Source organism: Solanum lycopersicum, chromosome 12, assembly GCF_036512215.1.
Source record: "Solanum lycopersicum chromosome 12, SLM_r2.1".
Taxonomy (NCBI): Eukaryota; Viridiplantae; Streptophyta; class Magnoliopsida; order Solanales; family Solanaceae; genus Solanum; species Solanum lycopersicum.
In genome coordinates, this window is record NC_090811.1 from 44702368 (window position 1) to 44774456 (window position 72089).

At 33.6% G+C, this 72089-nt stretch overlaps 1 protein-coding gene across 1 annotated transcript; it reads right to left on the reverse strand.

The window, feature by feature from the left end:
* Positions 1 to 29633: 29633 nt before the first annotated feature.
* On the reverse strand, positions 29634 to 43712 carry LOC101253565 (nuclear pore complex protein NUP54). The gene is made up of 9 exons (XM_004252173.4): positions 43030 to 43712; positions 42170 to 42223; positions 41825 to 41884; positions 41606 to 41716; positions 34000 to 34065; positions 33804 to 33890; positions 33450 to 33551; positions 33229 to 33372; positions 29634 to 29851 (listed from the first exon to the last, which is right to left on the reverse strand). The coding sequence occupies exons 1-9, from the start codon at positions 43459 to 43461 to the stop codon at positions 29741 to 29743; spliced, it is 1167 nt and encodes a 388-aa protein (XP_004252221.1). The 5' UTR covers positions 43462 to 43712; the 3' UTR covers positions 29634 to 29740.
* Between the last annotated feature and the right edge of the window lie 28377 nt (positions 43713 to 72089).

Below are 72089 nucleotides of genomic sequence, written 5' to 3' on the forward strand. Positions count from 1 at the left end.
CTACAAGAATTGATATACCCAAGGATCAACAATCAAAGGTCTAATTATTAAGATTATAACAAACCCAATAACCCTAGACCAAACCCAACATCTTAATACCCAAATTAGGATTTTTTTTTCCACCATAATTCTTAGATCAAAACCCTTCCTTATTGAAAATAACCTATGGATATAGGTTCTACGGATCGAAAACGAATTTGGGGAGTTAAAACCTCACCTTTCGCCTAAAAAATGGTGGATAACTATTAAGAAATCATCCGGGGTCGCCTACTAAGTCTTAAAAGTCTAAAATTACCAAATAGGGTTGTGTTAGGGCTTAAAAGAGACATTAAAATGTGTCAGGCCCGCTCATGCGGACCCATATCGTTGTAGCAACCAAAATCCAACTCTAGCGGCCCCGATGGAGAGGCAGAATGTACCCCTTCATGAAAATAACATTTTTGGGAGTTTTACAAGTCCAAATTTGATTCCTTATAGTGGTACGGGTTCATTATCATATTATCTATCCACTCGTGTAATAAAATTCATAATTATATCTCTTATTCGTTAGTAGATTTTACCTATACCTTAATTAATTCGATTTCTTTCAAATATGGACTAGCTTGGGTAATTCCAAGTTACTGCAAAAGAGTTTTTCGGCACCAATTTTATCTTCATTGATGTTTCCATAATGACGGAATCAGGTCGTAATTCAATAGATATCAATTTACCCATTACTCATCCTCGAGTGATCAACTAGGAAAGACTTGGGTGAAATAAAGGTAGAGTTGTATCTGGAACATCGAATTACTAGGGGTACTTGACTGGCATGCCCTTTTTCTAGAATCTCATTACCTCCTAATAGTTTCACATCTCCAGCCTCAAACCAACCAACAACACTATCAAATGATAGATTTAGTAATTATAGGTTACCTCTTAAGAAGAATAGAATTGGATTCAATGATCCCCATATTCAACCACACATAATCGATACATGACCTCAGGATAAGATGAAAATCAAGATTTCTGGACAACCATAAATTTGCAGTGTAAATCTTCTATAAATTTTCATAATCAAGGTGGTACATGTACAACCTCTTAAATAATTTAACAACACCACCTAAGTCATCTGAATAACCAATTAGCCCATCATTCAAGATAACATCGCAATATCAGTAAACTTAATCCATCATTAGAGAATCCACCCACAAAATAAAACACGTGTGACCATATCTAGTTCATAACTCTTCCCATCATGTACAAAACGAAATACATGTTCACATAAGAATTAATCGAATAACACAAAATGTTTTTCTTTGAAAAGTTGGCAACAGTCATTCCTATTTACTTGACTCTACATACTCTTCACACCCTTCGATTGAACCTAATACTCTTCATACTTACAATCATGATAAACATTCCAAAAATTGAACTTATTTTAAACCAACACCTTCAGAATGAAAGCCTTCATCAAATACTTAAACAATCAAAAGTGATAAACTTTACAAAATCAAATCAAATATAAGTCTTTTCAAATGCTCAATACTTGATACAAGTGACCTTTCCACACCTTGCAAATTCATACCTTAGAAAAACATATCACCATAAATGTAGATGTACAACGAAAACCTGAATTGTAAGTTCAATCATTTAACACAAACCCCTTATATATCAAAATTAGCTTATATGTTTATTTAACATCCTTCTGTCCTATCTCGATGTAGCAACGTCATTGTAGCGGTTGCGCTATAGCGACACTAATCCCACTGCAGCAGAACTTTTTGAACTAGAAATCTCTCCTCTGAAAAGTCCCAAGAATCTTATAATTTCAATCCTTGCCTTGTTCGCTACAGCGGCACCCATCTCGGTGTAGCGGCGTCGCTTTATCGGTAAAAATCCCGTGCAGCGGCATGAATCAAGATAGTGGGCTTTTTTGAGAATTTCAATTCTCTGCTTTTTACAACACACTTTTAACCCACTATGCTCAGAAACTACACTTAATGCTAGAATTGATTAATGGAGATCTATTTATCCAACAAAACAAAACAAGGCACTTCTCATCACTCTCGAGCCAATGTTTGTACACTACTTTCTCGAAGCATTTTTTAATAGTTTTTACCAATCTGATTGACTTGTGACACTATTACCATGGTCACAACAACATAAATTAAATTATGCATCTTTCCACCTAATTAACTACACCTCTAAAGATAACTCTTTAGTCATTCCAATCAATACAATATTTTTGCCCACCTCTCTTTAAAGGTTGTACTACATCCCACTATACTTTGTTCCTTAAAACTCTACATGAATGTTGTCCCACCAACTCTTAAAACTTCATATACAACCACGTTAATCACCAAATATTAGAAATATACGACCTTAAATTTGACAGGTCATAATTTTTACACCAAATTAGCTTAGCCACAATCGTATTATATAGTTGCATCCCATCACAATCTACAACGAACTCTAATTACCATTATGCTCAGTCGGCCCTCACTATCTCTACAAGTCAAAATTTACGAAAAACATAACACCTCAAACTCATGTATACTCATCAAATTTAGAAAAACTAACTCAATATTGGTTAGCACTTTCTAACTAAAATCATCAATTTCCTTCATCCAAGTATACTCAATGGAAATTTCTATATCTATAAGCTTGTCATTCCGATATTAATCCACTCTCTTATGGATTATGATAAAATCACTAGTCTAATACTACCATCCTTCTTTTTAACACAAGATAGGAGCACCCCATGAGGAAACACTAGGACAGATGAAACCTTTATCAAGAAGCCATTGGATTTAAGCTTTAATCTCTCTCAATTTTATCACAACATGAATAGACTCAATAAAGGGGGATTGGACTACAAAATCCCTAGTATGAGCCAATTGCGCCAAATAATCTTGCCCTACCAATTTCCTATCCTGAATGAAGGATATCATCTTAGCTAGATTAGACATGTACACCCTATTCCTTGTGATCTTTCCCTAACATGGATTTCTAGAGTTACTGTCTTGGCACCACAATTAAGCCCGGTAAAATGGGGAAACAGCCAAGTCGTGCCTAATATTATATCAAGTCAGTCATATCCAACATAATCAAATCAACTCAAATCTGAGAATCCACCACACAACATGAAAACATGATACATATGGGTGACCATGACTCCTCAACTAGGGTAGAAACATGGATGAGGGCATCAAGTATATCACAAACCATATAATATCCAAGGCAATTGAACTGTCACTTACGAATAAGTAGAATGAGGTTCAACAACACATTAGTCAACCAGTCACAACAATTTTAACACTTGTGATCGCTACATATAACCCTCATATGCCCAAGTTTTCCACAATTTAAACACGCCTTATAATTTATATTCAATAGTGAACACTGAGGTACAATTCAGGATCCATAAATATGACTAGGAAAATAGGGTATACAGGGTTCAGATTTTGTCTCGCCTTGTCCCACTCTCGTGGGAGAAATCCTGCTCCAGCAGCCTCACTCTAGCGGAAAGAATCCCGCCCAATGACCATAACAAAAATAGAACCCAAGCCAATTAATTTTCTGGGCTTTTCTCTTTTCTAATTTCATCCACCTTTGGAATAATCCCATAGCTAGGACAATCATTAGCTACCTCGAGTCAATATTAACGACACATGTTCCACCATTTCCCTTACGTTACATTTAACACTACAACTCACTCGTTCCCAGGAAACACCCAGACATTCATATGATTATCAGTTGGTCGCAACACTCACCAATATTTCTTTCTTACAAACCACATCATATGTAGCCCCTTGCGCCTAATCTCATTATGATTTTCCTTTTACAACCAGTGTCACGACACTGAAACAGTTACAACTGACGCACTTTCAACATTTAGACCAACACATTTCACATACCACATTCAGTCAAGCAATACTGGGCACCTTATCATATCAAAGCATTCAAGTAATACACTATTTACATTCATAGTTAATTTGAGAAAACTAGAAGCACACATTCATCGTTCCAAGATACAATTCGAAGATAAGTCCAAATCTTTAAATAGTTATTTCTTTCCATAGATGATTGTTAGTGATGATCCATGCCTTATATGATCCCTAAGTCCACATACCAATTGGAACTTTCTCAGTTTCAATTATCTTGCTTGTGTTCCTCCTAGTTAACTACATTGAGATACAAATTAGAAGTGGGAGATACCAATTGGACTCAACTAATACCATACGCAACAATAATAGCCAGCGAGCCCATAAAACTGTTAATTTCAATCGCAGAACTTTTCCAAACCCAATTATTAACTGAGTCAATCTTTAACTGATGGTAACAAGACCTTAAATCAATCTTACAAAAAGTTGATGCCCCTTGCAATTGGTCAAAAATGTCATCTATCTGAGGCAATGGCTATTTGTTTCAAATGTTAACCCTATTAACCTATCGGTAGTCTATACACCTCCTCTCATGCTAGTGACGGTGTTACCACTTTTGTTGCTATAGTTGAACCATAGAGTGAAGGAGTAAAGATACCAATTTGTATCACCCAGATACCAGTTGGACTGAAGTCATAACAAGAAGGAGTAGAAAAAAGTGAAATTTTGCTGAAGTCATGTAGCCTATTGAAGAAAAGTACAAACGTCAATATACCATTATGAAAGACTTTAATATACTTGTTTTTGTACAAATGAGATCAACAAATCTAGGCTCTCATAAAAACTTTGTCACGTACCCAAACCATCGTGACTGACACCCACACTAACACTCCGGTAGGAGAACCACTACTACCATCAAAATAAAGCAAATAATCTAAAACTAAGGTATTTAAGTTACGAAATCAAGTTAAATAAACTATAACAATGAAAAAATACGCCTAGAACCTGAAAATCAATGTACCAAAACTCTAACAACGACAAGTCTAAGAACAATGGGTACAACCCCAAAACTAAACAAGACCTTAAATATTAGTTTGAGTATAAAGAGAGTAGACTTAACCAAGGAGAACTCAAGGAATCCCTGAAGAACTATCTCACCCTTGAATTCAAGACGGTCACTGATCTTCTAAATAAGGTCTGTCAATAGCCGCTTGAAGATGCCTTGTACTCAACAAAAATAAGAGCAAGTGCAAAATCAATACACAACCATCACGCGGCTATCCCATTAGTGTAACATAAACAAGCGATTACGACATAATAACACATGCATCAATATCAGCATATTCAATTTTATCATAAGAATCAGCATCATAATTCACATGCTTCATCACATAGTTGGTCCTCTCATGGAACCCGATTTCAAACTGTTAGTAGGAAGGAATGTGGCAATTCTATCCAATATTTATGCCGAAATGAGGCAACCGATCCCAGTTAGTATACCAAAATGTGGCAAACCGATCCAAGTTAGTGTGTTGGAACGTGGCAGCCGATCCCAACCACACATTACAATAACACATCAAGATCACTTATTCAGGTCACAGTTTCATGGTATTGATATTCATATATCTCATTCAACATCTCTGATCAGTATTACAACATGCATACATGTACAAGTGCCACAACGAAGCAAAGCAAGTGTATATCATACAATCATAGAATCACAACCATTACCTACCTCTAATCCAAGGTTGAATCCCCTAAAGCACTTGAATCTTTCCTTTCTATGTTCTTTCTACTTGTTCAAGGTCTACAAGAATTTATATATGCAAGGATCAACAATCAAAGGTCTAATTATTCGGATTATAATGAACCCAATAACCCTAGGCCAAACCCAAGATCATGATACCCAAATCAGGGATTTTTCCACCATAATTTTTAGATAAAAACACTTTCCCATTGATAATAACCCAAAAAAATAGGTTCTACGGATCAACAAAATGTATTTTGGGTAGCCTCAAATATGGTGAAAACGGTTAAGAACTCATCTAGGGTCACCTCCGTAGTCCAAAAAGTCAAAAAATACAAAATAGGGTAGTCTTAGGGCTTACAAGAGACATTAAAACGTGTATGTCCCGCTCCAGCAGACCCATCCTGCTGCAACGGCGCTGCTCTAGCGGCCAAAATCCCGCTCTAGTAGCCTTGACAGAAATATCATTTCCAGGAGTTCTACTCGTCCAAATTTGATTCCGTAAAGTGCTACAGGTTTTTTATTGTCATATCTATCCACTCATGTAATAAAATTCAAAATTAAATGTCTTATTCATTACTAGATTTTTCATACACCTTAGTGAATCCGATCTTTTCCAAATCTAGACTAAGTTGTGTAATTCCAAGTTATTACGCAAGAGTTTTCTGGTCCTAATTCTTTCTTCATTGACTAATGCATAACGAAGGAATCAAGTCATTATACCGTAATCATTACAGAGGTCCTTATATATTTTATTCAGAAAAAAATTGGACTCCCCAAAGGCGCCAGATTCATAAGCTAATACACACAAATAACGGTGAAATTTGGGTATTTCGTAAGAGTTGGCTTGTAAATTTCAAAATATGCATGAAAAAATAGTGGGATTGTATGTAATACTTACCCAACTCATGAGGGAAGTCTTCATATAGATATTTCAGAAAAATATTCAAGTGCCCCAAGTATGCCATATTCAATTGATTCTCATAAAAACAGTGAAATTCAAGTAATTTGTAAAAATTGACTTATAAATGCGAAAATATGTATGAAAAAATGATGGGACTATACGTAGTGCTTCCCAAACTCATTATGAGGATCCCCATATAGTTTTTTCCAAAATTAATTCTAGGTGCCTAAGGCGCCGGATCCTTGGGCTAATACTCACAAGAAAATTGAGGGATTGTATGTAATGCTTCTCCAACTTAATACAGAGGTCTTCATACAATTTTTCAAAAAAAATAATTTTAGTGCCCCAAAGGTGTCTTATCCCTGAGCGACTACACACAAAAAAGAAAAATATTGGTACTTCAAAAAAAATTGAGGAAACAATATGTACATTCCCATCGTTTTTTTAACGCATATTATCACATTTCATATTCAACTTCTATAAATCACACCAGTTTTATTGTTTTTCGTGAATACTAGCCCATTGATTATTTTTTTGTTTATATTAGCCTATTGATTAAAAAAAGTTGAGGTCCTCGTATAGTTTTCTCAAAAAATGTTAGGGTGACCAGGGAGCGATTTCCATGGGCTAAATATACACAAATAATGTGTAATTTAGGTAATTCATAAAAGTTGACTAGTAAATGTGATAATGCGCATGAAAATACGGTGGGAGTGTACATAATCCTCAACACATAATGAAGGTCCTCATATGGTAGTTTAGAAAAAATATTTAGGTGACCAAGGCGCCAGACCCATGGGCTAATACGCACGAAAAAACTTGAAATTTAGGTAATTAGTTAAAGTTGGCTTGTAAATGTGAATATACATGTGAAAATAATGGCGAAATTGTACGTAATGCTTCCCCAACTCCTATGGAGGTCCTCGTATAGTTTCTTCAGAAAAATAACTTAGGTTCCCTAAAGTCTACAAAAACATCTAGTTATACACATGAAAAATGGTGAAAATGGGTAATTTGTAAAAAAAAATAAAGACTCTTAAATGTGTAAATATGCGTGAAAACACGATAGGACTATATTGTAATTCATCCCCAACTCATTAAGGAGGTTCTTATATTGTTTTTTCATAACAAATCATACAGGTGATCTAAAGGCAACATATCCAATGGCTAATATGCAGGGAAAACAACGAAATTTGAGTAATTCATAAAAGTTAGCTCGCAAATGTGACTCTGTGTTAAAAAATAGTAAGACTGTTTGTAATGATTCTTTAATTCATTACGGAGATCCTCATATAGTTTTTTCAGAAAAATATTTCGGGTTCCCTCAAGGCACCATATCCAGGAGCTAATACAAATGAAAAACAACAAAATTTAAGTACGCAAAAGTTAGTTTGTAAGTGCAAAAATATAAGTGAAATTGGTGGGCCAATACGTAAAGCTTCCCCGAATCATTAAGGAGGTCCTGATATAGTTTTTTTTCAGAAAAACATTTTGGGTATCCTCGAGGCACCATATCCATGGGATAATACCATTGAAAAATGGGAAAATTTAGGTAATTCTTAAAAGTGGACATAAATGCAAAAATATGCATGGAAAAATGGTGGGACAGTACGTAATGCTTTCCTAACTCATTACAAAGATCCTCAAATAGTTTTTTGAGAAAGAAATTGGGTGGACAATAGGCGCCAAATCTATGGGCTAATACACGGGAAAAACGAGAAATTCAAGTAACTCGTTATGCAAAAATATGAGTGGAAAACGATGGGAATGTACGCTATGCTTTTCCAACTCATTATAGATGTCCTTATATATACTTTTTTTAAAAAAAATTTGCCCCAATGGCCCAAAATACATGGGCTATTACATGCGAAAAATTGTGAAATTTGGGTAATTTATAAAAACTTGACTCGTAAATGCAAAATATGAGTGAAAAATGTATGTTCTGTTTTCCAAGAAAAAATGCTCAAATTCAGGTAATTTGAAAAGTTTTCTTGTAAATGTAAAAGTATGTGTGAAAAAATTGGAAAAATTGTATAAAATTCTTTCCAAACTCATTATGGATTTCTTCATATAGTTTTTTAAGAAAAGCTTTTTGGTGCCCGAAAGGTGTTAGATCCATCGGTTATAACACACAAAAATGGTAAAATTCTCGATATTCAAAAAATTTTGTTCATAGATACAAAAATATGCGTGAACAAATGGTGGTATTGTACGTAATTCTTTCCCAACTCATTACAAAGTTCCTCATATAGTTTTCTCAGAATAAAAATTATTCACCCTAATGGTGTCATATCCATGGGCTAATAAACAATAAAAATGTCAAACCTAAAGTAATTTGTAAATGTTGGCTCGTAAATGTAACAATGTACGTGAATAATAGAGAGATTGTATGTAATGATTCCCCAGCTCAATACATAGGTCCTCCTAATGTTTTTTACAAATTGGGTGCCCCGTCTATTAGCCCATGGATGTACAACGTTTACAAATTACCCAAATTCATAAATATTGGCTCGTAAATACGAAAATATGCATGTAAAAAATAGCAGGATTGTACATAATTCTTCCCCAACTTATTACTGAGTTCCTCATTTAGTTTTTTTCAGAAAAAAAAGAGTGCCCTTAGGACGCTAGATTCATGGTATAATAAACACAATAATCGATTAGTTTGTAAAAGTTTGTGTATAAATGCAAAAATATGTGCGACAAAATGATGGGGTTGTTTGTAATGCTTTCTCAACTCATTCCGGAGGTCCTCAAATAGGTTATTCAGGGGAAAAATGGGTGCCCCAAAGGTGCCATATCCATGGATAATACTAACGAAAAATGGCAAAATTCTTGTAATTTGTAAAAATATTTGCTTGTAAATGCAAAAATATGCATAAAATTGTGGGAATATACGAAATGCTTCCCCAAATCATTACAAAGGGACTCATATAGTTTTTCAATAAAAAAATTGTTCCCCTGATGGCGTCAGATCCATGGGCTAATATACATAATAAATGACAAATTTTGGGTAATTTGTAAGTTGGCTCGTAAATACGAAAGTCTGCGTGAAAAAAATTGTGGCATTTTACGTAATGCTTCCCAAACTCATTATAGAGGTCCACATATAATTTTTATAATAGAAAAATTGGGTGCAAAAAAGGGTTCAAATCCATGAGCTACACATGGAAAACGACAAAATTTGGGTAATTCGTAGAATTTGCTAGTAAATGTAAAATTAGGCATGAAAAAAATGGCAGAAGTGTATGCAATGCTTCCCCAACTCATTACGGATGTCTCAAGATAGTTTTTTTTTAAAAAAAATGGATTCCCCAATGGCGCTAGATCCATAGGCTAATACACATGAAAATAGTGAAATTCAAGTAACTCGTAAAAGTTGGCTCGTAAATGTAAAAATATGTGTGATGAAAAAATAGAGAGGTACACAATGCTTTTACAACTCACTATGGAGTTCTTTATATAGTTTTTGATTAAAAAAATTGCCCTAAAGTCATTGGCGCATAGATGTGTAAATATGTATGAAACAAAAGGGGGACTATACGTAATTCTTCTCCAACGTAGGTCCTCATATAGTTTTTTAGAAAAAATTTTGTTCTCTAAAGGCAGACAATTCATGGGCTAATACACACAGAAAATGGCAAAATTTGAGGAACTGGTAAAATTTGACTCGTAAATACAAAAATATTTGTGAATAAAATGAAGAGAATGTAATTAATTCTTTACCTACTCATTACGGAGGTCCTTATATAGTTTTCTTAGAAAAATAATTTGGTTCCCTAAGGAGCCTGAACCATGGATCAAGCGCCTTTAGGGCACTGCGTGAAAAATGACGGAATTGTAAGTAATGTTATCTCAACTTACTATGCAGGTCCTCGTATATTTTTTTTCAGAAAAAAAATCAGTGCCCTAAAGGCGTTTGATCCATGGGCTAGTACATACGTGAAGAAGGCGAAATTCTTGTAATTAGTTAAAATTTTCTCGTAAATACAAAATATGGCGTGAAAGAAAATGGGGAGACTCTACATAATGCTTTCACAACTAACTACATAGGTACTTATATAGTTTCTTGAAAAAAAATTGGTTCCCCAAAGGCGTCAATAAATGGGCAAATATAAACGAACAATGGTGAAATTCAAGTAATTTGTATGAGTTGGCTCGTAAATGCAAAAATATGCGTGAAATAAATGGCAGAACTGTGTGGAATGCTTCTTCAACTCATTACAAAGGTCTTCCTATATTTATTTTAGAAAAAAATAGTTTTCCATGAAGAAGGCAAATCCATGGGCTAATACATATGATAAACGGTATAATTTAGGTCATTCATTTAATTAGGCTCGTAAATACGAATATATAAGTGAAAAAAAGGGTGGGTTGTAAGTAATGCTTCCCCAACTCATAATATAGGTCCTCATATAAATTTTTTATAAAAAAAAATTGAGTGCCCTAAAGGCACCAGATCAATAGGCTAATATACAAGAAAAACGACAAAATTAGGGTAATTCATAAAAATTGGCTCGTAAAGGCAATATTCCTAAAAAATGTTAGGACGGTATGTAATTCTTCCCCTACTCATTACGGAGTTCCCATATTATTTTTTTAGAAAAAAAAAACTAGTGCCCCAAAAGTGCTAATCCATGGAATAAAAACATGAAAAGCGGTGAAATTCGGGTAATTCGTAAAAGTTGGCTCATAGATGTGATAATATGCATGAAAATAATAGTAGATTATACGTAATGTTTCCCCAAATCATTACGAATCTTCTTATATAGTTTTCTCAAAAAAAATGGTACACCAAAAGTGCCAGATGGCACAAAGAAGGTTGTGATATACCTGAAGGCTCCATAGAAGGAGTGGACTCGACCTCAAGAGCGGTAGGATCAACTATGGGCGTGGTTTCTGGTGGTGGAGGCTTCTTCCTAGCTACATCATCCCGTAAATAGTCATCCTCAATCCTCCAATTATCGTGGGAGGAGGCATGGGTGATCTGCAATAATCGCTGCCAATTTATCTTTCCCCAGTCAATTATCGTACCTACCAAAACTACTTTTGTATGGTAGAGAATTTATTCATTTCTTAACAGCATGATGTTCCTACTTATAAAGTCAAACCAATATCGAACCCCAACATTGAAATCTTTCTTCTCTATCTTTGCCCAATCAGCCAGCCACGAAGGAGAGTTATTCGACTTATGATTTTCTCAAGCCCAGCACCTAAATTTCAACCCACCTATTACAAAACTAAGTCAAGTCCATCAAAATTCATTACTTTAATTATTACCTACCTTACCTTGCATATATATAATCGCACTTCTCTTAATTGTCAAGACATAAAATCATCAGTGAAGTTTTCCTGAATTTTCATAAAGACACCTTAACTTTACAATTGTCCTATTATACCACTAAACAATTTTGAACAAATATTATTATATCATTTTTTGATCAGCCCCAAATTTTAAGAAGAAAGTGTGTTCATAGACCAATCATTACATGACACGTGTTAATTCAATTAAAATATAATTTTTTTTCATTTTAAGGTTTTTCCTTTATCTTTTTCTTTCTTTATTTCTCTCTCTCTCTCTTACTTTTTGAAAATTTTATTTTGATATGTCTTAAATTTCATTCCATCTTCCACCTTGCACTTTCAAGTGATTCATCACTCCATTTTCTTCTTTTTTCTTCTCACCTCCCATGTCAAATTGAACCCCACTTCCATTTTTTTTCTTTTCATTTTCTTCTTCTTTTGCGATCAAATTCTTTATAGAATTCATACTATTATTTAGAATTTATTGAATTAGTGATAAAAAATAATTAATTTTTTTAAGAAAATTTAAAATTTTAAAGGTATCATCACGTACTCATTTTCATATGTAATAAAAATTAGAGATGATAATTTTAAAAAAAATCAATTAATTTGCCGAAAATTGAAAGAACTTAATTGAAATTGGTTAAAAAAACTTTATGATACTTCTGAATCATCTTGAAATCTATTGAGTTTATCAAATTGTTCGAAATGTAAGAAAATATTTAGATAATGTTTTAAAATAAAAGAGAGTAAACCAATAGTAATAAAAAAAGTTGAAATTGTGGTAAACATGGGGACGTTGAAAGTAAGAAGCTTCCATGGATGGAGATGACAATGAATTTTTTAAAAGAAAAAAGAAAGAAAGAAAAAAAAAGGAAAAAAATTAAAATAATAAGAAACACTTTATTTTATAATAAAGTACTTGTAAAATAAAATTTTATTAGTTATTTTAGGTTGTTCACCCTCTGTGAGAGAGTGCAATCCACTCTTTATGTCAGGTGGACGAAAATGATGTATTAATATCTATTCAAAAAAAATTTAGTGGGGTAATAGGATGGTTGCAAAGTTAAGGTGTCTTTTTAAAAATTCAAGACAACTTCAGTGGTGACTTTATATTTTTTCTCCGTATAACAACTCTGTTATTGCTTAATTAGTTGGTTGAATTTACATATATTTCCTGTGGATTATTCATATATTAGGTGTGTCTTTTGAAGAAATATGTCCTCAAAAAAATTATTACTTTCAAGCACAAAAAAATAGAAAACAAATCAAACCAAACCAACTATAACCAAACCAACGGTTATTTTATTTTATTTCAGAAATTTAAAACCGACTAGATTGATTTGGTTTTGATTTTAATAAATAACTTATTCAAACTGAACCATGAACACAACGTATTACTCAAGCTTAAATTGTAGCCACATCACATAAGTTTGGCAAATGGTCAAAAAGACATTTAAAATAGTTTAAAGTATATGCGGCAAGAATGTCAAACATGCTTCTATTTTTTTGGTTAAGAAGATAACGAGTACGAACTAAAAAAAAGTTATTCCCTTTGCCTTAATTTATATGACACCTTTTGAGCGGAAAAGATTTTTTAAAAAGAAGGAAAAACTATATTATTTTATCAAATTGGTTTTGTTAAAGAGTCATTTTATGCTTACTTTTAGTTGATTTTTGTTCATGATACCCAGAAAGGTAAAATGGCAATAATATATATATATATATATATATATATATATATATATATATATATATATATATATATATATATATATATATATATATATATATATATATATTACCTGAAAAGCATGAACTCCTAATTTGAATGTTAAAGGGAAAATACCAAAGTACCCCTTTAACCTATGCCCGAAATCCCACAGACACACTTATACTATACTAAGGTCCTATTACCCCCCTGAACTTATTTTATATGTAATTTTCTACCCCTTTTTAGCCTACGTGGCACTAGTTCGAAAAAAAAAAGTCAACCATCGTTGGCCCCACAAGATAGTGCCACGTAAGCTAAAAAGGGGTAAAAAATTATTAATAAAATAAGTTCGGGGGGTAATAGGACCTTAGTATAGTATAAGTGTGTCTCTGAGATTTCAGGCATAGGTTGAGGGGGTACTTGGGCATTATCCCAATGTTAAATTATTATAGTTTCCCTAACTGAGGCTGTGACTTTTTTGATATGTTGTGACTTTTTTCAGAGGGTTGTGATTTTTAGACGAGTTATGACTTTTCCAAAAAGTTGTGACTTTTTAATAAATTGTGATTTTTCAAAGAGAAGACTTTTTCAATAAGTTGTGACTTTTTCAAAGAGTTGTGAGTTTTTCAATAAGTTACAACATTCCTAAAGTGTTGTGACTTCTCGAAAAGGTCATGATTTTTTTGATAAGACACAAAAAATATTTGTTCATACTACCTTCGTTGACTATAATTAGAGAGACTTCCTCTCATTTTCCAACCACAATTTTTTCTAATCTTCTACTCTTTCTCTTGCATATTTAATTTTTTTTTATAATTTATTGTCGTTGAGTGATTAGTAGTAAATATGAGGTACCACTATTCTGATTAAGTACGTCATTCTATCCTAAGAGGGCATATTTCATAACCTCGAGTACTTGAGGAAAATAATATAATTTTGATGATATAATAATTATTTTTTTGTTTAATATATACATTAGTATGTAATGTTCTAATATATGAAGTTAACATGGGTGTAGTCTGGATTTATTTATTTTTGTTAACAATTTCTATTGTGATGTAGATGTATGATTTTGAATATTTTTTCCTAAATTTAGAGAATTGTCACAATTTTTTTTGATGCTCAAGACAAAAGAATGATTTTACTTATAAATGCTACTTATGTGATTTAGACGTTCACGAAGTTTGCTTCAAAATAGTTATTATTATACAAACATTGCCCTTTTGTTTTATTATATTTACTATTTCTTAATATTTCACCATTGTAGACAAAGAAATGTTCATATGAATTGTAATGGCGCAAGTTGAAGTTTGTATTAGTATAATTATTATTATTTATTCAATAGCTAATTTTATGAGATAAATATTTTCATTAGGTATTTGTATTTAAATTAAAGTATTATATATGTCATAAATGTATTATCAAGTTAAGAGATATTCTAACTTTAAAATATAATATTTAAAATATTTCGAGTTCTTATCTTTAAAGGAAAAAATTTTACAACAAATATGAAAATATTTGACATATAAAATATAGTTGTTCTCTTCACATGTTCATATAACATCTAAACAATTTAACGTAGAATACACATGCAAAGCCCATCTGGTTAGATGACAAAAAAAATACAAAATAAATATTTCTTTTAAGGTAATATTAGTGAGATAATACTTATTACATGATTGAACCTCTTCAAATTAAATTAAATATATAGATACTTACATTTAACTAATAAAAATTCTCATTGACCATCTTCATAGGTATGCGTGAATAAGAGATATATATGACGATCCACATTTAACATTCACAAAAGAATCTGCACTATTAGTTTTTTGCTAAGTTTATTGATGTATTTTTAAAATTGGTAATCACGTGCGACGTAGTGTTAGAAAACTAATCGTCAAATACATTGAATTCTTTTTTAACGGAGTAAAAAAATATCATATAAATTGAAATAGATAGTATTTAGTCATGTATAGTTTTAACTTAAACGGAAATTTCAAGAATGGCCCACCTTTATGATATTGCACAATAAGAGTTTGTTCACACTACCCTTTGTTGTCTACAAATAAAGAAATTTCCTCTTATTTTAAAACAAAGAAAATTTTGAATTTCTTCTTCTTCTGCACAATCAAATATTCATATACTTTGTTCCTATTGAGTGGCTCACTGACACCATTGTTACTGTATAAATACACTGGTGATAGAATCCTTCTCTCCTAAGAGGATCTATTCCTTCAAACCTCGAGTACTAGAGGGAAATAGTTTCCTTAAGGGGAAATTGTGCATTCAGTGCACTCAATTTATCCTTTCTATTTCATTTTATTGTTAGAGATCACTGTATGTTTTGTTAAAGTCATTAACTTATGTTTCTGATATTAATTGTTGGTTTTGAGTACATGTTTTAACTTTGTTGTTTATGTTTCTCTAAAGTTATTATTATAAGTATTTGTTATCATAAATTAAATAACATGTTAATTGAGTATTCACGCAAGTTTTCTCTACTAAACTTATTGAAGGTACAACAAAAATGGATTACTAAAGATCAATATTATCATCTCTTGAAGACAAAATTCAAATTTGATATGTCATTGTAAGGACATAAAGACCTTAAAACCTTAATCACACCTTGATGTTCAAAGTGAACCAAGAAAAGAAGACAAGAATTAATAAATTTTTGACAAGGGTTTAAGGATGTGTCAGGTAACCTATAGAGGAATATGACTAGTCTGGAGTCACTTTAAATCCCAAAGACATACATAACTACACAATAAATTTATTGTTCATATTCATTATAAAGAATGGACAGATCTCAAGCTTACTAAAAGTTTTATTTTCTTTTCGTGAAGCAATAAATGTGTTTCTTGATACTGTGATTGGAATAAAAGTGTAGTTTCAAATTGAAATTCATCACTCTGGTACGTTGATTTTTAAAAAAAAAACACCCAAAAAACTAAATAGTTTTGTGTGATATTTTCCCTATCAATTATATATAGTGAGTGGAATTGTTGTCAAATATAACATATTCTCCCTTTAATTTTCAGTTTTAATATTTTTTTTATGATACATCTAAATGGAGAGCGTTAGAATGATATATGTAAAGCAAAAGGTAAGGTTGAAATTTATACACATTAGAATTAGAATATTTTTTCACTTCTTCAGCCTTTCAAAATTTATTTATCATTTAACCAATAATTATTTATTTATTAGAAACTTAAATATCTCGGGTTGATGTTCATTTGATTCCCCAAAAATATCAAATAGTAACACTTCTTGGAAGCAAAAAGGTAAACTATAAAATCAAATTAAAGATGCATGATTGACGGATAATGGTAAGATATTATAATTTTTATTTTCCTTTACATTATCAATGTCTGTTACTTCATAATCTTGGATGTACAATAATATAGTGTTTTATTGTTATGACACATAAGTTGTGTGTGTATGTATATGTGTGTGTGCGCTCGGGCGTGTATGAAAGGGTTTTAAATATATATATATATATATATATATATATATATATATATATAATCCTATTCATTTCTATCAATTCTTAAGATGAATGGGGTTTATTATCACATTCAAAATGTGAAAGGGTATTGTTCTAAACCTAAAATGTTAAGGGAATGAATTGTGTTTTTAATAATAATTTAGTTGAGTAATTTTATAAGAAAAAAATCCTTTTAAGGTGTTTTATTGATATAAATTGTAACATCCCGCTATTTGAAAAAACTAAAATTAAAAATAAATAATTAAATTTGGAAATTTTTGCAAGTTATTCTAAATATGGGTTTTGGGTCAACTTCAAATGACCATATCTCTTAGCACAGAATGAGTTGGATGAGCCATAAATTTTCAAATGAAAAATCTTTGAATTATCTTTCCATCGCCACCAATTTTGCTAATTTTCTAGTTTGTATGAGAGAGATATAACCGCTTGAAGTGGGGATGTCAAGATAAGGAAAGTCAACTGGATTTTATAGGGGTATTTTGGTCTTATGGTTACCCAATTAAGTATTTAATTTTTTGTAATTTATTTGGGGTCAAAATTGATTTGGTTCAGTTTATGCATTCCAAATAAACGATAGAGCTTTGAGAGAAGAGAGAAGAAGAGAAAGGAGGAGAAAAGAGGAGGAAAGATCAAAAATTCTTCAAGTTCATAAGATTTTGTTGCGTATTTCTCCAAGGGTTAATCCTAAAGAGGTATGTGAGACTTTTATTACGTTGGGCATGTTCACCCATGAGCAAATCATGCTTCTTTAAGCAAAAGTTCTAGAAAGTTGAAAGTTGATGACCTTAATATTTGGTTCTTGAGTTAGGGTGTGTCTATCACTTACTCTGACTTAATTACTTTAGTGTTGAAACACCACCTATTCAATCAGTTTCAGTTCTTAGTGAGTTTCCAGTAGTCTTTCCAGACGATCTTCCTAGAGTCCCTCCTGAGAGAGAAAAAGACTTTGGTATAAATATTCTTCCCGATACTCGTCCTATCTCTATTCCGGCATATAGAATGGCTCCAATAGATTTGAAATAGCTAAAGAGTAGTTCAAATATCTCCTTGAAAAAGGCTTTATTCGACCAACTCTTCGGTTCGGTTTTAAAAAAAAGTGAGCACCAAATACCAAACCATCATATTTCGATTAGTTTTTTTTAACTTCGGTTCGGTATAATTTGATATTTTTAATATGGATTTTCAGTGTAAATAAAAATTAAAATGAGAATAATCAATTATGCAACATTGCAGCATGGCAATGTATTGCTGCTGGCAGCATTGCAGCTGTGCGCAGCATTGCAAAGCATGGTTTCTGGCTGCTGCTGCTTGCTGGTGGCTGCTAGAAGCTCTTTAGCATTACAAACTTGAAATACAGTCTGGCTTGGCCCAACAATCAAATACAATGCCACAACCAAATTATCCTAGCACTAAGTATGGTTGCTTCTAGCCTGCTAGCTTGGCCCAACACTTACAACAAGAATTCAACACTTGAAACATCCAAGTTAAAACAACACAAAGTCATAAATGTATTAATATTCAACTTCAAATTAAAAATAATAGCAATCACAATTCCAAACACAAGCCACCAAATTCAAATTACAAATTTAAATAATAGTTATTCTCTCTTGGTCGACACAATTCTCATGACATTTGTCAAAAATTATTGTTCGTGCTAAAGGAACTAAGGAAGCAAAAACTGATGGAACTATTTCAATAAATAGAGAAGAGAGACAGAGAGAGTGAGAAAAGTCAGATGAGAGTGAGACTTACAACTTACCTACCTTTACGACTGAGAGATACATGCACCATCGACGTCAGCGACCACGAACTACGGAGAAGATGGACTATGGAGAATGGAGCTGGATGTGGTTGGCCTGTTGCTGTAGTTGTAACTTGTATGCTCAAAACTTTAAGGCTCCAAAGTCCAAAGAGGGTTTAAAACATTAAAATTTTAAAGTTTAAATTTTAAAATAGATATTTAATAAATTTTAAATTTAATTATTAAAAAATTTGACTTTTTGGTTCACCGAATTTTTTTGACCTTGCACCGAAAACCAGAAATTCCAAAAAAAGCACCGAAATCAAACCCCAAAACTGAAAAAATGAATTAATTTGGTTTGGTTCCGTTTTTTGGTTTTTCGGTATTTATGCCCACCCCTATGACCAAGTGTCTCACCTTGGAGCGCTTCGGTCTTACTTGTGAGGAAGAAAGATGGTTCTCTTAGAATGTGCATAGATTGCCATCAGTTGAACAAGGTTACAATCAAGAATAAGTATCATCTTCCGAGAATGGATTATCTCTTCCATCAACTTCAAGGCGCTAATTTTTTTCTAAAATACACCTCAGATCTAACTATAACCAGTTGAGAATAAGAGAAGGTGATATTCCTAAGACAACTTTTAGGACCCGCTATGGTCATTATGAGTTTCTAGTTATGTCCTTTGGTTTGACCAATAATCCTACAACATTCATGGACCTTATGAAGAGAGTATTCAAGCTTTATTTAGATATGTTTGTGATCGTATTCATTGATGACATCCTAATCTATTCAAGGAATGAGGAAGATTATGTTATTCATCTCAGAGAAGTTCTTCACGCTCTCAAGCATAGAGAGTTATATACTAAGTTTTCTAAGTGTACATTGTGGCTTGAGTCTATGTCATTCTTAGGCCATATTGTTTTCGATGATGGAATTGGAGTTGACACTCAAATGATAGAGAAAGCACAGAACTAGCCTAGACCCACGTCTCCAACTGATATTAGGAGTTTCTTGGGATTTGTTGTACATTATAGAAGTTTCGTCGAGAGGTTTTCATCTATTTCATCTTCTTTGACTAAGTTGACTGAGAATATAGTTAACATTCAATGGTTTGAAGCTCGTGAAAAATGCTTTTGAGAATTGAAAAAGTGTTTAATTACTGGCCCGGTATTGTCATGTCCCGAGCATACACCCTGGGTGTGGCCGGCACTCAATGACCATTGTTGGCCTCGAGCGGACCCTTGGACTGGCTTACTTAACTCAGCGGAAGACATAAACATAAGAAATATATCTCAAAGATATATGTATAAGTACTTAACCCAAATGACAACTCAAGTCTTTAAACAATGTTTGAAATAATAGTGTAAAGACAATTGAACTACTAACTATCTATGAAGCCTCTAAGATGATTGAGATGGATGTTGGGACGAATACCACAACATCCTAATGAACTAACTAGAAAGCAATAAAAATGTCCTCCGGAAAGCAAGGAGGCTCACCAACGGACTTTGGATTGGTCAACTGGATCAACGGTGCGCTGGATGTAGATCCTCGTTACTTGCGTCGGCATCATGATACAATGGAAGTCAACTGGCATCAGTAAATTGAATGTATGAGTATGCGAGTTGGAATTCTAAAACAACTTAAGCTTGAAAAGAGTAAAAAGGAACACTCAGCTTGGCTTTGCTCAACTCATGAATAATATAACTGATACATTTCAATATACAGCAATTTAAAATCAAGTCTAATATAAAGAAAGGTTGTTTGAAAAGATGTTGTAAACTCTGAATGTATACTACGATACAATTAATTGTGAGATGCATGTAAAAATACAAATAAACTGAGGTACATATATAAATACATTAAACTTTTGTGGGAGTTTCTCTAACCGAAAATCATCACTTAAGAGCTAGAGTGATGATACAAAGTTTTGCCTCACGCTACCAGGGCCCTCCTACACCTTGTCATCAATATAGGACTTGAACTGCCTAATGGATCCACTAGTTTATGCTAAAGCAGTAAAGGAATCATCTAAAAAGTATGACCCTTTCCTACCCATGGTGGTTATATGGTTTATGGGGGCTTGGAGTTATCTAAACTCTCCCCCATATCGGTGCTCAATACTACTCCCAAAAATATAATTATATTAGCTCTTATATTTTTTTAAGAAAACATACTTACTTTTGTGATTTGAGATTAGTGCTCAAAACTTAGCTCAAAGGCTACTTTGGAAAGTCTATTTCCCCTGCTTGCTTCATTTAGAAATCTATTACTCTTTTCTGAAAATTATCCTGAAGGATCTTTGGAAAACTTAGTTTCCGTTCTTATTTAAATGTGAAAAAATTTTATACTCCTTTGGGAATACGTAGTCCCCATATACTTCCTTGAAGAAAAAACTTCACTTAACTCTAAACTTAACTCAAACTTTAGCCTTAGAAACTAAGTTAAAATGTTTGTAAAAGACTTATGAATCTTGGAATGAACTTTTTCTCCTTATCTTTACTCTTCTCTCAATTTAATCTTTAAATCTTAAAATAAAGTTAAAATCATTTTCAAAATACTTCTTAAAAAAACTCTAAGAACTTTCTAGACTTGGCACTTAACTTTCCTTGAATTCGAAGGTATTGATGCAAGATTGTAATTTTCATGTTTCTGGATGATTCTATATGTTTAAAAGTCATTTAGAGTATTTAGAATTATTAGGAAGTGTTAAAACACTCTAGAGAGGCCTAAACAGATTAAATTATGAAAAGTTGGTGAAGAATGTCGATTCAGGCACATCCAGGGCGTGCCGCGCTAGCCTCATTTGATTGAGGATCCTTTTTGGCGCATTGTTGGCGTGCCGTCCCATCCTGTCTGGTGCAATTGGGGGGCAGCCTTTCCCCAAATTAATTTTTTTTTTTGACAAATTTTTTCTCTCATTTTCTGACCTTAAATCGTTCTAATTCAGTTCCTCTTCTTAAATTCACTCTAGATTTATGTACCCACATCATTTATATATATATATATATATATATATATATATATATATATATGAGGATGTAACACAATGAATTCAAGAACAACACTTAGATCATCAAAGAACTCCTAAATCTGAACTCATGTTCAATAAAAAAGCAATTTGAGAAACCACATTCAAGAAAATTCAAAATACAATTCTTTTACAATGAAATCACGGTGAATTAGACATGTTTGGCACGTGGGTGAATGAACCCAACGTTGAGATAGACCCACATACCTTTTTAGGGATTACCCCCGATGAAATCCACAAGTTACATTGATGATCTTGGGGAATCTTGAACGCTCTTATCCTTTCTCCTCTTCTCTCAAAGCCCTAACTCTTTTGGTAAAAGTAAAAACTTATCTAGTTCAACTTATACCCCTAACTTAATCACCAAAAATGAAATAAATTAATAGGGCAAGGAAAAGAACTTGGATACACAAGGTCTTGTCGTGTATTGTGATGTGTCCAGAGTCGGTTTGGATTGTGTGTTGATGCAGAATGGCAAGGTTATAGCCTACGCCTCTAGACAACTTACGATTCACGAGAAGAATTACCCAACCAATGAACTAGAGTTCATTGTCATAGTAGTTGATTTGAACATATGGCATCATTATTTGTATGGTGTTCACATATATGTGTTCGTCGATCATAAGTGCCTTCAGTATGTGTTTTGTCAGAAAGAGCGTAATATCAAACATGGAGGTGGTTAGAAATAATCAAGGATTACGACATGAGTATTCTCTATCACCCAGGTAAGGATATTGTTATTGCTGATGCTTTGAGAAGATCATATATGGGTAGAGCTACCCATTTTGAGAAAGACAAGAACGAGATTGAGTTAAATATATGCACAGACTTGCGTGATTAGGAGTTCGTTTAATGGATTCCAATGAAGGAGAAGTAGTGGTGATGAATGGGGATGAATCATCATTAGTGTCTGAAGTTAAAGAAAAGTAAGACCAAGATCCTATTTTTCTTGAATTAAAGGCAAATGTTCATAAACAAAAAGTAATAGCTTTTGAACAAGGGGTAGATGGTGAATTGAGTTATCAAGGTAGATTGTATGTGTCAAGGGCTGATGAAAACTAAGATAGGATCATGGAGGAAGCTCATAACTTCAGATATCTATCAATCCGGGTTCCACAAAGATGTATCGTGATTTGAGAGAGGTTTATTGATCGAATCGTAGAAAGAAAGGCAATGTAGAGTTTGTAGTTAAGAGTCTGAATTGCCAACAAGTTAAAGTAAAGCACCAAAGGCGCGGTGATATGGCTCAGAATATAGAGAATATGGAATGGAAGTGGGAGATGATCAATATGGATTTTATTATAGGTTTGTCAGGATCTTAAAGGCAACATGACTCCATTTGGGTGATTGTAGATTGAATGACTAAATCATCCTACTTTTTGCTAGTAAAGACTACCCATTTAGTAGAAGATTATGCTAAGTTTTATATTCATGAGTTATTCATACTTCATGGAGTTCCAGTGTGGATAATTTCAAATAGACGTACATAATTTACTGTACAATTTTAGAAGTCATTCTAGAAAGGGTTGGATTCGAAGGTGAACTTGAGTACTACTTTTCATCCTCATATTGATGATCAAGAAGAGCACACCATTCAAACTTTAGAAGACATGTTGAGGGATTGTGCGATTGATTTTAAAGGTAATTGGGATGATCAACTACCTCTCATAGAGTTCATTTATAACAATAGTTATCACTCTAACATCCAAATGGATCTGTATGCGGCACTTTATGGGAGAAGATGAAAATATCCTATTGGATGTTTGAGGTTGGTGAAGCTTGGTTGATAGGACCAGACTAAGTGTGTCAAGCTATGGAAAAGTGAAGGTTATTCAACAGATATTGGAAACAACGCAGATCCGTTAGAAATCCTATATAGATGTTAGGAGAAGAGACTTAGAGTTTGAAGTATATGATTGGTTTTACTTGAAGTTTTCACACATGAAGAGTGTTATGAGATTTGGCAAGAAAGTGGAAGCTTTAGTCCTCGATATATTGAAACTTACAGAATATCAAAGAAGATCTGTAACATGGCCTATGAGTTGGAGCTACTCCATAAGTTAGCAGCGGTCCATTCGGTATTTGAAATTTCTATGTTGAAAAAGTGTATGGGTGATCCTTCAGTTATATACCTACCAAATATATTTGTAGGATAGCTTATCTTATGAGGAGATTCATGTTCAGATTCTAGATCATCAAGTTCGCAAGTTGAGGAGCAAGGAAGTAGCATAAGTTAAGGGTTCTTTGGAGAAATCAGTTTGTTGATAAAGCTACTTGGGAAGCTAAGATGACATGAAGAATATATACCTACATCTCTTTGACTCCGAAGAAGATCCAAATTAAGGTACTAATTGATACGCTCAAACTTACTTCTCAAATAAGAAGTAAAGCGGTCGTATCAAGTAAAGAACCCAACTAATGAGGTTGGGATCGTTCCCACGAGAAAAATAGTTCAGACTTAACTTCAATCTATTATTACTACTATTCAGTCAATTATTTCCTTGGAAATCAAAGACAATAAAAGGGTTTTTTTTACTTCTAAATAAATGAAAATAACTAGCTAAATTAAAGGAGACAACTAACAGCTTCAAATGTTGGATTTTAATCAATTAATAAAAGTAACTAGGATTTACGTGTTCCCCACAGGTTCATAACTTGATAATTGTAACTATAATAATTCTTTCCTAGTATCTTGCATGCAAAGTGATAAGTTATGTATTTCTAAATTCCTGGTCCGGCATCTAGAAAATTTCACTCCGCACCTTGGTCCGGCTACGTGTGTTGTTATACTAACCCTTGCCTTTACCTTATATTAAGCATCATATTCAATATTTGACTAAGTTATTACCTTGTACCAATCAATACTAGCCTATTAGATAGTATACACTAAATCTATATTGATAATTCTTTTCCTATTATCCACCTCCTTGGTCCGGCAAGTAGCATTAAGGCGAGTTCTAACGGTTTCCATCCGTTAAAAAGACTTCTAAGAGAAAGAATTGTTAATACATGCAAAACACTATTCTAGAATTTTTATTTCAGTTAGGTTTTACATCATTATTCGCCTATGGTTCCCACAACCCTAGTTATAGAGTTTAGTTACCCATAGTCATAATCACAATATTCAAATATGTAATATAAGAATTCATGCACTTACTTCAATGAGAAAGAATAAAATCCAGAAGTTCACTTGATTAATCAACAAAAATCACCAACAATCAATTACTGAAATTAATTTAAGACTAAAGATTTTCCAAAAGTGTAATAATAATCACCAAGTCTAATCCACAAAAGAAGCTCAAATGACCAAGATTCTAACCCCAAACATGAGGTTTTTCGAACTATTTTTAAAAAAATAAAAACCTAATTAAATAAGAACTCTATTTGCTGGAAATCTGTCAAAAACATGGTTGGGTCGACGGACCTCGCGACGGATCGTCGTGGTCACGATGGTCCGTCATGGACTCCGTCATCCCATACTTGTGCAATTACTTCCGCTGCCCTCTTCATTGCCCTCGACGGTAGGTATGACGAATCGTCATAGACACAACGGTCCGTCGGGGGTCTCCGTTCCATAACACTTGAACTCTTGGAAGTCGGGTACTGGGACTACTTCTCTGATCTTCATGACGAACCAGCAGGACGGACCTTCATAGCTACGATGGTCCTTCACCCACTCCGTAACCCCACACTTGGTCAGACTTCCCCATCTTCCTTCAGCAACTGCACTACGATGCCACCTACGGACCGTCACAAGCTCTGTAGGTGTACTTTTCTACATTTCTTGCTCAAAAAACTCCGCATTCATCTTTTAGACAGACTTCCTGCAAATAAAGAGAACTTACATAAGAATTAATACAAAAAGGCTTTTGGACGCACTAAACTTAAGGAAAAAGCATTAAAAATACCGTGAAACCATGGTATATCACTAACCCTTTTCTTGGCATTTGTTTTAAGTTAGCCTGTTGTATTCATATTTTGCTTGTTGGGTGTTTGAGATGGTGTTAGATGTTACACCGATAGCATATTAAGAGTAATCTGATTCGAGGACGAATAATTCCAAGAGGGAGATATTGTAACACTCCGCTATTTCAAAGAATACGAATTAGAAAGTAGCCATTTTTGGAAATAATTAAATTTGGAAATTTTGACATGTTATGTAAAGTATGAGCTCTGGGTCAACTTCAAACGACCATAACTCTCATCACAGGATGGATTAGGTGAGATACAAGATATCAAATATAAGTTCTTTGAATTATTTTTCCAACGCCACCAAGTTTGCTAATTTTCGAGTTCGTATGAGGGAGATATCCTAGTTCAATTGGATTTTAAAAGGGTATTTTGGTCATTTCATTATCCAATTAAATATTTTCATTTTCAATAATTTATTTGGTATCTAAAATGATTAGTTTCAACTTACGCATTCCAAATTAACGCTAGGGCTTTGAGAGAATGTAAAATAAGATAAAGGGGAGAAAAGAGAAGGAAAGGACAAGATCTTGTCAAGTTCATAAGATTTCTTTGTGGATTTCGCCAAGGGTTGATCCCTAAAGAGGTATATGAGACTTTCAATAGTTTTGGGTTCTTTCACCGACGCGCCAATAATGTTAATTTTAGTGAAATTCGTTCTAGAAAGTTGAAAGTTGATGATCTTATATTGTGTTCTAGAAATTGGATTTCGCTCTTGAGTTGGGATGAAATTGCATACTTATAGGAAATCGTAGTGATTTTAGGTTTGTTTATGAGTAGATTCTTGTGTACATATATTGAGTATAGGAATCTAAAGAGAAGTTGAGAAAAAGAATCAAATTTAAGCGAATTGACATGAGAAAATGAAGAACGAAAGTGTCGGGTAGAAACTAGGTATTTATGTCACGGACCTGTTCTTCAAAAGTGGAACTTTTCTCTCTGCATCCCAGAGAGATCGCGGACCCAACTGCCTCAAAATTTATTTCGCGGTCGAATATTAAAATGCATCTCATTGTTGTGGACTTGCTTCCATACAGGGATTCTTGATCGTTTCTCATATCAACTATATAAAAACACTCCTAATCATCACGATATCCTTCCTAATTCAAATCACAACATTGAATTCATAATTCAAATTCAAGGTAGAGTTAAAAGTCAAGTCTTGTTGGTTCTTCGAGTCATTTTAAGAAGTCTTTTATAAATCCTTTAAACCTTTTTCAAGACCTAAGCATTGAGATTGAGAAAGAGTAGAGTCAGGTCGAGTTCATTACCTTTAAAATTTTATATGGGGGCTATGTATTCCCAAAAATTAAATGTTATCACATTTAAGATAAGAGGAAACACGGATTTCCAAATGATTTTTCATGAGTAGTTTTGAGTTCAATCTTTTTCAAAAGATACTTTTAAGTAATAACCTCAAACCACAGAGAAAGAGTCATGTTTTTAAGCATATGAGCTGAGTATATTTTGATAGTAGTATTGAGCACCGATATGGGGACGAGTTCATAATAACTCATGTCTCCATAAACCATTTAGCCATCGTGAGTAGAAAGGGTGATATTTCTTAGATGATTTGTTAATGCTTTTAAACATAGACTAGTGGATCCACTTAGCTGAGGCTTTCTATATTCATGCATGTTATAGGACAGTTCTGGCAGTGTATTTTGGAATTGAGTTGAGTATCCTTGAGTTGAGTAAAGTTGAGGTAAGTGTTTCTTTCCAAATTCAATTCAAGCTTATGTCATGTTTAGTTTTCCACTTCCAAGCTCATACATTCAATGTATTGATGTCATTTGACCTGCATCGGTGTATGATGCATATACATGTAACCATGATCAACATCCAGCGATTCATTGATCCAGTTGAGTATTCAGAGTAAATTGGTGAGCCTCCATGGTTTCTAGAGGATCCCCTTTTTGCGTTGTTTTGGTATTTTAGTCATTAGGATGATGGGGGGTCTTGTCCCGACATCCCTCATAGTCTTAGAGGCTTCATAGACGGATAATTATATTTCTTTTGTCTTTACATTTCAGTTGTTTTGTTATAAGACTTGCTTTGCCACTTTGGTTAGTTGAGTGCTTAATCTTAAAAATTCTAAGTTAATTTTAGACAAATGATTTAAGTGCATTTGATTTCTTTTATTAATGCTTAAAATATTCTGTTAAGAGTCTAGTTAGGCCAAGGGTTCGCTTGGGGCCAACAATGGTTCTCGAGTGTCAGTTCCGCCTAGGGTGTAGGCTCGGGACATGATAAAAATAAACATATTTTTTTTCGTAATTCTTCATAATTGAATGACCTTTTAAAATATTTACTTATTCTATAGGTTGAAAAAATATTTATTCAACGGAAGTATAATTGATGGACCACATTAAAATGTGAATCAAATGAGATTAGTTTAAAAATATGAAGTGAAACTACTTACCCTAAATGAAAACAGAAAAAGGGAAAAGTAGTGGAAACAAAAATATGGAGGGAAAAAGTACAAGGGGGTGGGAAGGAAAAGAAGGAATATGTTACAAACATATTTGTACTATAGTATGTATATGAAAAGTCAGGAATTTCAATTAGGGATTAAGTCAGTTTTCTCCTTATAAATAAATATAAACTTCGCAATGTAAAAAATCCTTCAAGGATAATAACAAGTCATCTCTCTACTTTCTTCTTATTATTATATTTCAAAAAGAACCCACGGAAAAGGGAGTTGGGGAATGAAGACGAGAAAATGGGGCAAGGGAGGAAAAAATCAGGACATGGGGATTTTTGTTGTCTTGAAAAATAAACATCATTTCTACTATCCTCTCCCATTTTTTTAATTACTTATAATTTTGTAAAATAAAAATTTTAATAATCAGAAATGTTCATGGTTAAATTTTGAAAATCGACACTATTTGGTTTGGTTTCGATTGTACAAAAAAACTGCAATAATGACCAAACTGAACCGTGAAATTATTTATATAAATTTTATACAATTTTATGTTATTCATAAATATAATACAATTTTTTAAAAATTAACTTAAGTATTTGACTTTACGATTTTCTCAAGTCCAACACGTAGATTTTGGCCCAGCTATTACAACACTAAGTCAATTCCATCAAAATTCATTGTTTGTACCTACCTTACATCACATAACATAATCACAATTTCTCTTAACTGAATCACTTTGTTTGTGTAATATAACTCTAGTATTGATTTATTGTTTGATTGAAACGACATAGTTTTCTTGTGATTATTCATGTGTAATATAACTCTAGTATTGCTTTATTGTTTGATTGAAACGACATAGCTTTCTTGTGATTATTCATGTACTGGGTGTTTGCGTCAATTGAAGACATATGTCCTAAAAAAGGTATTACTTTCGAACAATAAAAATAACCGAACCAACTATAATGGCTATTTTTTCGTTTGATTTTATTTAGAAATTTAATAACAGAGTCAATTGATTTACTTTTAATTTCAACAAATAACTTGTTCAAACTGAACCATGAACTCCATGTATAACTCACGCTTAAAGTTTATCATATCACATAAGTTTGACCAAGGTCAAAAAAACATTTCAAACAGTCTCTCAAGTAAATGGTGCAAGAATGTGAAATAAGCTTCTGTTTGTTTGGTTAAAAAGATAAAGTACTAAAAAGGAAGCAAAAACTATCTTATGTTTACCAAATAGCTTTAGTTATAGTCAATTTATGCTTACTTTTAGTTGATTTTTGTTTATAAAACCCAGAAGGAAAAATGACAATATAGGGATAGGGGGTATCTGGTATCATGTGTAGTTGTAACTTCAGCTAGATTGGAGATATCTAACCGGAACATGTTCATCAAACGGCAATTTTGTCAAGAATGGCCCAGCTAGCAGAAGAAAAATTGTTTTCATACATTTGATGTTTGGTAACAGTTATCACTTCTTACCACCTAAACACATACATACAAGCAAAATAGAAATCAGTTGTCCTAGACTCAGCCTTCCATCATTTCTGTTTCCTCGGCCATTATGATCTCCACATCTCGAATATCTCTCTTCAATACATTACCAAGCCTAGCAATAGCCTCGGTTTGCTGTTGCAAAACCTACCCAAATGGAACATTTACATTAGTCAACACAACCATATGTAAGTAATCAGACATGCTCAAAACATCATAAGTTTCAAACATCTTGTTCTATTATTATAATCCTCTTCATGACTTTTTTTTTACTAATAACCAATAATTAGCTAATCATTTGAACCAAAACTGCTCAAAAATATATTTAAGGGGCCCTATTGAACGTATCCTCGAACACGGAGAATATTTTTTTTATTTTCTCACATTTTCGGTAAGAATTGCAACAAAATTTTAGCAAAAATTACTTTGGAGAAAGACGAGGCAAAGTAAAATAGCGTAACAAGAAAAAATTGTGACTTTCCGATGATGAACACAATGAAATTTACTCGGAGTTCGACAAGTATCATGGCAGGAAAGTTTTGAGATCGGTTTCTTCCTCCGTCTCAATCCAGCCAGCACATCAAGCTCTGATCTTCTTCATTACTGGCAAGGACCAGAGGTGCAAGCAAAGGCAACCCTAAACTCGAAACCAAAACGACTCGAACTCATGAGTTTTTGGGAAGGCCCCTATGGTCGGCGACCACCATTGAAGCTTCAAACTGCTCCCTTGTCTTCTCCAGTCCACCCATCAAGACGTGCTCTATTGCCTTTCAAGACTAAGAATCAAGAAGGAATTGAATTCCATTCATATCGTAAACATGGATTCCCTGTGCTCCTTTCCAAGTCTGGTGAGCCCATCGTCTTACATTGTTTTTGGTGGGTGCATCATTTTCACCAAAGATTTTCTCCACCAGACATCAGCCAAAAGATATCTTCAAGTTGGACTCGAGCTTTCAACATATCAGCATCCTCAGATTCTACATCAATCTTTATTTTTGCTTTTGTCAGAGCCCATCTGTTTTCTTGCAAGGAATCCCGATAACTCATTTTCCCCTTGTTAGCAGTTATGTTTGCCTCAGTGAATTTAATGACTTCTGTAGGTTTTGTACCCCCATAAATGAAGGAATGTGTTCTTTGCTAACTTCTCTTGGCCCTCATTGAATGCATTTTTTGGAATTATAATAATTGTTTTGTTACTACCTTCCCTGAAATTAAAGATATGTATCTCCCATATTGATTAAATTTCAGAGACGGAAATTTGTAGAGAAATCCCTGCACAACCATGATTTGGAGACTTTCACTATGATCCCCAATGCTTTTACTAGAATCTTGCATGTCCAGCCACGGGTAAGAACCATTATCCTCATATGGTACCTAGCACTCTCAACCCAATTATATCAAATTTCAACTTTTGATCTTGACTCTATTATGTCGTAAGATATTCCCCCGGATCTGAAATATACAATATTGTCCATCGAGATGGACAGTCCAAAGAAGATACGAAGAAAATAAAAGAAGAAGAAGAAGAAGAAGAGGAAGAAGAGAAGAAAAGAATGGTATTCTGATGAAAGAAGTCCACTGGAAGAATGAGATTCAAAATCCAAAAGGGACTTCAGAAAGGTGTCTCAAAACTAATTCATGGGAGCATGTCTCTTCAAAAAACTTCTCTTTACTGCTTACAATTATTGCTTGAAAAGCCCACATATTTGCACATCTTTCACTTTGGAAACTTAGGATCTTTACCTTCCTCTATATGGTTATACAAAGTGCTACTAGACAACCACAATTTACGAAAAGCAACCAGGGACATCACTTAATTATTGTAGCAGATGAATATTTTGCTCACACCTATTGCATGTCCGCATGTAGAGGACAAAGAGCAAATATCACAATTTGGATAAGTTGAAGCACATGTTACACTTTGGTTGGGATTAATAGAAGTCTAAAACGGAGTAGTTCCAACCTAAAATCATTAACTGCATATGTATTCATTAAGATCTAAGCATTTGATTGATATGAATACATCTTAATCCTCAAAATCTTTAACAAAGTCTTAATATCATTAAGAGATTTTTGTATGGATAATTTACACCAGTCACCACCACTAATCACCTTTGCCATCACCACCATTACCATCGCCAATCATTAACCACCTATGTCATCACAACCACCACTGTCAACCACCACCGATGCCAACCACTATTGTCAATAGCTACCACACATACCATCATTATCACTACCGCCTCCACCACCACAACCACTATCAGCCACTGCCACCACTATGACCAATCCCTACTATCAAGGACCTCCACCATCACAACTAGAACTACCACCAACTAGGCAACTACCACCAACACATCCTCAACCACCACATATTCTTCAGCCACCAGCACAACTGTAACCGCCACTATTAACCACTACCCACTTCTAACGGCCAATCCCTACTATCAACCACCTCTACCATCAACAAGCATTGCTCTGAACTACCACCACAAATTCCTCAATCACCCCCATTAACACTGCTAATACTAGATCAACCAACTTCACCAACACTAGTAATCACCATCATCATGACCAGTCACTACAACACCAAATATCTCCACTATCACCATCACCATTACTAGCCCCTAACACCAACCTTTGCCGCCGAGACCACCACCACTTCAAAGAATCTCCACCATCACTAACAAACATAGATGTTCCATTTTTTATTAAACATATATATTTTTCTAATGTCTAATTACTATTTTATTTGAATATTATATTTCTTATGTATACAAATATATAAACTATGCATATTCAAATGTTGAAAAAGATACGTCTTAATCATTCGGTTTTAAATCTAGAGGCTATCTTAATCATTCAAATTCAGACGTCTTAATCATAGGTCCTATTTGGACATGATTTGAAGTTGAAGTTCTGTTTAGATTTTAGGCATGCAATTTAAATTTCTTAAGTTGTTTTTTTTCTCATAAACGTGAAAACCCCATAAGTTGTGAAAATTATCAAAATTTCTTCAATTCTTATACAATCTTAGCAAAAGAACAAACTATAGTTCATAAACAAAATATCAGAATATCTTAAGGTGCAGCATTGATAAATCAATATCTTCATCTTCCTTTTATAAATAAATATTTGATATTACATACTTCCAAATATACACAATTTTATAAAGAATTTATTCGTCCACAATTGTAGCAATTAGCTTTTCATTAATATAATCTTTTCACATGGTACGGACAATATCTTCAAGACGAGCATGAGTATTTTTTGCAAATTTTAAAATGGTGGATCATTTTTTTTACAAAATTTAAACTTATGGGGGTCAAGTTTTACATTTTAAAAAACATGGAACATCAAATCCTGCTCTTTGAAGAATTTTGGAATTTGAAATCATCATTCCAAATTGCATGTCCAAACATCTAGTTAATGAAAACAAATGAGGTCTTAGACAACCACAACTTACAGAAAGCCATAACGAACTTCATTTAATTATTGTTGTGAAGAGAATGTAATGCTCATACCTCCTGCATGTCAGCAAGACTCTGCTCATGGATCTTAGTTGAGCCAGGGAGATAAACAGAACCACTTCCTAGGCCATTTTGAACACGACATATGGTGAGCAGATTCTGAACCCTCCTAGAAAGTTCTGCTCCAGAACCTTTTAACTGTAAGTTGTGACTATTTGTCAGGAAGTCTAGACCACCATAAAGCACATAATAAGTTAACAGTCTAGGCTACTAACCTGTCTCGTGATGGCTGCCAACTTCTCTGCCAATTCAGCTTCTCCTTTCATCAAAGGCAATCGACAACCTTTACCTTCAAGTGCCTCTAGTATTCTCATCACCTGTAGTGCAGGCGAGAAAGAACTACAGTCGAATGAGCATAACTGTTGAACCTAATAGTGCAATATAACTGAAAATGAACACCAGGATGGCAGTGATCCACGAAGACCAATGAAAGGACACATCTCATTAAATAGGTGCTAAGCCAATTTGGTTCAAGCAAATGACAATTAATAATTACACTGAAGGAGCAGGTTTGCAAGTTTTACTAATAGAAAATTAAGATTATAAGGAAGGCCAAATAAAAGTCGCACCCTCAAAAGGCGTCTTTGAAGACCTTGCTCTTTGTGTCTCATTCTTTCAATCCAAGGAAGGGTATCAGCTTGAAAATGCCTTTGCAACTGCATTTATTGAAGGTCAAGCCAATAAGAACAGTATTAATGCAGACACTAAAAGACACATTTGTGACAATATGTAGGCACACAATGAGAGAGGAGAAAGGAGACTAACCATTTTCACATTGTTCTGCGTCATTTGCAGCCTCTCAGCATCTGAAACTATGACTTCATCTTGAAGCTACACAAATTCAATTGGTAAATATCAATTATCAGAAACCACGCATCCCACCCTAGGGGGCCAAAATTTAAGAGCAAAATAGAAACAAATGAGAGGTCATGGTTAAAATGAGAAATTGTGAAGCAAAGGCAACTCGGATGATTGAAATGTCTTCTCACATATGCGCTTAGCCATGAAAAGCTGAGAACTAGGAAATCCAAATATTAACCGCACTGAAAATTTAAATAATCTAACTAGTTATCTATATAACAAATAGAATGTCATATTATGTGTAGAAATGAACAAAATTGATTGAATATTACTTTTGAATAGCTCAGACACTTAATTGAGGAAGGAACTTTTACAGTATTCCAAGTACTCATTATGAAGCATTAGAAGAGCTCTAAGCTTCTAGGAACAGGATTTGAAGTCACACCCTCAGTCATACAATCAATTCATTTACTTCTCGAGGTATAACACTGGGTCTGAGTGCACTGCTTTTTAAGCTGCAACATAAAGATACACATCAAGACATACTGGTCAAGTTCAGAGTGTACCGAAGCTACAATGGCTGTAACTGGTAAGGCAGAGAACTCAGGATTTAGCAAAGCCGAATTGGAGAATTCTAGAAGGATACTTGGCATGCAGAAGGAAATATGGAGACTCTTTTACCTGACATCCACAATTTAGTTCTTCAACAACAAAGTACTATAGCTGACTTATGGACTCCTCAAGGGTGGAAATTTGTATTCTGAAAGCACCTCAATGAGTGGGAAATTCCAAGACTAACAGAAATTTTGGGAGCATTGATCAGCTTAGTGGTCTGAAAACAGGGTGGGACAGATTGCAATGGTTGGGAAGTAAAGGGATTTTTAAAGTAGGTGGAGCATACAAGAAGTTGAACCACCAAAATCTGCAGTTACTCAAGTGGAATGGAAAGCCAAGATCCCCTACAGGGTGTCTAGCTTTGTGTGGTTACTGGCTAAAGAAGCAGTATTGACACAAGCGAATTTAATGAAGAGGGGAATTACACTTTGCTCTAGATGTTTTTTCTGCGGGGAAACTGCAGAACAAGTCGATCATTTGTTCATCTAATGCGAAGTCACTGGCTAGCTGTGGAATTTGTTCCTGAGTCTCAAAAACATCTCCTGGTCCATGCCTAAAAGAATTTCAGAAGCTCAATATAGCTGGGAAGAAGCAGGGACACAAGCAAAAAATAGAAGTAACCACAGAATTGTCCTGTCACTATTTGGTGGACAACATGGAAAGAGAGGAACCTTAAGAGTTTTTTGAGAGTAGGGAAATAGTATGCAACAAGTAAAACTGAATTGCCTTTTGACTTCGTGTTTTTGGTGTAACCAAGTTTACTCTAATGATATTATCTCTATCATCAATGTCTTAGGCTCATTATAGGGGATAGGTTGGTATTACTAGAGTTCCTTATGTAAATATGGTTTTCAGTACAACTTATTGTACTGTTCTGCATATATAGAAACAATTACAATTTTCAAAGAAAAAAATTATAGCTTTATCCATAACAATAACACAACAACAGGAAAAGTGGAGCCCATATTGATTCTTAAATCAATTTAAGAAAAGGAAATTCTCAGTAGCAAGTCCTTGGGAACCACACTACAAGCCATAGAGCAGCTTGGTATCCTACAAGCATTTAGGGGAAGAGACTTATGAACCATCTGATGGATGCTTCCTACCGGCGATAAACAAGAAGAGAACAGTTGGGCCAGCCCCCCAAATCACATGCTATGAGTTGTAGAGAAGCAAAATGAGGATACTATTAAACAGGAAGGTCGTTCAAAATAGGATTTCTCCCTGAGGTTATGATACAAGCTTTGAACAAATTGCAACACTAATTCTTGGCCTTGGAAAACTGGTATAAAAAAGCACTTTTGAAGGTATCTTGCTTCTCTCGGTTGGTGGCTAAAGAAGCATATCTCACTCAATCTAATAATCAGAAAAAAAGAATGCCACTTTGTGGCAGATGTCTCCTATGTGAAAAGAACCCTGAAGGGGCATGTCAATTATTTTTATTTATTAATAATTGTTAGAAAGGCATGTCAACTTTTTCCCACTGCAGTTCACAAACCAGATTTGGCACATGTTCATTGCAATTTTTGACATGAAATAGACAATGCCCACTCTGTCTTAAAATTTTTGCACAGTTGGGAAAGAGTCGAGCTAGACGAGAAGGCATACAAGATTTGGGACACCACAACTTTGGTCATTTGATGGACAATTTGGACAGAAAGAAGCAGCTTACTTTTTTAATGCAAAAGGAGGAATATAGTAGCCTTAAACTTAGATGTATTTTCCGTTAGCTTTTTGGTGCGATTAATTTATGTAAAAGATGTAGATATCAAGTAAGATATGAACCAGGAGTTGCAGATTATGTCATTTAGACACACAATCTTAGGCCATCCATTCCATTTGTAGTTTACCTATACCAAAAACAGAAGAAGGAAAAAAAAAGGTAGAGAAGGGGAAAGGTTACCTCACACTTGCAGAAGGATGCTTAATTGATAATCCTGGAACTTCCTTACAAACGTCGAATAGCAGATCCATTCGGTAACTAACAAACTTTGCCTCACAGATCAGTTCCTTACCTTACAAACTTTGCCTCACAACAGAGTTCCATATTTACTATGAAATATTTCAAGCCAATAAGAAATTTGGAACCTATGGCTTGTTTTTGTTTTGAAAATTGAGCACATTTTCAGATTTCTTTCTGCTTCCAGAAATCAGTGCAACCAGCCAAAAGATGTTTTCTCCAGAGAAGTTCTTGTGAACTCTCAGAGAGTATGTTTGTCCCTCCCTCTAAACAAATATGGTTTGTTCTTTAATTTTGTCCATTTGACAACTTGTAAATACATTATTGCTAGAAAATAAACATCTTCAGTCAGATTTAATCTATAAATTTTCACTCATGTGAAAGCATTTAAAATTGCCTTAGGTAAGCTATATCTTCCTACACATGACTGCTTTCCACAATCAATTCTATAAGTATGTTCGTTTCCAGAAATCAATGCCAAAACAAAACCAGTTGTTTAACAATCCAAACATATGCTGGCAAAGATGGGTTGTTCCAAGTGGTATTAAGAGATCCATTCAATAATAGGAAAAGCTTATGGAATAACTATAAACCAAAGAGAAGATTCAAGCAATGGCAGATCATCCTCTATGCATTTGGTGTCCAGGAAAGTGTTTCTGTAATTTCCAGTTAGTTAGCGTATAAAAGTATGTTAAAATGGTAATTGCAAAAGCTGTAAGATACAAATAAATACAACAAAACAAATCCAGTGAAATCCCAATATTTGCTGATGAATGTAGAACTAAACAAATAAGGATATCCTATACACGAATGCTTAGTGAGTTGGATGTCACCAAGCCAATCCCTACAGAGATTACGGTCATGTATGCACATGGTTAATCATTCCAACAAGTGATTGTGTTTGACTAGAAGCCTGAGTATTGTGAAAGGTTGTATGATGGTGGGATATAACTGTCACAAGGATAACCCCAAGCAAGTTGGCCAACCAAGGCCACAACATACTCATCCACCAGCCAAACAGAAACAACCAAAACTGATTCCTACTTGGCTACCCAGAGAAACAAATGTTTAGAACCATCCGAGGCTACAAGAAAATCCAACAACCTCATTGCAGCAAGGTGACAGGCATACCTAATCCAAAGAGGCAATACAGGAGAATGAGGTGTTTACACCAGTGATTGATAGAAGGAAGCAGGCAGGCAAGGTCAATACTTTGCCTGATAGTAGTGGTCCAAAGAGCTATATTCCAGCTATATCACCACCCACAAAGAATGGTCTTCAACCCTTGCAACCTATCGCAAATGTGATGGAAAACCCTCCACCTCCAGTATAGGAGGTGGCACATCCATGAATATTTACATGTCTTGGCTAGTGTGGAATGTAAGGGGTACTAATAAAAGGTATAAGCAAAAGGAGTTGAGTAGGTACGTAAAGGACAATCATATAAAGCTAGTAGGCTCTATAGAAACTAGAGTTGAGATAATTACGCAGCGTCTATAGTTCAAAGAACAACTCCTATCTGGAACATGATACACAATTATAACAATGCTATGAATGGGACAATCTGGATAGTATGGGATGAGAATGTTTATTAAGTTGAAGATCTTACACAAGGTGCCCAATATCTTCATTATGCAGTGCTTAGTAGAGACAAGAAGATTGACTGTTGTATGATTGTGGTGCATGGCTTTAACACTATAGAACAGAGGAGAACTTTATGGAGTGAACTAAGGAATCTGGCAACTCAATGCAATAAACCTTGTCTTGTATGGGGAGACTTCAGCACTCTTCTACAAAGTCAAAATAGATTGTATGGTGCCCCAGTAACAAGGGCTGAAACCAGAGACTTTGCTGAATGTGTTCAAGATCTACTATTAAATGAGGTGATGTGGAAAGGAGAATTTCACTCATGGTCAAACAGAATTTGGATAAGCCTAAATATTTAGTACACTGGACAGGGGAATGCTGAATGATGAATGGATACTACAGTATGGCCAACTTGTGCTGGACTACAGATTGCGACAAATTTCAGATCACACACCTATCGTCCTGGAGATGAAAATGACAACACTCAACAATAAAGTTCCATTTAGCCGGTTCTTTGAAGTGTGGACACAACATGAGACATTTCTTCCAATCGTGCAAAGAAGCTGGAGTGGTAGGTTTCCAAGGTTAGGCAAAAGTTGAAGGAGTTGAAACCTCATACTAACCAGTTGAAGAATACAAATTACAAAGGAGTAAACAGAGAAGATCCATCACCTCAAGAATACATGACAATTCGGACAGCTGAAACTCTCTTGGTTATAGCACTGGAAGAAAGGATCTTTTGATCCAACTAGAAAAATGGAGCAATATAGAGGAGAGCATCAACCAAAAAAAATCCCGAGCTATGTGGATTAAATTGGGAGACTCATGAAAGAAAGAAGACACAAGAAATAGATTGTCAGGTTTACTTCAACAAATGGAGAAAAAATTGTGGATCCGGATGCAATTTAACATTTACAAGTCTTTAATGGGAACTGCTCTATTAAGCAAAACTGCAGTCAGTAAGAGTATTATGAAGCAAGGGCAACACTGAATCACTCTCAAGTCTCAACAAATGGCCTCGTGTCTAGAGATTACTAAGATGAAAGTTAACGATGTACTATGTTCTACTGGTAATGATAAGGCTCCAGAAGTCGATGCCCTGGCCAGTGATCAAACAGGATGTTTATGCAGCAGTTAAAGAGGCCTTTCTTACTGGAAAGTTACACAAAGAAGTGAATTGTACTGTAGTTACACTGTTGCCAAAGATCCTAATATCTCCAATATAAGGGAGTATAGGCCCATAGCATGTTGTACAGTCCTATACAAACTCATAGCAGAAGTGTTGGCAAATAGAATCCACCAGATGATAGCAACTGTGATCTCAGGAATGCAGGCTGGATTTATACTGGGAGAAAAGTGGCAAATAACATTATTCTTGCACATGATCTAGTCAAGGCCTATAACAGGAAGAATATCTCACCCAGATGTATGATAAAGGTTGATATCCAGATAGCTTATGATACTGTCGATGAAATATATAGAACAAATAATGTCAACATTGGGGTTTCCTCTCAAATTTTAGGTTGGGTGATGCAATGTGTAACTGTTGTCTCATATTCTTTCTTGAATAGTAGGGAACTAAGAAAACCTTTTGAGGCAGCTCGGGGACTACGGCAAGGGGATCCAATGTCCCCCTTTTTGTTTGCAATGGTCATGGAATATCTTAGTAGGAACCTAAATGACTTATCCAATCAAAAGATATTCAAATACCATCCTATCTGCCATAGGCTCAACATCACACATTTAAGCTTTGCAGATGAACTCTCATATTTGCAAGAGGTGACAAAAAACCAGTTCAACTACGCCACGACAAGTTCACTGTGTTTACAGTAGCTTTCAGTTTGAAAGCTAACTGGTCTAAAAGTGCTATACATTTTGGAGGAGTATCCGGTACTATAATGTCTCAAATCCAACAAACTCTAGAATACAGTCACAGGTTACCTTTTCGATATCTTGGTATACCTTTGCCCACCAAGGAACTCATCTTATCCAGTGGAAGCCATTGATTGATCAAATAGTAGCAAAAATATCTTCCTGGAAAGCTAAAAAAATATCCTATGCCGACAGAGTCCAGCTTGTTAAGACAGTTATTTTTGGGATTCAAGCATACTGTGCACAACTTTTTGTTATACCAACTAAGGTGATGAAAGCAATCCAAGCCAACTATAGGAGTTTATATGGTCAGGAGTCAACAGCATAACTAACAAGGCCCTAGTCTCTAGGGAGAAGATGTGTCCACCAAAGGTGGCTAGAGGATTAAACATGGTGAACTTAAAGGTATGGAACAAAGCAGCAATTCTAAAGATGTGTTGGGATATAGAGAAGAAGCAGGATAGACTATGGATCAAGTGGATACACAGTTACTACATCAATGGCTAAAATATGGAAGCACTCAGGTTCCTGCTCAAGCTTGTTGGATGGTTAGAAACATTTTTGGAGCAAAGGATCACCTACATGTACTGTCATGCTATTGATGGCAAGAGAAGCAAGTTAAGGAAACCCTATAATCAAACGCTAGGTGATTGTCCAAAGGTTGATTTGGAGAGGTCTCATATGTCGCAACTTAGCAAGACCTAAAGCCCTTTTTATCTTATGGCTGCGAATCCAGAACACTCCTACAACAGATAGGTTGCTGAAATGGAGAATGCAAGTAGATCCTAAAGTGTTCTGTCTAAGCAGGAAGATGAAACAAGAGATCACTTATTTTTTGAGTGTGCATTTGCCAACTCCTAATGGAGGAGAGTACTCCAATGGACAACTATCAGTCAACCTCCAAGCACCACTTGGAATGCCACAGCAGATCATCCAGAAGATCAAAGGGAAAAGCCACCAAGCCCAGCTACTACAACTAGTATAAACAGAATTTATCCATGTCATCTAGAAGGACAGGAACAATAGAGTTTTTTAGAGGACGGAGACTAAAATAGAGGATATTGCTTGAAGAGTAGCTTGTGTTTGTTGTGTTAGAGCTACTGTCTGAGACAGGCTTTTATTTAATAGATAGATGTAGCTTTTAAGTCTCTAAGATTGTAAGCAGACTGCAGATATTGAGATAACCAGTTTATAAGTAGGACTGGTTTAGCTTTGTAATTATCTACTTTGGTGATAAATAAAATTCAAATTACCAAAAAAAAAATCCCACTAAGTTGGGTCTGGGAAGGGTAGAGTGTAACAGACCATATCACTCCTCTTCGGGGTAGAGAGGTTGTTTCCAAAAGACGCTCAAGCAAATCATAGCCAAAAAAAAAAAAAAAGCAAATCAAAGCGTGAATAATTTTTCTTAAGAAAAACATTTTCCAGATTTTGCAGTTCTAGAATACTGAAAACATTCACCTTAAGGAATACATATCCCTCCAAATCACTTTCTATCATACCAAAGACATTCCTAAGTGATTAATATCAAGGTACCTTGAGCCGTTGGGAAAGATCCTTGAAGCCGTGTACAAGTTGAGGCCACAGGCGCTCACGGTCAGTACTCTCCATGCCTTCAAGTTTGCCCATTGCCTCTGCCCACATTATCTGGCAATGCAAACTAATTCATTGCATTTACATAACTCTCAGCAAGAAACAAGCAATGAAACCAGAATGCCTACACTGAAATAAAAATTTTAAACATATCAAACTCACATCAGATACCCCTGCAGGTTTCGTCCTATATTGAGGTTCCGTCACACTGGACAAAAGATGCTGCAAAACAACCATAAGTGCAAATAAATGAGAAGGATGTAAGCGCCTCTATACACATCCAAAAGATGGAAACCCTCCAACCATAATCTATTAACAACTGACATATCATAACAAAAACAGAGTTCATAAATATCTTCACAATGCTAGTGAATGACTCGAATAAAATAGATAAGCAATTCAGTGACTGCTTCACAAGTGACAATATACGATTGTTTATCTTAGATTTTTCATTTGATTCACTCACCTCTTCAATATGACCTAGCCTAGTAGGAAAAGAGATCAAACCTTGAAAGCATATTTACGGTTACCAGGCTCCTCCTTGTACGCATCAACAATTGCCTGATACAGATGTGAAAACAGACAACTATAAGGAAACGAGTTCAAGTTGTAGTAGTCACCCCATAAATAAGGATTGATTGATCACCTGAATAAAATGGTAAGTAACCTGCTATCCAAAGGAAAGACATTCTAACTAAAGGAGGATTTGTTTTAAGAAGACCCGCACTACCAACCCTCGGATAGCCACAGTTAAGGACAGCTCCTTGGTGGTGGCTCCACTATTCTTTCAAAAAAACTACTCCCAGGTCTTCCTTATTATCAAGATTGAAATACTTTTTAAGACGATTTGAAGAAAAGGTCCAGAGTTGCCTATTTTTACGTCTAAAATCAGGAGTTTAAGAGTTCAGATAATATTTTAATTTCTAGTGTCTGGTAGAGATTAGAGAATTTTAATTGTTTCTGCAAACATTTAATGATTCTAGCATCCACCAATTTTTCTCAGTAATGTTATGAATAAGATAGAAAGAGTGTTTCTTGCTTATTTGAAGCCATATGAGGCTTTCTTCAATCAGCAGAGGAAGCCTGACGTGACTTGATTAATTACTAAAAGTGCTTTACACTGTTAGCAATTGTCCAATCCAGCTAAGCTCCCTTCATCAGATATTTGTGTTATTCATATACGTAAATTAAATTAGTCTATTATCTCCTTTCATATTTTTTTTTTCAAATGAAGCATCTTCCCAAAGAAAAAGATCCACCCTCACCCAGTCAGGTCCGGTAGCCATGGCTTGATGAAGTTGTTGTGCACATAAACAAATATACTTAGAATCGTGATGTGCACAAAGATTTGAGAGTAGAGAAATTACTTGGATATCCCTATCAGCGAGAGAAAAGGGGAGTGGAGCCACGGGAGCCATCTGAGTAGTCAACTGGGCATTTGCAAATGGAAAGGAAGTACCAAATGGACTGGATTGGGCCAGTGTTGCAGTATTCAAGGGTGTGGAAAAGCTGAAAGGGGACGAACTCTGAGGTGTTTGAAATAAGGAAGTTTGTTGCTGTTGATGTGGCTGTGATTGCTGTGAAAATGGTGTTGAAAATAGTGTCGATCCAAAACCAGTGCCAAATGATGAAGTTGACGGCGTGCCGAATGCTGGGGTTGATGAAGGTGTGCCGAATGCTGGGGTCGACGAAGGTGTGCCGAATGCTGGGGTTGACGCAGGTGTGCCGAATGCTGGGGTTGACGAAGGTGTGCCGAATGATGGAGTGCCGAAGGCGGAGGAGGGCTGAGCTCCGAACATTGTTGCAGTGGTGGAGATGGTGAGAAAGGACAAACCCTAGGTTGGCTTAGGAAGTAACTATGAATTTCAACGCATTTGCCGCCATTTTCTTTTGGAATCGGGATTCTTTGTTAGTCCTCAATAATTAATTAAGATTTAGGACTCATTTGGCGTGGGAATAAGTACAAAAATTGTGGGATAGAAAATAGTTGTGGTATAAAATTTAGATTTGTTTGATTGATATATTTAAGATAATTTAATTCACTATTTATAGCAAAGTGATGTCTTGCGTCCAAATGTTATATGTGTATTATATCACGTAGGATACACATATCTATTTATTTAATGTTATATAAGTGAAAGAGTCAACTTGTGCACAGTCAAATTAAGAATCGTATTTATATATTATGCCTTTAGAATCTACCTTGAAGAATCAAATTTCACTAAATTATACGGTATAAACTCAAATTTCATAATTCACTTAATTATATATTAACATTGTTGTTCATCTTGTATTCTAAACATACTTAGAACGAAACTTTGAACATCTTTGCTAGAAAATTAAAACTAGTAGCGAAACTAAAATCAGAAATAAATTATTTAAAAAAAATATACGAAATAATTTTTTTAAAGAAGAATTGTTGTTAATATGTGTCTAAAGAATCTTACTGATTCCAACAAACTTTGCAGAAACACGAAGTTACCAAATTTAATGAACCAGTGAAGAACAAAAGAATAGAAGAACTGAAATTAATTCACAAATCTAAAGTTTGTAAAACACATACCAGAATCTGGAAAAATTTTAATAGGAAAAAGATCAAGTCCACTGAATTCATAATGTCCCCTTAAGGAAATTATTCCCCTCTAGTATCCTAGGTTTGATTTGGAATATGACCTCCCAGGGTAAAATGATCTCAATCACCAAAGTATAGATACCAAAAACTCCGGTGTCATCGAACCACTCAACGGCAATAAAGTACACTTAGAATACTAGATTTAGTAGTTGAAGAAGAAGTCCATGAATTCTATATTAAAATGAGAGAAAATCCCTCAATTTATAGAAAACAAAGGGTAGTGCGAAAAGGTTCTTATTGTGCCTTACCGGAAAGGTCACAAACCTTTGGAAAAGTCACAATCTTTCAGAAAGGTCGTCACCTTTCATAAAAGTCACAACTTTTCATAAAAGTCGCAACATTTCATAAAAGTCGCAACTTTTCATAAAAGTCGCAACATTTCATAAAAGCCACAACTCTTCATAAAAGTCGCAACTCTTCATTTTCCATTCACACCTTTTCAAAATCCAACAATCCGCCGCATGAATGGGGAATGACTCGAAGACAAAGAAACGGACAAGTATGTGTACTTTACAAGCAAGAATTAATTGCATCTGGATAAGTAGGTTTCCCCTTGGACTTTCCGTAGTGAACATATGTCGGATATACTCGGTCAGATGCGATATCTTGAACCGTCGAACTTTGGTGTATACCTAGAAAATCATATGCCACACAATTAACCCTTTACCATTTATGGTTCTTACGGTTGTGTTCGTTTTAGCCATGAACACCTCCTGGTTTCATAAGTGTATAGAGAGATGGACTTTTGATAATCATCTTCTTTGAAGCGGCTTACACTTCACTACTCACATAGGTGATTTCTAACCGTGTTATCGCGTAGATACATTATTTGGTCAACTCTGCCAAACATAGCAAATCATTAAAACCATTAAGCTTTATTAACTCATTAACAAGCCTTAATATTGTATCCTTGTCCATGAGCATTGTCTTCATCATGAGAATGAATTGAGTTTATTGACAATGCCGAACCTTCATTCACAACTTTGTTTTCTCCTTGAATCTAGCTCTTGGGATCTCCAGTCTGCTAGATACAGTTACCGCCATGATGACTTGTCCTAAGTCGTAAATTCATTCCCTTAGATGATCTTTTAACTTTCTCTCTAGTTAGGCCTTTTTGTAAGTGGATCTGACACATTATCCTTTGACTTTACATAGTCAATTCTGATAATTCCACTAGATAGTAGTTTTCTAACAGTATCATGTCTATGTCGTATATGACGAGACTTTCTGTTATACGTCATGCTCCATGCCCTAACTATTTCATCTTGACTGTGAAAGTATATTCATACTAATGCCAATGGTTTGGGCCAAAATAGAATATCTATTAAGAAATTCCGGAGTCTTTTAACTTATTCACCGACCTTATCTAGAGCACCTAGCTCAAAGATCATTGTAGAGCTAACAATACATGTATCTTTTGAAATATTTCTAAGAGACTCTACCAATAGTAAATACATATCCACTCGTGAATTTTACTTCATTCTTCCGATGATTCAATTTGCATCACTATATCTTTCAATATTGTTGAATATTGTTATAATGCAAGACCTGATTTTAAGTATTATTTTAAATACTCCAAAACTCTATTTATTGTCATCTAATGAATTTATTTGGGATCACTTGTGAACGGACTCAGTTTAAAATAGAAAATGCTATATCTGATAGCACACACTATATAATATACATCATGCTTCCCAAAAATCTAGCACAATCCAATTGTGAGTCACTTTTGTTTTCACTCTTTTGAAATGCAAAGCTCACATTTATTAGACACTTGACAATATTGACATTCAAATATTTGAACTAGTTAATTACCTTTTCAATGCAATGAGATCGTGAAAATGCTAAATTATGGAGTTCCACGAATTCTTATATCTATGATCGCATTAGCAACTCCAATAATTTTCATTCCACTTGCTTTATAGCATACGTTTAGTAGCATTTATGTCATTAGTGTCTCTATTGATGATCAACATATCACAACCATACAAACAAACAATGACCTTATGATTTTAATGTGAACACATTTATCACTTCCATCATTCTTCAATCCATTTGCCGACATGGTTTGATTGAATTATGTCATTGTTTTGGTGCTTCCATAATGTGACTTAACAAGTTCACATACTTTTATTTACCAGGTACCACAAAACCCTCAGATTGTTCCATGTAAATTTCTTCCTCCAATTCCATATTAAAGAAAGTTCTTTGCACATTCATTTGATGAATTTGGATGTCATATACCATAGTAATAATTTTTGCATCCGAATGGATGTAATTCTAATTACTAACAAGTATGTATATCGACAAGATCAAAATCTTATTTTTTTTCTAAAGCCTTTGACACAAAGTCTTGCTTTATATTTTTCAATAGTTCCATCAACTGTTATTTTTCCTTCAAAAGATTCATTTTGAACCCAAAGGTTTATTTTCTTGAAGATGATAAATTAACTTTCAATATTGTTTATTGACACCATCTTTCCAAAGGATGAGTGTACAGAAGACACAGAAAATGTTACAAAATCATATTCGAAGGAAGTAAATGTCCTTTAACATTTTACTAAGCCTCTGAATCTCTTTATTAAGTACATTATCATTTTCATTTCCTAGGCCTTTTAGACCCTTCTCTAGACTACTCAAGTCTAATTTTATAGTCCACAGTCATAGGTCCTATTTTAATTCTTTTAGGAATAGGATCTTGGACTTTGACTAGATACCCCCACACTTTGAAATATTTCAAGTTGAATTTCCTTTCTTTTCGTTACTCATATGGAAAAGATTGTATTCTGATCAAACAAAATCGCTTTCTTTCTAAAAGGACAAAACTTTTTGTTGATTCCTTTTGCAGTAAGGATAGTTCGTCCACACAAGTTTTGTATAAATCCGAACTTATAAATAATGCATCCATCATTTCTTTCAACGTTCGGTTTTTCATTAGATTAAGGTGAATATGGCAGTAGTTTGATATTTCACTTTTCAAACATATTTCTGCACAATGAGATTTATACTCTCCATTCTAATCACTTCTTATATATTTTTTTCACACTAATTTTCATTGTCTAGACATTTCTATTGCTTCATCCTTACCATTTAGCAAAGATAGTCATTTCTTGCAATTCTCAATAAAAGTAACAAATACTTTTTCCCACCATGGGGATTAGAATTCCTTTCAACAGATTTATAAGAATGCTCAACATACTTAGATTCCACAAAAACTTGACATTTTTATTTATTGCACTCAAAGTTAGGCAAAACTTCTCTGTTGATAAGTTTTTTCTTATAAGGTTTTGTAATTGACTTGCCCCAAGTGTTCATGTCACAAACATTGACTCAAGCAAGTAAGAATAAATAAAACATTGAGTTTGAAAAGCTCTTCGCGATGTAGCTTTTTCCTCTCTAATATTTTGTTCCTATTTCTTACAATTTTGTGTGATACAAACATTGTTTAGATTGTCAAATATCCTTTTCAGAAGGACATTTCCATAACTTTCAATGTGATTGTTATAGAACTACCTATGAACAAAGTTTCATCGGGTTCAATAAAGACAATATAGTCCAACTGTTATTTTTACAAAAACATAACAAATGACTATTCACCAATATTCATGTCTATGCAAATACTTTTATAATAATAGACATATCTTTTCATGAAAAATCACAACATTTTAAGTGATTTTTTTTCATAAAAAAAATACAATTATTTTGAAACAAGTATATATATAATTTGGATGTTTCATTCTAGTCACACTATATACTAGTAATAGAGAAACTCAACAACCACAATACCAAATATACTCCAAGAATTTTGTGGGTATAACATAATACAAAAATATCATTGAATTTCATATCTTTTGTTCCAAAGTTAAATTAGACACCAAGTCTAATCATAAGCAAATAACCCCCACATTTCAAATGTGATCTCAAAAATATCTTCAAGTATTTGAAAATAGTTTTTCCACATATTTTAATGTTGGAAACATTATTCTACGAAAGAATTATAGTGCTGCAATTCTCTTTGACAATGTTTACACAATGTCAAAGTTCATTCCATAGAGACACAAAATAACAAATTCTAAGTCACTGGTATTTTTCTCTATTATAAATAGACATGTCACTTAGTATTTTAAATATTAACAATAAGGACAAAACAAAATTGTACAATTTATTTCTATGTTATATTGAAGTTTAGAGAAAATCAAAAGTACAACACTGACTTATTATGTGAAGTTTTCATATTCTTCAAACCAATTGCAGAGTCCAATTTATCCAGAGTATAAAATCACAAAAATTTTTAGTCTACAATAATCAGACACACTAACATTTCTCATGGAGTACAAAACTACAAAAGTCTTTTTTTTTCTCCAAACAGAATAACACATATTCTTTATCACATAGAAATGTTTTTCTTATCAAATATTCTTCCAACTATAACAATTTGAAATACTATTTTATGAAACAAAATATGCATCTCTCATTTTTGCAAACTAAAGAATTTTAAAAGCAACAATATCTGCGAAATAAAATTCATTCCACAACATATGATATGCAAATGTTTTTCCAAATATAAACATAATAAAAAAATAAAAAATCAAAGATGATTACTCATAGAAACTATTTTTCTCCTTAGATAATTTAATTAGAAGGTTACCTGATAATCTTTAAATGGAATACCATAAAATTTTTTTGTTACATTCTCACTTCGACTTTGCTAAAACAAAGCAACAAATTATGGAGAAATAATGCATTCATCTTCTACTTCCATAATCAGATTCTCTCAATCAATAGAATACAAAAAAATACTAACAGTATAATAATTTCCTTAAGATTGTTGTTCATCTTGTATTCTAAACATACTTAGAACGAAACTTTGAACATCTTTGCTAGAAAATTAAAACTAGTAGCGAAACTAGAATCAGAAATAAATTATTTAAAAAAGATATACGAAATAATTTTTTTAAAGAAGAATTGTTGTTAATATGTGTCTAAAGAATCTTACTGATTCCAACAAACTTTGCAGAAACACGAAGTTACCAAGTTTAATGAACCAGTGAAGAACAAAAGAATAGAAGAACTGAAATTAATTCACAAATCTAAAGTTTGTAAAACACATATCAGAATCTGAAAAAAATTTAATAGGAAAAAGATCAAGTCCACTGAATTCACAGTGTCCCTTAAGGAAATTATTCCCCTCTAGTATCCTAGGTTTGATTTGTAATATGACCTCCCAGGGTAAAATGATCTCAATCACCAAAGTATAGATACCAAAAACTCCGGTGTCAGCGAACCACTCAACGGCAGTAAAGTACACTTAGAATACTAGATTTAGTAGTTGAAGAAGAAGTCCATGAATTCTATATTAAAATGAGAGGAAATCCCTCAATTTATAGAAAACAAAGTGTAGTGCAAAAAGGTTCATATTGTGCCTTACCGGAAAGATCACAAACCTTTGGAAAAGTCACAATCTTTCAGAATGGTCGTCACCTTTCACAAAAGTCACAACTTTCCATAAAAGTCACAACTTTTACTGAAAGTCGCAACTTTTCATAAAAGTCACAACTTTTTATAAAAGTCGCAACATTTCATAAAAGTCACAACTCTTCATAAAAGTCGCAACTCTTCATTTTCCAATCACACCTTTTCAAAATCCAACAATCACTGTATAAACTCAAATTTCAAAGAAAAAAAAAGAAATTGATTCAATTTTAAATTTGATTATTTTCTCAGTTTTAAAAAAGCATACAACTGCCTGCACTCGTTATAAGATCCATCATTTTTACTACTATAATTTTATGAAAAATTAACAGTCAAAATAATAGTGAATGGGTTTTTCAAATCTCATTCACGATTACTTTTCATGTGTTAATCTTTGATTAAACTATTATTTGATGTGATTTCTTTTGTTATAGATTTTAAGTATATTTTCTTTGGTTAATGAAGAAATGATGATTGAAAAGAAACATGGTCAATAGTAGAGATTGTATCATGTTTTTCTGTTTTAGAAATTGAATGGTAATTTGTTGATTTTAATGGTCAATTATAGAAAATCGGTGATTTGACTTTTACGGAAAAAAATTTGGAGAAAGATAACTTGAAGGGTCAAGTTAAGAAATGCTTACCAATAGATGATTTGGATTTGTACGGGAAAGAAAAAGTTTGAGAAAAAGAGAAGTTTTGATGAAGAACTTAATATTAAAAAGTAAAAAGAAAGAAGAGTCTGAATTTGTTGATTCTCGATTAGAAGGTATCAAATGGACTATATCAAACTGGCATGCCCAGTAACCCATGTGTAGTATTCAAAACATCTTCATAGTTACATTGCGAATTTTTTAGATAAACCTCTTACATGATATTCAGACTATGTTGAGGGTCTGAACGAATCATTTGTGAATCAGAAATATTAAGTGATTAGATCTAAATAAAAAAAAATGCACTTAATGGATTGAGATATGAACCATTCAGATTCAAACCTTCAGTAAATGCAAACAAATAATGTTTTATTATTATTTCTATTAGATAAATTGATTCGTTTGACGCGTTAATTCATGGCCTCATTACAATTATGAATGACATTTCTAATATTCGAATAATAGAAATTTTGTATTGGCACATACATTAAGAACTTGAAAGATTGTAAAATTATTACTCTTTAGTTAATTTTATTTTCTACATATTTTCAACTAGTAAAATTATCCGCGCCTCGCGAGAAAATTTAGTATCACAAAAATTATAAATAATACTTAATACCCATGAATCATTAAAACATAAACACAATACTATCTTACATTCAAGATTACGTAGTAATGAACATTAATAATGTAAAAGAAAATGATAATTATAACATCTATAATTTATCTTTGAGAAAATGGTCAAATGCCCCTTAACCTATTATCGAATTTTCAACTACACACTTATTCTTCACAGGGGTCCTATAACCCCCCTAAATTATTTTAAATTAGCATAATTACACCCTTAGATGTTGACATGACATAGAGAGTGTTCTCACTCTCATGGAGGCATGTGGAAGTAGTAGAATTAAATAAATAATATTATAATAATATTTTTAAATTTAACTTTTTATTAGATATATAATTTTTTAAACTTTTGTTTTTAAGTTTTTTGTTTCTTTTTCTTATATTCCCTCTCTTTCTCATTACTTAACATTCACTCTACCACCACTTCCTCCACCTTGAACCTCTATCATTGCTCTAACCATATTTTTTGTCCATCTTCTGATATTTTTTAGAATTTGCTTACTAGTTTCTACAAATTAACGCTGTAAATCATCAAAAATAAAATAGAAAAAAAATAGAATTATTGAAAACCTTCCATGATAAAAAAAAATCATTCTATTATTAGAGTTATCAAAATTATTGGAGAAATTAAGTCAATTAAGACAAGTATTGTTATAAAATAATATATTATGGATGTCCACTACACAAAATTGTTACTACATTACTTCCTTCCATTATGAAAATAATTCATTACACCAAGAAGTTACTACATTACTTCTCTCCATTATGAAGATAACCTCTACTATCTCCACTACTTTCCTCATTATGAAGATGATCATAACCTCCATCTTTATAACCATTATTCAAACATTTCACTTTCATAACCTCCCCATTATATTCATGTTAATGTCATGTTTATGACTAACTTTTTGTATGTCTTTTTGTTACACTATAAATAGAGACATAAAGGTTCATATTATATACACTTGAAGTCTTGGAATAATAGAAAAAGCTCTCATCTATTGTCTTATATTCTTCTTTTCTTTATCTTTATATTGTAAGTTTGCTTTAGTTTTACAACATCTTATCAGTACGATTGTTCTATTATTGAAGGTTTGAAGCAAAAAAAATATAAGGAAGGTAAAAATATTTGTGTTTATTTTTCTCTCAAGGTAAATTACTATATAGTTTATTTTATATTTTATTTTTGATTATGCATCATTAATTTTCTTACCATCTCAAAATCATATGAGTCCAACAAGTTGCTTTTACTTTTAGCAAACATTTAATTTGATCACTCATATATTTAAAAAGTAAAATTAGTTTTTAAAGTTAATAAATTTGTAAAGAAATTGTTCTTTATGATCTCATTTTATTGAGTTACTTGACATATACATATTGATTGGATTATTATTGTTGGTTACTTTTGCGCCTCTTTATTTTTATTTATCTAAACATTTACTGGTTGAGTTATTAACATATTATTTGTACTAACAAAACTTGTTTTGTAGTTATTCTAAAATAGTTTTTAATGATCTTCATAACTATGTTGAGAGGGACTATTAAAATGTTTGATTTATTTTAACTTGGGACTTTTATATGATTCTAATATTATAATTGATTGATTTTGTTCATTTTTCTTGTATATTAAGTCAAGTTCAAATTATATTTATGATTTTACGATAATTATTTTCTTGGTAATCCACTTGGTTTATTAAAGCATTGGTTGAGGGTAAGACAGTGACTTCAGGTTTCATCGCACCAAGTGGGTAAGACATCGAGTTAATGTCTTGGTGCACCATGATAATAAGAAGTTTGGTTCAAGTCCCATTGTTTATGACCAAATGTGTCTTTATATGGGTAAGACATTTGGTTAAACTTCTAATGCACTATAGTGATGATATGATGATGACTAATATAAAGTTTTATAATTTTGACTGAATGACAAGTGATTGAATGTATGCATATGGGTATGGAATGTTAATGGCCATCATTGTGATAATTAAAAGGAAAAACATTATGGTTTTTTAAGATGGTCCTTCAAATGTGAAGGTAATTGTTAAAAGTAATTTTCATCCATCAAAGTGGTATGAGAAGTTGGGCACATTGTTTTTTGTGCAAATCAATTTATAAAGTTTTGTAAATTCTACATCAAAATAAATGAATACACAATGGTAGTACATTTGGTACATTTGACCTCTTAAAGTAATATTGAGGTGAGTCACATAATGCCAAAACATGACAATGAGTTTCTAATAAAACTTATGGAACATGTACAAATGGTTATGATCCATTTCTTAAAGAAAATGTGACTTGTGTTCGTATGGATAAGAACATGTTCATATATTGTTGAATGAATGTCATATCTCAACTCTACGGGAGGTTTGAGAGATTGAAATTTTTTTTTTGATATAAATAGTCATTTTGGTCGTATATTTACTTTGAGTACTATACAAATATTGTAGTATATTTTAAAATGAACTATTGGAGGACAAACGAAAGAAATAAATATTTTCGTTAAACGTTGTGTCCGTGACCAAAATAAATGTTGTTGTGTGACAACACAAAATTGTCATTAGTTATCAAGAAATAAGTCTTGAGTGTAATAATTTTAACCATGACAATAATAATAATTTTCTCATTGAAGGAGATGGTTACCATAAGGATGGAGTTGTGAAAATTATGGTAGTACACAAAATTAATTGATAGTTCCCGAAATGGCTAATTTGTTACTATTTGGAGGAATGAAATTATTTATAATATTGAGTTTCAGTAAGTCAGAAAAGAAACTTTTAAGTTTCGGAAGAATTATATATATATATATATATATATATATATATATATTATTATATTATATTATATTGAGACAATAAATTATGGGAAGATTTAATATCTTCGAATTACTACAATTAAAGTGGGTAATAAATATTTACGTATAAGATTATACATATTTTTCGTTATTTGTGGTATACAAATATGGGCATGATGATGGGAATCACATGCAAAAGTAAATTAGAAGTTTACTTGAATAAATATCAGTTGGCATAATTGGTTGGCCATTCCAATTCAAATGTGATGCAAAAGAAATTGAGAATTCACCTGACTATATTTTGAAGAAATAAAATATTCTTCAAGAATTCTCTTTTGTAGTTTGTTCTCGTGATAAAATGATCACTATACCAGCTAAGGTTGGGATTGTATCCCCTAAAATTATTTGGAACATATAAAAAGGTGAATATGGACCTATTCACCTGCCATGTGGACAGTTTACTAATATGATTTAATAGATGCATCTATGGTATGGTCACATGTGCATTTATATCAACTTACAAATTGATTTTTGTAAGGTTGTTTGCTCGAATCACTAAATTAAGAGCACTGTTTTAAACTATAAAGTCATGTTGATTATGCCGGTTGCTTTAGCAGAAATTGTATGCCTCCAATTATAGCTAACCATTGATTATGAAAATAAATCTCTCAAATAAAATTTGGTATGAGATTAGTTTATTTAACATGTATGCATCAAGCCAACAAGGTTCTCCCAACACAATTGGTTCAAGGCCAGGAACCAAATAATTGCCATCTAAAATTTGATGTGTGCACATATGATTCTATTGCTCCATGCACCAAGATGGATCTCCAAATGAGGTTGAGGTTGAATGTTAGATTTCCTAACATTAGGGGGAGATTTGTTAGCAGCGAAAAATTATGTGCGGGGTGAATTATCTAGATCCTCATTAAAAAAAATGTGAACTTGAAGTTCAAGAGATGATTCATTTCCAAAAGGTTGCAAGTAGTTTGCTAGATGTATTTGCTATCCCAATATTTTCATCAAGCTACAAATGCTCCGATAAATAGTCCTTGAAGTACAGACTCTATGGTACGTCAGAAGCGTGATAGACCAATCGATTCCAAATGTAAAACTACTTGATAAAGGAGAGGATCAAATTATCAAAATGGTCATTGATAATGAGGTAAGTGCTTTGAAAGAGCACTATGACATAACACTTCATAAAACCTTGGTGAAGGTTCAGGTACCTGAACATGATGAATTATGAAGAGATCTTGATAAGTCATTTCGTATTGGAATCGAATCAAAATGATCGTCGACCATATATTTGATATGAAGTAGCACTGAATGCTATAAATGGTTACGAGGATCTTAAATTTAAATCTGTCATATAGTGTGGACAGATAAATGATTAGCCAAATAACATGCATTATTCAAGTATATTTTGTTTCACTTAAAAAAATGTTTTTGAACTTATAGTTCATAGATCAAAATATATGTCAGTGGGTACGAATGAATCATTGTGTGAAAGTATAACCGTAAGATATAAAGTACTGTTTATGCCTTGAACAATAAAGGATTTTCGCAAAAATCCTCAACATAATTAAATGGATATACATTCTCTAGTGGTGGATGCAACAAGACTTGTTTCAGTCTGACAATAGAGGAAATACTTGAATATGCATAATGATTGATTATTAAGTCTAACTTGACGATGAAGGTTAAATGAAAATCTTTGAAAGATTTAAGAGATGTTAAAGCAATTTCATTGATTACCCAATGATATTGAGACTGCATGACATAGAAAAAGAATTTTTTTGGTCCCATGAAAATGATTTAAAATGTATTAGTGCAATTGGTGCACTTACATATTGTTGGTTATGAAAATGCTAGAAGATTGTTTGATATACATAACGAAAGTTATGTGAAAAGATTATCATAGTATCACTTAAGTTATGACAAGAAACTACAAAGCAAGTGACTCAACACATAGAAGATATGTGATTTTCTTTGAGAAGAAAAGATGAGCTTCAATAAAATTGAAAGGATCAATCTCCGAGTCAGAAATGATTTGATTATGTAGATGCAGAAATATTTATTTGATCCCCGCATTAAGCTGATCGCAAATGGACTATTTATTTACATATGAAGGTACAACAATATCTTAGCCTTCAAAGAATCAAACATTGGTAACCACTTCTTCAAATCATGCAGAAATGATATTGATAGATGAAGTAAGTCGAGAGTGTGTTTGGTTGGAATCATGATTTGTCATATTCAACCAATATGTGATTTTCCTTTGGCTAAGGATATTCCATCCACTCTATACGAAAATAATATTGAAGGGGGGATACAATCAAATGAGATTGACGTTCAAAGACTCATTCAAGTAATAATCTTGTAAACTTATTCACTAAAGATTGTCAACATCAATATTTGAGAAGTTGTGATGTAATACTGGAATGCACTGTTTCCAAGATATCAAGTAAAGTTTTTACCAGGGGAGAAAAATACGCGTTGTACTCTTTTCCTTAACCAAGGTTTTGTCCCAATTGGGTTTTCCTGGTAAGGTTTTAAACGAGACAACATTCAAAGCATATTAAAAGATACGTGTACTCTTTTTCTTTCACTAGAATGTTTTTCTAATAAGGTATTAACGAGGCATATTATCTATAGACATCAAGGGGGATTGTTATATAATAATATATTGTGGATGTTCACTATACAAAATTGTTACTACATTACTTCCTTCCATTATGAAGATAATCCATTACACCAAGAAGTTACTACATTACTTCCCTTCATTATGAAGATAACCTCCAATATCTCCACTACTTTCCTCATTATGAAGATGATCATAACCTCCATAACCTCCATCTTTATAACCATTATTCTTGTAACCTTTCACTTTCATAACCTCCCCATTACATGTTGATGTCATGTTTATGACTAACCATTTGTATGCCTCTATGTTACACTATAAATAGAGACATAAATGTTCATATTGTATACACTTGAAGTCTTGGAATAATAAAAAAAACTCTCATCTCTTGTCTTATATTCTTCTTTTCTTTATCTTTATATTGTTAGTTTGCTTTAGCTTTACAACAATTATGACTATATAATAGATTTTTCGATCATGAATTTCATAAACTAACCAAACATGAGTTTTGGGTATATAATTTGGGTCATCATCCAATTTTTTTTCTCTTTTATTAATCTCAAGTTATTTCAAAATATCAACACCATTAATCTACCTTCTAATCGATTTTGGGTTAGTAACATACATCAACCATCGGATCTTATAATTTATCTCTATTGTTGTTTGGTTAAGACCCAAGAATTTAAACATCGCAAATTCGTAGTAAAGTATCACAAATTTGGTGTCATGAAGACAAAAAAATAACATAATAAAAATATAAAAAGAAAAAAGAAAAGAGATGAATTATCAAGCTTGTCAAGGTATACAATGAAATGATGAGAAAATGGTAATAAAAATAACTATTTTTTTCATGGATGAGTGATTTGAAATTAGAAGGGATGAAAAACAAAAGAAGAAGAAGAAGAAGAAGAAGAAGAAGAAGAAAGAGGAGGAGGAACAAAAAAGTATACATATTTTTGTAATTAATGAAAAAAGTGATAAAGAGAAAAAAAATATAAATAATAAAAAATAACAGTTGGTGCGAGTGTGTATCACTACATATTGAGAATGTGGTTGTCTAGTTTCAGGGTGGTACATATTCTGTTTTTAAAAAACTCAGGGGGTAATAGGACTCTCGAAAAGTATAAGTGTGTAGTCGAGAATTCGGTAATAGGTTAGGGAGGTATTTGTCTATTTTCTCTTTATCTTTCAATTAATCATCTTTAATTTGATTTTACAATTACCTTTGAACCCATGTCAAAAGTTTATTAATTCTTATGTTTTTTTCCTTGTCACTTCGCACATCAAGGTGCGATAAAATTTTTAAGTTTTTTATGTTTTTACAATAGCATACATATTTGAATTTTTTTCACAAGATGGTAGTATAGATCTTTAAGGATATTTGTTTATTGTACCTTCAACAATTTTAATAGAGAAAGCTTTTGTGAAACTCAATTAACGTACGTTATATAACCGTACTAACAAATATTTATAATAATAACTTTGCAGAAACATAAATAACAAAGTTTGAAACATGTACTCAAAAATAACAATTAATAACATAAGCATAAATTAGCGACTGAAAAAAACCATATACAATAGAATGAAATAGAAAGAAAAAAATTGAGCTCATTGAATGCACAGTGTCTTCTTAAAGAAAATTATTCCCCTCTACTATCCGAGGTTTAAAGAAATAGATTCTCACATGATAGACCGATTCTATTCACCAGTGTATTAATACAAAAATAATGGTGTTCACACTACAAAAAAAAAACTCAATTCGTGAGAGATTTTAGAAATCCCACTAATAATTCATTTTGTGGCGTTTTGTTGTAACTCTTATAATATAAATCTTTTTTGGTGGTTTAATTAAGAAGGTTAGAAAATCGATATATATATATATATATATATGCGATGCCAAATCAATAATCATATTTATTTAGATTATATTTTGTTTGTATTTTAAATGTATTTGAGCTTTTATAATACTTGTTGATTTTTTAAGGTGAAATATTTAATTAATAGGTATTACTAACTAATAAAAATTCAAAATAAAAGTTTGTTTTATGCACTAAAAATGTTATTTTATTTTTTATTTGGACACGACCCAATTAAAATTTATGTATCTCTCCCTCCAAAATATTAAGAAAAAATAAAAATAAAAATTTCCCCTAAAATCTCTCAAATAACCATTCCGTGTAAGACAAACACACGTACACTCACAAAAATTCTATTTCTTTTTTCCCTTAACCCATTTTCCATTTCTTTTTTTCCTTTAACTCATTTTCTATATGTAACCCTTCCCCTCTTCTCTCTTTATTTTTTGGATATTTTTTTATGTGTCATTTTGCTAATTTTTTTAAGCTTTGAAAAGTGAAATAGAGTGCAAATAATCAGAATATAAAGGTAATTTTCTGTTATTAAGTTTGATAATTTTATTAGAATTTAAAATTAATATTAATATATTATTTATTTAATGTCTAGACATCTTATATTTAGAAGCTGTTAAACTTAATGATTCGATGCTTTTATCTGTTCAAGAGTTATTTAAAGTCTCACCATATTGTAAAGTCACATGAACCCAATCTTTGATTGATTTCTGGAAAGTCTCAATTCTAATTTTGTTTAGTTAAGGATCATATACATGTTTTATTCTTCATTGGATTTGACTATTATAAATTAAAGAAGCTTTTGCATATTGAGATTGATATTAATATAATTTTAATATCATGTACTCTTAATAAATACGATAAATAGTTGAAGTTAATTTTTTTTGGTAAATAAAAGGAAAAAATAAGTTCAAGGAGGAAATCTAACATATAAATTAAAAAATTGTGAGAAATGGTAGAACCTGTTCGGGTACATACTATTAATCATGTGTTTAGACATAGTATTCTAATAATTTTCAAGATTAAATATCTAATTGGGAGATTGTTAGGGAATATACTATTAACCATGCATTTAGATATAGTACATTGTAACAATTGTGGTGGTTAAAAGTCTAAGTGGGAGATTGTTGAGATATATAATATTAACATATGTTAAGATATAATATTTATTGTAGAATAAGTATTTGCTCAATTTTAGTAGATCATATATTCGATTATGGTGTTAGTTTACTTATATAGTAGATTATTTAGTGTGTAGAGTTTTAGTTTATACAAAGAGGATTATATCATCGGTTCTTATAAGTATAAAGTTTTTTTTATTCACAATTCAGGATGGAAATTGGACTTGCCGTCGGTGCAATTGTAGCATAGGATTATATGTAATTTATCTTGATTATGGGAACAATATAGTTCCAACTTCTTGTGTTAGTGCATTTTGTATGTATTGAACGAGACTGAGTAAAGATAGACTGGCTAGCAAAAACATATTCTCTAAACTATTAAATGTACTATATTCTCAATCCTGATATAACTATTATGATATGTATATATTTTATTGTAGTTTTGATTTATTAAAAGGTGAGATTCTGAGATGGGTGAATATGTCTGGTAAGTTTGATGATAATAATATATATTGGTGAAATAATAAGTTAGTTGATGGAATCCACATTTCATTATAGAGTTGATTAATATTACTAATTGAGAAATTTATAAGTTTTCATTGTGTCAAGCCTTGCAAGTGGATTTATGAATCGGACACATGAAATAAGTTAAGCAGTACCCTAAAGAAAATTAATCATTATGGTAATTCGTGTCACATCCGGGTTTACCCCCTAGACGTAACCAGTATCGTCGTCCTTTTGAAGGACTAAGACTAGCCTCTTAGTCTCATGACATTTCATTCATAGTTTGAAAAATGCGGAATAATTTAAAACTTTCATTACTTCTACTTGGAGGTTTTCATAGACCTCTACATACACATAATATATAGTCCTATCGAATATACATAGACTCTTTGTATAGGAAGGTTACATAGCCTTCTACTTTTATTGCACATACATATATATAAGATAGAAAGATAGTCTCATCTCATACCATCTAAACGATTATCACAATATGGGCATTACCCTACATCAAATGTAAAGAAACCACATATAGGCTTATACAAATCGTACAAAATGAAAGTGGAATGAACATAAGAGTCGTAGAAAACAAAGAAACTTCGTAGACAAGATATTGACATTTCCCTCGAAAAGTGAGGGCCTACTGATACGCTCAAACTTACTTCTCAAATAAGAAGTAAAGCAGTCATGTCAAGTAAATAACCCAACTAGTGAGGTTGGGATCGTTCCCACGAGGAAAATAGTCTAGACTTAACTTCAACCTATTATTACTACTGTTTGGTCAATGACTTCCTTGGAAAGTAAAAAGATAAAAAGGGGGGTTTCTATCTCTAAATAAGTGAAAATAAATAACAAACTTGAAAGAGACACTTAACAGCTTTGAATGTTGGGTTTTAATCAATTAATCGAAGTAACTAGGGTTTACGTGTTCCCTACAGGTTCATAACTTGATAACTCTAACTATAACAATTCTTTCCTAGTATCTTGCATGCAAAGTGATAAGTTATGTATTTCTAAATCTTTGGTCCGGCATCTAGAAAATCTCACTCTGCACCTTGGTCCGGCTACATGTGTTGCTATCCTAACCCTTCTCCTTACCTTATATTAAGCATCGTATTCGATATTTGACTAAGTTATTACCTCGTACCAATCAATACTAGCCTATTAGATTGTATACACTAAATCTATGTTAATAATTCTTTTCCTATTATCTACCTCCTTGGTCCGGCAAGTAGCATTAAGGCGAGTTCTAACATTGGCCATCCATTAAAAAGACTTCTAAAAGAAAGAATTATTAATACATGCAAGACACTATTCTAGAATGGTTATTTTAGTTAGGGTTTATCTCATTATTTGCGTATGGTTCCCACAACCCTAGTTATGGAGTTTAGTTACTCATAGCCATAAACACAATATTCAAATATACTAGATAAGAATTCATGTACTTACTTCAATGAGAAAGAGTAAAATCCAAAGTTTGCTTGATTAATCTCCAAAAATCACCAATAAGGAATTTTACAATCTAAGAGTCTAACTATACGGAGTCTAACTATCTGGTGTCTAACCTCAAGAACGAGGTTTTTTCGAACTATTTATAAAAAAAACAAAAACCTAATTAAACAAGGATTCTAATTGCTGGAAATCTGCCAAAATGCGGCTGGGTCGACGGACCTCACGACAGATTGTCGTGGTCACGACGGACCGTCATGGACTCCCTTGTCCCATACTTGTGCAATTTCTTCTGCTGCTCTCTTCACCACCCTCGACGGCAAGTATGATGGAACGTCATAGGCACAGCGGTCCGTCGAGGGTCTTTGTTTCAAAACACTTCAACTCTTTAAAATCTGGGTACTGGATTACTTCTCTGAACTTTATGATGAACCTGCAGGACGGACCGTCATAGCCATGACGGAACGTCACAAGCTTCGTAACCCCACACTTGGTCAGACTTCCCCATTTTCCTTCAGCAGCTTCACTACGCTGCCACCTACGGACCGTCACAAGGACGATGGACCGTCATAAGCTCCGTAGGTGGTCTCTTCTGCATTTCTTCGCTCAAAATCTCCGCGTTCAGCGTTGAAAAGATTTCCTGCAAAACAACGAGAAACTTACATAAAAATTAGCACAAAAAGACTTTCGGACACACTAAACTTAAGGAAAAAGTATTAATTATACCGTGAAACCACGGTATATCACCTACCCACTTGGATGATAGAGAATATCCAAGCCTTCTTCAAGTTGTCCCAAATGATCCTTCAACGAGCGAAACCTAAAATGTTTGGGAAAAAGGAAAAAAAATGGGATTAGTACTCCAGATGTACTAAGTATGAGACCATATGCACATATAATAGCAAAATATGCTTAAAAAGGACATTTAGTCAAAACATGCCATATTACCCTTTTAAAAACCCATTGTAAAGTCAAGCAAGTCATATCAACCAACCAAACATGCTTACCAACTCAAAACGTAATATGTATTCCAACATACTTGAAACCATGATTTACTACAACCCTATCATCAAGGAATAACATCACAAGAATGAATAACAGTCAATTATATCATAATAAGCAAGACAACTACTCATGAATCCTTATCAAATCAACAAGTGCAATGACCAAGCAAAGCCCCATAACCTTACTCAATCAAGTAGACTCAACAAGAAACCATAACCAATGTTCAACTTCACATAATATAACATTTAGATATACATTTTATCTTACTTTAACAATATAACCCAATGCATACTCATAAGTGAACTAACCAACATATAGTATCAACAATGTGCAGGTTCATTATGTACATATCATATATCATCCTAACATAAATATATACATCCTCCTAAGACTCCCTTCAAGGACAACTAGTGCAATTCTTAGGTAGAGTCCCATACCCCTGCCTAGACTAAGCTAGACCCCTTAGGTTATTCAAGTTAGAGTTAAGGTCCTTTAATTCATTTTACCTTTTGGGAACATCTTTCCCTAACCGACATAGACCACATGAGTTAGTGTGAAATCCGGTGTCATAAAACCCTACACTGAAAGAAGGCGGACCACTTGCCAAGATAGTACCAAAACATGAAACATAGCAACTACGTGGATCCACTAGCTAGTATTTCTAAGGGAGCAACATAATTCAAGAACTAGGAGATATAGTTGGGACCCTCTTTATGTTCCATTAATTATAGTCTCCAATCTCAAGAGTAATGTAGTGTTCCTACCTTCACTAGGTGGGAAGGGACACTTCTCAATCTAGTTCACTTGGTGCTAAGCAAGAGTTATTTTTTAAATGTCTTTCAGCCTTTAGTTATCAATCATAGATTAGTTTAGGTCATAGGGTCTACCCCTTGTATAATCATAATCATCAATAGCTCAATAAGAACTGCATGAGTATAGTCCTTTCATCACAATTCATATAAATGAGGTTAACACATTAGCATTTCATAGCATATCAAGGCACATTGGTAGTTATCACCATACTTATATCACATACACCTTAATCAACCTCATAACATAGTCAAGACATTTCAAGTCAACATTATACCACCCTATCATCCTAATTTAACGCATACTCCAATATACCATCATGACTTAACCACAATTAATCACAATTGGAAGTAAAGATAGAGAATCCAAGACTTACCAAGTCCTTCATAATTCATCATATAGGCCTTACCATAAAACCTCAATTCAAGCCAATTTATATGTTCAACATCATAATTCAATAATCACCATGATAACAACACTATAATAAACACTATAGCACAATTCCATACTATATCATACTTAAAATACGATGCCTAGGTCAACTCACATTCTAACCTAGATCATCTTCTCAAGACTTTCATGAAAGAATATAATTCACTCTAATTTTTAATTATTATTGTAACTACATCAGTCAATAGTGATATAACCCATAAGCAAGACAATTGAATCAATCACAATCCAATTTACACTCAAGATCAAACTTAGGGTTAAGGGTTAAAGATCATATTCTTCAATTTGAATCAAACCATAACAATTAACCATAATCAAGTTCAATTACATGTTAATATATCCATTATATCCTAAATAAACCATAAACAAATCAATTCGCAACATCAATTTCGGAATTGGATGAAACCCATATGAAAACTCAACTTTTGAAATCCATTTTGAAGGAACCCTTTAGGAAAGAGTATCAAAGGTGAATTAGATCCCATACCTCAAACTTTATGAAGAATTGATGGTGAATTCGTCCCTTTCCATCCCCCTAACCCCTTTCTTTGCTAGTCTTCAATGGTGAGTTCAAGTAGAGAGAGAAAGAAGAAAGAAGGAATAGAGTTTGTATTTGAGAGTTGTAATTAGATTAATTGGGGTTGGGGCCTTTATATGGGAATTATGTTAGTTAATTAGTCTCCCCTTAATACCTAAATAACCCCTAAACCACTTAATTACTTAATTTAATTAACATTTAAAACGTGCAGCAACTCAAGACCCTCATAGATGGAACCCCATAGACAGGCCGTCTGTGAGTCGACGGGCTGGCCTCCCCTCCGTCTGCACTCCATATGTAAGTTCAGAATGCAAGAGAGGGTATTCCTCAAATTTTGTAAGTGTGGGATGACGGTGGCATCGACTCCCCATCGATCCACACACGGGCCGTTCCTTGTCCCGTCGATGCACACTACCAGCCAGTGTTGCCTCAAACTGTAGGGGCCCTCTTTAAGGGCCCTTGGGTTGTCCTTGGGGAGTCTTAACCAGACGTTTCGACCATGAAAAAACATAAATACCTATTATCTACCTTTTCACCATTTTTATACATTTCTGACTCCTAAAAGCTAGTCAAATAGGCTAAGACACACTAGTACCTCTTTGAACTTACTTCCGGACGTCATGGACGTTCTTGGACGTTTTGGTTCTTAAAACTCCTAAATTACCTATATTAATTAAAATGGACTTAAAATAGTACTTAGACCCCATGAAACCTATGTTAGGCTTTACGATACATCTTGGATTTTCAAAGTGTTACAATTAGTTAGTAATTTAATTTATTGATTAGTATATGAAATCTTAACCTGGGGAATTACATAAATGTTTAATGAGAAATTACGAAATATAAATAGAGGAGTAAAATTACAAATTTCTAGTGGAATGATTTGCAATTTATTATGGCAAGAATAATTCAACTTAATCATTTAAAATTATTTCCACAATACAAAGTCTCAGTAATTAAATATGTGGTCCCTATAGTGCCTATATTTAACTAGAACTCGGAATCCTATGTCTTTGGAAAAAGAAAGAATAATATGAGTTTTTCTAGTCTTCTAGAAAAACTAGGTTTTCTAGTCCTTTTTAGATTAGGAAGAACTCTCAATAATTAGGGATCTCCTAACCTAGAAAATAGAGGAATTAGTTTTCTATTCGATGCTTGCCCACCTAAGTATTGAGAGGGTTCAGATATGAACTTGGGATCACTATAGAAGAGCATAGATATCTTGTTGATTCACTTGAAGGTCTGTCTAACTTGGGGATTCTCATGAAGGTATATCTTCACGCTTCAAGAGGTATATATCGAACTACATTCTAGAAAGTTTATGTATTCGAACATGGTTAATGTGTTCTAGCATAAACGATATTAATTATCTATTATTCATGCAAGCAGTAAAGATCATGATATAGTTTTCCAACCGAACCAACTTATTAAATAGAGCAAACATCAATGTATGTTTTTTGGAAAATGTTAATCTAGTTTTTTTTTATGTAGGAATAACATGAAGTCATTATAATTCACATTATTAGTGTGTATGAGAGAATATTAAAGTAAATTTCTTTCATATATTATAATTTTGTTTCAAAGCAAAGCTTTATATGAATTTGCTTCTAAAATGAATTGAATGCCAATTTTTTTAATCAAGAAGTAGAAAGATATGTATTAATACATATAGTTATCTAATTATGTATATTGTTTTCATTGTTTCAGCCTCATGCGGAGATTGAACTTATTTCCCTTTTTGGTTAAAAATATTTGATGAAAACAACTTACATCACCAAGTAAATGCTATAGATGTTTTTTTAATGTTGAAGTTGTAACACTCGGAAGTTCCATGGCTTAGTCTAGTGCCTCACTTGATGAACTAATCCTTAAAATAATGTTTATAAACTTAAACAATGGTAATAATCTTTATTAGGAAGTGTTAGAGTCAAAACATAAAGAAACAACCATGACGTCAAGTGATTTGTGAAAGATGAGCTCGTGTGACTTGGTATGTTTCAAGGGGTTAAAGAGTCAGAAAAAGGTCAAATTTGGTGGAAGGGTTTGGAATAAACCTTAGAGTGTGTTTAGGGTCGAAATGTTCTGGTGCGGCTCCCCAATAACCACCTTAAATTTCCTTGAGGAGGACCCAACATTTGACCCTAAGAAACTGCCGAAAAAGTGTGCAAACGACGAAGGGCATTTATGCCCCATTGATTAACTCACGCTCCGTCGTTGGAATCATGAGACCACACTTAGAATATGAAGAAAAGGCTCCATTTTAAGCAGTATCTAATCAAAATAACATCTTTACAGGATGATTCGTTCATGGGACGACGGACCGTTGTTTGGTAGCATCGATGGTGCCTACAAATGTGGTTTGGTAAATTTCACCCTTGGATAATTAAATGTGGGCTCAGTCGATTTTAGTTATTTTATGTATATTAAAGACTTCAACTAAAATCAACCAACTCTTCATAACCTTTAAATCAAAAATCAAAACCCACTTTCCCTCTCGTAAAATCTCTCTCTAGACCACCATTGAAGAATAAAAAAGAACTCAAGCTAGGGCACTAAACATTCATCCTTTTTCACTTCATATTAGTGTTATATCATCGATTAAGGTATGTGAATATTGATTCATGGATTAGTTACTCCATGAATACCTTCATAACTTCTATTTTCGAAATCTAAATTGTGACAAAAAACTAGGTTTTTGTGATCTAGCCATGGGTTCACTCCTAAATCATTTTATTTATATTATATGCGTTGTATTATGATTATATTGGTATCAATTGATGATTACTATGGTTAAAACCATCCAAGAACACATGTGCACCCTATAACCTAATCTCATTAATGTTAATGAATAAATTGAGTAAATACGAACGTGTAGTATGCTAATTGATGATTATCTAAAGTATAGAATCTTGTATCCCATGTTTATTTATGATTTATATAAGGGTATTGTTATACTTGATTTCTAATCTTGAAAGGAGTGTAAGTTCTAGGGATGTATATATATGATGATGGATGTTGTACAAAGACTTTGAACTTACTTGCGAGGTGTATGGATCATGGAAGGATACAAGAAAGGTAATTGGTATGTTTTTCATCCACTTGAAAGTTTTCTATGATGTGTCATGTATTTTGTACAGTGAAATTGGTTTCTTGTGTTGATTGAAAGTATAGTCCTCATGAAAACACTATAATTGAGATCGTGAAAGTACTTCTCACATATGTATGATGATCCTAGGGTGGAAGTATATTCTCACCTAGTGAATCTAAGAGCTTATGTTAAATTGTATTGAATAAATATGGATTATTCTCACACATGTAGATATAATTAAAGAGCAATGGTAGTAAGTCGGGAAAGTATACTAAGTACTAAGATGATATGTCCAATGAGGGAAGACCCTTCCGTTAATGCGAGAGGTTGGGTCATACTAGTGATACTCATGAGATGGGGGCTCCACCGATAATTCAATAGGTCGAGTCCTTACAAACAATATCCCTATCCCTTAACTACATGCACCCATAAGACATAGATAGTGGATCCAAATAGTAGCTAGTATGTAGGCTCTACCTTGGCAATAGAACACCTTCTTTTGGTGTGGGGTTTTATGACACCGGATTCCATGGAAGGTCTCATAGTTTATGTCGATTATGGTTGAAATTCTCTTATGTATTGAATTAATGAAGAGATAGGAATTAGTCTATAACACCATAATGAGTTTACTTAGTAGAAGTTGGGGTATGAGACTTCACTTGTACATTGAAGTAGTAACCTTAGGAGGTTGTTATGGGAGGTTCCTTGTAGTCATGGAATGATTATGATGACATGTCTATTTGTATGAGGTAAAGGTAATATGTGTGGACAAGATGGTTTCTATGGGAATGCTTGGTGGGGTTGGTAGTATGGGATGCTAACTCTACATTGCACAAGTGGACCTTAGGACGTGCCAAGGTCATACCTTTTTTGAAATTTGTACATCTTTGGGTTATGGTCTTATGTGTTCTCTTGATGACGTAAAATACTTTTTAAAACCTCATAAATGCATACTTTATATGTAAATGTCCCTTACTCATGTTTTAAACGTTTTTTTGTGTGCATTTCTCCATACTTACTGCATTATTTGTACTAACCCCTTTCTCCCCTTTTTATTATGAGTATAGGTTCCGGATAATTGGTTGCTTCTACACTCTTGAAGAAAGCTTGGACTTCTATATCCAAGACTTGTGGTAGGTCCTCAAAGATCCAAGGACATAATGCACTTGATACCACTTTATTTTTTCTCTTTTGATGTAATAGACTTAGTCATATTCTCTTATGTACATTTGTTCTAAAGAATATTTTGTAAAAAGGGTTAAGGACCCTATTTGAAGAATTTTATTGAACTATTACTAATAGATGGTGTGTGATACAGTATTAGACTATGATATGAACGTGTCTATGTTTATTAAATAAAAAGTCTATGTATACTTCATGTGTAAAGATTTTTTCTTATTTTCCGCATTATTTAAAGTTCATTATTCAACGATGAGTATGCTAAGGGATTCAATGATGAGTATGCTAAGGGATTGAACCATTTGGGGTTGGGTACACAGATAACGTCTAGGGGGTACTCTCCAATCGTTACAAATTAGTATCAGAGCATAAGATTTTGGGATAATAGTGTGGTTGATATTACACACACAACGTCTAGTAGAGTCTTACTCATAAATGTGAAGCGCACCTTCTTTATGAATAGGAGACTATGAGATGAGTAGGAACCTTTCTCTCTTCATTTCTGTATGATCATGCTTGGAGTCCTAACTCTATTTAACTCCTTCCCTAATCATTTTCTTGTGCTTATAGGCCATGAATACAAGGAGGAATAATGCTTGGAGGGTCGAAGAGATGAATGCGAATGAGGTGGTTCCCCCTCAAGGTCCTATTGAAGAAGGGACAATGTCTAATGTTGATATAATGGTTGCCATCCATAGTTTGACTCAAGTGTTGGCTACCCAAGTTGCTAGAGTGCAAGTGAACCCCAATGCTAGTACCAATGCTTCAAGGATAAGGGATTTCAGAAGGATGAATCCCCCTAAATTCTTTGGCTCCAAGGTGGAGGAAGACCCACAAGGGTTCATAGATGAAATATTCAAGATGGTAGATTCCATGGAGTGACTGCTCAAGAAAAGGTGGAACTAGATGTGGCTCAAATTTTGTATGAACAATGGAAAGATGAGAGGCCAGTTAGGAGAAGGCCGGATTACTTGGGGGGCTTTCAAAATGACTTTCCTTGATAGTTTTTTTCACTTGGAACTAAGGGAGAGAAAAATGCAAGAATTCATCAATCTTTGTCAACGAAATGTGAGTGTGAAGGAGTATAGCCTCAAGTTTACTCAATTATCCAAGTATGCTCCTACCATGGATTCATATCTAGGTCCAAGATGAGTAAGTTTGTTATGTGGGTATCCAATTTTGTGGTGAATGAATATAGGTCGGCTATGCTAATTCTAAGCATGTACATTTCTCGTCTAATGGTCCATGCCAAACAAATTGAAGAGCAAAAACTTAAACAAGTTGGTAGGGAGTCGAAGAGATCAAAGCCTAATAAGAGAAATTTCTCCAAGTGTAGGCTTCAGATAAAAGATAAACCAAGGTTCAAAAAAAGGGTTTCTAATCCAAATCCCTCCAATGCTACAAATCCCAATCAAGGGAAGAGGACTACCCCTATGACTCAAGGAGAATACAAGAGTGTTCCTTTTGTTGAAAGAACTATTTGTGCCAAGTGTGGTGAAAAGCATGAAGGGAAGTGTCTTGCTGGTATGGGAGTTTGCTAAGGATGTGGGAAGAGTGGTCACCAATTGAAAGATTTTCCAAACTGTGTAGCCAAAGGGAGGGAAGGTACCCAAGCTCCCACTAATACTCCAAACCCCGATGCTCTCCGCTCTAGGGGTGATCAAGAGGATTCTCCCGACGTTGTCACCGATATGTTACAAATGTTTTCCATTAATGTCTATGCTTTACTAGATCCTGATGCCACATTATCTTTTGTAACCCCTCTAGTGTCCATGAACTTTGACGTACTTCCTGATATTTTCCATGAACCTTTATTGGTTTCTACCACTATGGGTGATTCCATACTTTTTAAAAGAGTATATAGGGTTTGTCTTGTGTCATTGCCCAATAGAATCACATTGGTAGATTTGGTAGAACTAGATATGTTGAACTTTGATGTTATTTCGGGGATGGATTGGTTACATTCTTATTTTTCTTCCATCAATTGTAGAACTCAAGTAGTAACGTTTCAATTTCCAAATGAACCTGTTTTTGAGTGGAAAGGGGGAAACCTCGCTCCAAAGAGTCGAAGCAATTCATGTCTTAAAGCTTGTAAGTTGATCTCTAAGGGATGTCTCTATCATATTGTGAGAGTCAAGGATCTTGATTACAAGACTCCACCACTAGAGTTTGTCCTCGTAGTGTAGGATTTTCCTGAAGTATTCCCTGATGACTTACCCGGAATTCCTCCCGAGTAGGAAATAGACTTCGGCATTGACTTACTGCCGGATACGAAACCTATTTCAATTCCTACTTACTGAATGGCTCTGTACGAGTTGAAGGAACTAAAGATTCAACAAATGATTTACTAGATAAAGGTTTCATACAACCAAGTATTTCGCCATAGGGTGCCCCGGTGTTGTTTGTGAGAAAGAAGGATGGGTCTTGACTCAAAAGAAGGCTAAATTTGTATGGTCGGAGACATGTGAGAAGAATTTTCAATTGTTGAAAGACAAGCTTACCCCTACTCCTATATTAGCTTTGCCGGAGGGCACAGAAGGGTTTTTGATACATTGTGATGCTTCTCAAGTAGGGTTGGGTTGTGTCTTTATGCTAAATGTCAATGTGATAACATATGCCTCTAGGCAACTCAAGGTGCATAAAAAGAACTATCCGACTCATGATCTTAAGTTAGCGGCCATAATGTTTGTTCTAAGAATATGGAGGCATTATCTATATAGGGTCCATTTGCATGTATTTACCGACCATAAGAGTATTCAATATGTGTTCACTCAAAATGAGTTGAATCTCCGACAAATGAAGTGGTTGGAGCTCTTAAAAGATTATGACATGACTGTCCTTTACCACCCCGAAAAAGCAAATGTTGTTGCAGATGCTTTGCGTCAAATGACTATGGGTAGTGTGGCTCATATTGAATAGGGTAATAAAGATCTAGAAAAATATATTCATATATTGACCCGATTGGGTGTTCGATTAGAATATTCTCCAAAAGAGGGTTTCATGATTCATCATAACTCCGAGTCGTCATTAGTGGTTGAGGTGGTTCTAAGAAGCATCTTGACGCTCTATTGATGGAATTGAAGGAACCAGTTCTTAGTAGTATCAATAAGACTTTCTCCCAAGGGGGGGATGGTGTACTTAGGTACCAAGGTAGTTTGTGTGTACCAGATGTAGATGACTTTAAAAGACAATTTTTAGAAGAAGCTGATGGTTCCCGATATTTTATTCATCCAGAAGCCACCAAAATGTATCATGATCTTCAAAACTTCTATTGGTGGGACGGTTTGAAGAGAGATGTAGTAGAATTTGTGGCTAAGTGTCCTAATTGTCAATAAGTTAAGGCCGAACATCAGAGGCCGGGAGGTTTAACTCAAGGATGAATGTCCCTACTTGGAAGTGGGAAAACATCAATATGGATTTCATAGTTGGTTTGCCTCGAACATGTTGGAAAAACAATTCCATTTGGGTCATTATTGATAGATTGACGAAATCTTCCCACTTTATCCCTATCAAATCTACTAATTCAGCGGAGGAATATGCTAGATTGTACCTTGATGATTGCATGGGATTCCTTTGTCCATCATCTCAAATAGAGGTGCCCA

What these genes read in the sequence shown, in the direction of transcription:
- LOC101253565 (XM_004252173.4), bottom strand. Translation starts at nt 43,461, where the DNA reads ATGTTCGGAGCTCAGCCCTCCTCCGCCTTCGGCACTCCATCATTCGGC. An exon ending in TGGCAGCCATCACGAGACAG is followed by an intron (nt 33,373 to 33,449) that starts GTTAGTAGCCTA and finishes CACAACTTACAG; the next exon opens with TTAAAAGGTTCTGGAGCAGA. An exon ending in GTCTTGCTGACATGCAGGAG is followed by an intron (nt 29,852 to 33,228) that starts GTATGAGCATTA and finishes CCATTTGGGTAG; the next exon opens with GTTTTGCAACAGCAAACCGA.